A 60,948-nucleotide genomic window follows, 5' to 3' on the forward strand; every position below is an offset into this window, starting at 1 on the left:
GGATGGTGAGCGGTGATGAATTATTCAATAGGACGAATCGTCAAGTGTTTAATGACATTCATTTTTCGGAAATGATGCAATTATTTCGTTTCAAGTTGAAGTAGTCGGACCAATTGCGATAAGTTGGGGAAGATTTTTTTTTTTTTTTTGGACATCTCAGTTCAGATTGAAATTGTCTAAGTGGTCATGCTGAATTATCCCTGAAATCAGTATTTACTAGCTGCGTCGCCCGGCTTTGCACGGTCCACCTCGAAAATTTAAAAAATGAATAAGTAAAAAAACTTGATAAAGTTATGTGAAGTGACGCGTGTTCAACAATCAGGCTTGGACAAAAACAAAACAAAAAAAAAAAAAAAATCAGTAAAACTTTGCGGCAAATTTCGGAAAAATAACCAAAAATTAAACAGTTTAAATCCCCCGATTACAGGAGAAGCCTCAAAATAAAAACAAGGAATTTTACCTGTTCATATTCGAAAAAAAAAAATGGCATCAGATCTTTCATCTCAATGATTTTCTTCACGCTACAAAGTTCAATAAAAACATTGTTATGGAAAGTTGAGATGAAGCACTGAATAATAATTTAAATGTGGAAAGCCTTCGAAAAATAGGGATTTTTGTCCGAAATCTAAGTATCATAATTTATATGGTTTTTAATTAATATCTCCGCTAATTATTATCGGAGGATTATGTTAAATAGCCGAACATAAAGACGGGAAACTTACAAATCTATCGATACCTAACTCGATGGACAGTTCACTGGAGAAGTAACTTGAACATAGATAGGTTCATACATAGATACGCTAAGTTTTTAATTATATAAGATTACATTAATTTTATTACATAGGTTTGCATCGAAGCAGAGTTCCAGAAAGTTTTGAAAATTTTAAAGGAGAAAGAGAGCAGAAATAATCAGAATTAGGGGGACTTACTAGTCTTGTGTTTTTACACACTAGTTATTTTCACGTATTCTCAACCAAATGTACAGTGAAGTCACATTTCAACAAACTTCAAGGGACATCAAATTTTCTTCGTTGTTTCGGGAATTTCATAGTAACAGAATTCAAGCAATGTAATGAAAATTATTTAGGGACTGAAAATTTTTTGCGTTGAAACGTATACTTCGTTGTATGGTTATTCGCTGCAACCATGGCCTGATTACTGAATAGGCCAACTAGACCGTAGCCTAAGGTCCCCACTTTTTAGGGGGCCCCAAAGGGCTGTTTTTTTAACCAATAGCTGAAACTACTTTCGGCAATGGCTAAAATTATAAGTGTTGACTACACTAGGGCCCCAAAAAAGCGTATGACCTAGGGCCCCCTGACATCTTAATCGGGCCCTGGCTGCAACAGGATTTCAGTCTTGAGCTTTTTAGTTGATAAATATGGCTCACCAGGATTGAAAGCTTTTCTTATTTTGAAAAGTTCATCTCAAATCTTTTATAATGCTATTTTGCATAAGTAAAATTACATCATTTTGTTTCAGACGCTTACATTCAACTGTGCCGAAACTTAAATTTATCAGATCGCTTCTCGAGCCAAATTTGCATTCTTGCTTCCGGAACATTTACTTTTAAACGATGCCAAATGTGGCGTCATGTCGCCAAGCCATTCTCGTCAGCAGCCCTTCTGTGTCCGTCTCCCATCGTTATCCGCGAAACGTGTGAGCTCCTGATTGGATTACCGGGGGAAAGGTGACACAAATTTAAGTCCCGAGCGCACTTAATAGGGGGGGACTGCAGCAAATTGGAGCCTATTCAAATGTCTCCCCACCCCTTTCAGAAGGATTGTGGAAGGATGTTGTTATGGGCCTGCTTTCGAATCCATTTCGAGGAACTACACCACCAAAAGAGACCCTCTCCCCCTTCCCCCGTCTGGTGGTTGAATAGGAACTGCGGGTGGCAGTGTGTATGTAAATAAGGGCATGCCACTTCTACGGCTTTTTTTTTCCGAACAGGAAGTGGAGGAGGGGGCTAAAAGAGTTAACAGGGGGTTCAGATCCGTTTCGAGAGAGCCAGAAGTGGTTACGATCCTGCCGGAACGTATTTGTATGCTCAGTATGTGGTATTTTAAAGGCATTTGAAGATCATTTTATTCCTTGTAGACATACATGTAGCATTGTGAAAGAATTTTCAGTTGCTACTTGCTACCAAATGGAGATAGTCGATGCAGTACGCTGGTCTAAATTGATAAATCAAAGCGTAGATATTCGAAAAAAATAAATAAATAAATAAAGTGTCGAATTTTGTAGAGAGCTGTTTGTTAAGCTTAAATTTTTCATTAAAAACTAGCTGTACCCGACGCGCGTTGCTACGCCAACAAAAAAAATACATCATTATACTGATTTTCATGACAATCGGTTGAACGGGGCAGAAGTTGCTACTCTGCAGTGCCACCTGGTGGCGAGTGGCTTCAATGAGCATATTATGCACCTTCTCCGTGGAAAAATACATATATATAGCAATTTTCAGAATAATCGGTCCAGGTATCAAGTGAAGCCGTGACTATACTCAAATTTTGTACTCACGCAGTTTGCAAGATCTATCAATCGCTAAAAATATCAAATAGAAAAAGTTTTAAATCCCCCCGTTGCATGAAAAGCCATAAAACAATAAAGAAAGAATTTTATTTGTTCAAACTCAAGAAAAATGGCAACAGCTAATTTCTTATCAATGAGATCGTTCACGCGAATTAATTTCTGCAGCCGATAATTTTATTCGTATTTATCCAATGGATTGACTTAAATTGGAATAAAAAAGGAAGTATCGATCGGATTTTTTTCGAACTGGTCTATAAACATTCCCAGTACCAAAAATAACAAACGGTGAAAGTTTCAGCCAAATCTGCCGGGTAGTTTTTGAGTTCATGGATGACATACAGACAAACATTCATTTTTATATATATAGATTAGATCGATTATATCTAGGATTTAATTCATATGGAAGCTCAGTTTCTGATTTCCTTCTTTCTCTCTTTTGTGAATTAAAAATACGCATAGGCAGTTGGTGTGGCGAAAAAAGAGAGGAGGGGGGGGGAGAGTCCAAAAAAGGTTAGGGGTTTAGAGAGCGGCGTCCCTGAAGCTGCTTGTGTGTGTGTAAAATTGGGCTCTTCTATCGAATTTTAACATTACTGAGTCAATGACCTCTAAAAAAAAATAGAATATGCCACAAAATCGGGACGGGTGTCCACTGATAACTTCCTTCTTCCAATTAAAAGTTTTATTCTTGTCAAACAACATGAGAAAGTTATTTTCAAGTTGTTAGCTTTTATTAATAATTAGGGTTAAAGCTCCAGCACTTCATATTATTAAAAATTAATCGCTGAATATAACATAGTTTTTAAAGTTATTTTAAATCATATTTTATTCAAATACTTTTTCGAAGGAATTTTAGTATTAGGGTTTATACTTTACGCCTGGTTACTTAAATATTAGTGCGCAAGACTGTCAGTTGGTCGGTCGAAATTTCCATGCCATTCAGTGACATTGCTAGAACGAAAGAAAAAATCGTATGGGGATATGGTTAAATTTCGGGGGGGGGGGGGGTAATGTGATTAGTTTTTGAGGATAGTGTTATGGTTGGTTTTACTCCTCTTCCATGGTCAGAAAGAAAAAAATCGGATGTGGGGAATCTTTAAAAAAGTTTTATACCTCTTATGGAAAGTTTTTAGAGTGGTCTCATTCGTGAATTTTAGTTTCCAAGTTTGGCAATTTTGGTGTTGACTTACTTATTTTCTGTCGTTATTAGTCAATCTTGCTTCAGTTCCTGGTTTCAGACAGTTTGCTTATAGATTCGCTTTGATACAGTTGCCTTTATAAATTAGCGAAAAATAATGGCAAAATATTCAGACAGGTCATGAAGTTAGAAAGAGCCCCAAAGTTGTATTTGCAATTCAATTTTTATCTAAATTTGAGAAAAGTTTAATATTATCGTAAGGGGGGAAAGCCGGACTATTCATTTCAAACAATGGGGAATAAACTACTTTCTCAGGTACTATTCATTCTATTTTAAGTGAAAGCTTTTGGCAGGATCGTACCCGATGAGAGGTCACTACGACCTCCCAAAAAAATTTCCTTATTCGGGCAAATTTTTGTTGTACGATTCGCCAAGTTTGGAGACAGCAGTGCAAAATTACAATTTTTTAAAATTTTATTTGACGCTTGACGTTTCTTCTCATTAGGTGCAAGTATGTATGTATGTTTCTATTTTATCTGGAAAATTTGAAGTTTTATTCAGAAAATTTAAAGTTTCTCCCAATCCCAATGTAAGGTCTGTTGTGATTCCCCACCCCTGGAGGTCAATTCTGGCTGCGTTAGTGAACCATTTGATTTAAGTCATATGAAACTAAATGCTACACTTCGAATTTCCCACCACAAATTTCTTCGTGCCAGAAAACTTTGAAAATCTCCTCATTTTAAACTTTTTGAAGTCTCTCTTCTGTAAAAACAACGCCATTTACTAAACTCCCCCAAAAATATCAATAAGTAGACAGACACAATCAGGAAAGAAATGAAGGAGGAAAAGTAAAAGTTCTGGGAACCTGTGGTTGTCCCACGTTCTATATTTAGCATTTTATTGCTGTACAAACTATTCGGAGTAACGCGGATTTCTATAGCATCTTAGCACGGTCAAACAATACAACTATAAACTGTTACTTTAATGAAGTTTAATTTACAACAAATAAAATAAGTTTCTGCAAAAAGCGAAATAATATATTTGAAAAACTCGGAAAACGAAACATTTTTGCTGGGGGAAAAAATCTATTGAACCAGATATATTTATTCAAAAATCCAGGTATCTAGCTCTACAAGAACTCAATAGTCATGGTGATGATGCACTGGGATTCAAACCTAGTACCCTCCAGAAACGGAGCTTCATTTCTCGCATCACTAAGCTTGAGGTCTCCAAGCCACTGGTGCAGCCAGAAATACCTTCTGAAGGGGTTTCTTTGTATTCAAAAATACCTTCTGCGGGGAGTTTTTTTTGTTCAAAAATACCTTTTGGAGGGAGTTCTTTGTTCAAAAATACCTTCTGGAGGGGTTTTTTTTTTTTTCAAATATACCTTCTGGAGGGAGTTTTTGTTCAAAAATTCCTTCTGGAGGGTTTTTTTTTTTTTTGGATCAAAAATATACCTTTTGGAGGGCTTTTTTTTTTTTACAAATGTACCTTTTGGAGGGAGTTTTTTTTTTTTTTTTTTTTTTTTTGTTCAAAAAATTCCTTCTGGAGGGTTTTTTTTTGGGGGGGGGGGGTCAAAAATACCTTCTGAAGGATTTTTTTTTTGATCAAAACAGACTTTTTTCATATGCATAAACTACAGTGTTAGAATTTGCATTTATGTTAAAAGCAATTATTCTGGGGGTGTTTTTGTCCACCCCCCCCCCCCCCAAAGCCCCCCCTTCGCTGCACAACTGGTCCAAGCTTAGCATTCTCCATAAACTTCTTTTCGCTTCTTCATGGTTGTGTCTATGTCCTCATGTGCAGGGATTCTCGAATCTCTTCTGCGGTTGCCAGTCACCGGTATCAACATAGGCATGTGGATAAGGCTTCACGGGATCATCTTCCAATCCCTGGCGCAGAGGACAGACGATGAAAGAAACAAGTAAAAAAAAGCGCGGGGGAATCTCTGGCCTGGCGTTCCCGCTTGTTAGGATTCTCATCCATCTTTCTTTGGGTTCTAAACCCTCCCCCGCTGTAAGGAGATAGCGGAACATTAACTACGCGTCCAGAGATTTTTTTGACTACTCTTCTGCGGAGTCGATGGTTTGGCGCTTTTCTGACAGACGGGTGTTTGGGAGTCATTTATTTCCCTTATCCAGGAGCCAGGAGAGAAACAGGAGATGGCAGTTTCCTTTATCTGCTGGATAAATTTAAGAGGATTTTATGGTTACCTTTTCACCTTTATTTCTTTCCCGATTTTTTTTTTCCCCGTTTTTCGGGGAGTTTAGTAAATGGGGTTGTTTTTACAGAAGAGCTACTTCGCAAAGTTTAGAATGGGTGAGATTTTTGAAGTTTTCTGGCACGAAGAAATTTGCGGTAGGAAATTCGAAGCGCAGCATTTAGTCTCGTGTGACTTCAATCAAACGGTTTACTAGTAATGCTCAAAAATTGCCTTCTGGGAGGGGGGAGGGAGGGGAGTCATAACAGACCTCCTCACCATAGATGAAATTACACCGCCAGCTCAGTCAATCCGTCCAAGGACCGCTCGTTCTCGAACGAATTCGTTTTTATTTCATGTATTTCTGCTTAGCCCTGGCTATAGACGGTAACTTACTGAAAAAGACCTTACATATGTTTTAACAATCGTATTTGGATAGTTTTTGGATTGGCGAAAATGTTTGAAATAAGGGCTCTTTGTGGTTGCCCCCTCCCACACACACACGCTGAGATGGCCATAACTTTATTGATAAAAAGTTCAACACACACACAATGTCACAAAACATCAAGCCATTATAAATATTCAAACTATAAATAATAATTTGAAAAGCGATTTACATTTTTATAATTGCAATAAACTTATAGGGACCTCAACATATTGTCGTTTTCGAGAGAAATTATCGTTGTATCAGATATTACTACAACGGGGTTTTACTGCATTTTATTCAGTGAAACCCCTGTACAGTAGGGTGGGCCGAAAAGCAACTATCTTTTTATTTGGATGATGGGTAGTGCGGAAAAGGTGCCTTTAGTGGAGCAAAGTGCACATAGAAAATTTGAATTTTTTTGAACAATTACATGATTTGCCGCAATTGGGTTGAAGTTTCGAAAAAATGCTGTATTTTCATGTTTGTAGCCAAAATTAGTAAAAATAGTATGTTTCTATTTTCGATTATGAGTTGCGTGGAAAAAGTGCCATTAGTGGCACTAAACTCCCATAAAATTTTGAGATGTGTGGTATACTTCTTTCCTTAGCCGCAAATGATTAGAAGTTTTGGCAATTTTCAGTTTTTTTAACGTTATCAATAATTTTTCTCAAATAGTAAAAACTTTATTTTCGCTATATTTCTCATCCATAATTACATGATTTTATCATGTGTGATGAATTTCTAGATGCGTGGTGTGTTAGAAATTAACTAATTATTATGTATAAATTTTTTAATTTAAAATATGCTATTAGAAAAAGTAGTGCAGCTCACTGTTTGGCTTGTGTTCAAAACCAACGGGAGTAACTCAGAACTCGTTCTTAATCATTGGTAAATCTTTTTAAATAAGAACAAAGTTACTTTTGGCTAAAAACATGAAAACGCAGCATTTTTTTGGAACTTCAACCCAATTGCGGCAGATCAAGAAATTGTGCAAAAAAATTCAAATTTTCTATTTGCACTTTGTTCCACCAAAGGCACCTTTTCCGCGCTACCCATCATTGAAATTTAAAAAAAGTTGTTTTTCGGCACACCCTACTGTAGTCTCTGAAGCAATCTTTACCTATTCATCCTTTCAAAGATTATTTACACAGCATTTGTAGGAAAAGAATCCTACTAAATAGTTTAACAGTTAATCAACCCAATATCTGTCTGCATAGTAATAATGCTACTGGTAACATAAGCTCCGAAGCAAACGTATATAAATTTTGCCAGAATTTCACTGTCTAGAGAACTAGAGTTTCAAATTCGTTTTTCTTGCGTTACTTATTCCAGCGTTCACTTTAATTACTGCCCTTAGGGTTGTATTGTAGATCTTTTCCCTCTTCTACTAAACTCAATTACACTTCTGTTAATCCAATTGTAGGACATTTACTGTTTCATGATGGCTATTTAAGGTATACAGTCTGGTATCCTGTTTCTTTTCCGGTACTAATTGTATTAAATCTTCTTATTCATTGTCACACTAATGCTAGAAACCTTAGTCTTCTAAATGCTATTGGGTAGTCAGTTAAAGTTTTGCTGCTTTTTGTAATTAAATTTTCAACTTCTACTTAACTTTTCTGTGCTAGATTTCACTGTGCGATGGATAAATATCATTTTTTTTGATCGACATGGTGATTATAAGTTACATTTTTAACTTCAACAATGATTTATCTTGGTACATCCCTTCATATCCACATCAGGTGATATCGTACTATAAATTATGATGTATGAATCATTTTAAGTTCATTGTGAGCATGTTTATTATCCATTTAACTATCATAAAATATTTTTCTACAAAACAAATTAATAATAGCAAAAATTATAGTGATACTGGTGTATGATAATAATAATAACAGTGATAAATAATAATAATTGTGATAGCAGTGGCGGATACAAGGGGAGGGTCATGGGGGTCATAACCCCCTCCCCCCCCCCCTAAACTATCGACAATACTACCATCAACATTGTATTCGAATATTTTATGAATAAAATATAAATGATTTCAGTTGTCTTTTCAATTTATTAATTATTTTTGAAAGTATTTTTTTTAATTTCTTTTGTTGCTTATGAAATTAATTCGCAACGATTTGCATATTAGGAGTCCTATTCCTGACCGATTTCGTGCTTTTTGCTGTCACCCAAGCATTTTTAGAAATATTTCGTGCCCAAAACCGTAAGTTTGTTCGGGGGGGGGGGGGCTTTCATTAGCATGACTCCCCTAAAATCGTAGTCTGTATCCGCCCCTGAGTGATAATATCCTCATATATATATTTATGTAATACCGTATGATCGAGTAACGCTCCTGACGTCATCAGCAATGAAACTCGCTCCACGGCAGGATAATTAATAATATTTTTTGGTAATGTTTGACATGCAGGGAAATGCTTTATTTTGACGAGGTAAAACTGGATCCGGACTGGAGTTTGGGGTTAATCCACTGGAATTAAAGTTTCAACTATCAAAATATCACCTAACAGGCAATGGCTTCGTTCAAATGTTGATACAATTTTCACCCGTCATACCTTAACGGGAGATTTTCTAGTATAATAATAATAGAGATACTCATTTCTAACTTAATGTCCATTTTCCACTGCTGCGATAATCATGCTGTTGCGGAAAAGTTTCTTCTGGATGAAGGAGATATATACCAACATTTGTAATCGTAAACTATCACAGCCTTTATATATAACCTTTGGAAAAAATTGCCACTGAAAGTAAAATTAAGATAGTTATGCTATGTCTTAATTGAAAATTCGGCAGCAAAAACAACTACGAGTAACTACTGCTTATTTCGAACCCTGGCAACAGCCGTTCATGACTATTAGGTTGAATGAACACCATTCAACATCGAGTGTTTGTTCAAAAATAGTGAGAACCAATTTTTTCCTCAGGAGACGCCAGCATCTGTTCTGGAGATGGTTCCGGAGATGATGACGACGACGAGAGGAGCAAGAAGAGGCAGAAGAAACGAGGCATCTTCCCCAAAGTGGCCACCAATATCATGAGAGCGTGGCTCTTCCAGCACCTCACGGTAAGCCCAGATTTTTTTTTTTTTTTTGATTTTTTTTACTTCCTTTTACGGAAAAGGAAGTATTGTATTCGCGAAAAAAATTTCACTCAAAAATCGACCTTAATTTCCATTTTGCTCACCACCGAATGGGTGTTTTTTTTTTCCGACTCAATCACACGTGGATAAGAGCCTAAGAACGAATAGACACGCGAAATATCCATTTTGACGATTCCCGAGTTAATTACGACGAGTTTTCTCGTGATGTCTGTATGTATGTATGTATATGCGTATGTATGTCACATAACTCAAGAACGGTATGTCTTAGAAAGTTAAAATTTGGTACGTAGACTCCTAGTGGGGTCAAGTTGTGCACCTTCCTTTTTGGTTGCATTCAGGTGTTTCTAAAGGGGAAACTAACCCCTTTTGGGGGAAAATCATTGTTAATTTCGATGTAAACTCAAGTGGTGTTCTAATTTGGCGGACGCTTGGCGATATATCGCCAGTATTTTGGTCGCCAATTTGGCGACAAATTTGGCGGTTTTTTTTTTTTTTTTTTTTAATCTGGTTTCAATTTGGCCACTGTTGGTATATTTAGAGAGTAAACTATTGAATCACATTAAAACTGCCAATAATGGGGAATTGACATTAAATTGGAGTAAAAGGAAGTCATGTGATGCACACATCAGCTTTTTTTTTTGTAAATCAGTGGAAAAACGTGTTTTCAGATTTTAACGGTAGGATTGTCAGAAGTATAATAAATAAAGACATAATAACTTGTTAGTATGTTTCCTATCCTTGTTAAAATCTTTAAAAATAATAATTGATGAGCTACTCTGCCGTGGGCAGGTAAACGACAGTATATGCAGAAATGAGTTTTGGAGATATTTGAAAGAAATGCGTTTTGGATTCCGTACTAATAATAAGTAAAAGGTAGGAATGTGACTTTTTTTTTCAGCGGAAACAAAATATGCAAGCTTGCACAATACAGCTAATGTGCAATGCGTGACAAAAATGCAAAAAAAAAAAAAAAAAAAAAAAAAAAAAATTTTATATATATATATATATATATATATATATATATATATATATATATATATATATATATATATATATATATATATATAATGCAGTTACTGCTCTTTACCTGCCCACACTGGTTTTATTCATGGAGTGATTTTGTGTCACAGTTATTGGCATGGATATGGCACAACAACATTGTAGCTAATTGTCGAAACTTTGAATGCTCTGGAATAACAGGTACTCGCAGGGACAACAGGAACTCGCTTTGAGATTACCTGTACTGCATTGTACAACAGCTAAAGATCTAAAAGGGGACTTAAAAAGTATATCAGAATAAGAGAATTATGATAAAATCATATTTGTTCTTTTACGTCAAATAATACTAATTACAAGAGGAGGTCAAAATTGCTTTTGACTAACTTATTTTCCTGTTACTTTTAAAACTACATGGAATGAAAATTACTTTCAACTATCTGACCATTCAGGATACTTAGTTTTTCAAGTCCGTACACTACTAAAACCAATTAGGTATTGCAATCTATTTTCTGTTTGCTTGACATTAAAGTGGATATAACGAAAATTATTTTGAGTCATTTTCTTAACTTGTTTCGCCGAAATGATGAACAGTTTCATTTTGTATTTAATTCAATGTTTGCCTTGCGTAAATTTTGCATGCATACATTTATTTTCAAATAGCTTTAATGGAAGCTTAAAACTCTTTCAAGTTACAAAATCATTACTAATAATAAAGCTGAAAATCTCTCTGTCCGGATCTCTCTATGTCTGTCAGGATATCTGTGACGCGCATAGCACCTAGATCGTTCAGCCGATTTTCATGAAATTTGGCATAAAATTAGTTTAAAGCATCGGGGTGTGCACCTCGAAGCCATTTTTCGAAAATTCGATTTTGTTCTTTTTCTATTCCAATTTTAAGACCATTTTCTCGAGCAAAATTATCATAAGATGAACGAGTTAATTACCAAGTTATCATAACGTGGAACCGTAACATGGGCAAGCCAATTGGCGAGAAACGCACCATGCACTATTTTTAAATATACCAGGCGAACCAAAAGACCTTTTAAGTTTCTACTACGGGCAAAGCCGCGCGGATACCACTAGTAGAAAATAAAAACGGAAAATGTTTAATTAGAAAAGTACTGTGTCACATCTCCATTCCCTTGGAACTTCAGAAAGTCGGATCGTACGATGCTTATCGTCCGCCGAGAAGGTAAAAAGATACCTCTTGACCCTGCCAAAGTAATAGAACCTTTGCCCCCGCCCTAGCAAATTTATGGTTTGCTGAGGAGTGGCTAACGAGCAATGACCGCTTTGAGTGTCCGGTGCTAACTGGCCCTTTGTGCCGGGCGGAGGGGATAGTCTTTCGGAGCGTCCACCTGTCAAAAAGAAAGAAAATCACTGACCATTTCGAATCGTGATAGAATCTAGGGATTGCTTTTTTCCCCCCACCCCTCACTCCTACCCTGGTTCCTCTCCTTTTTTTTCCTGCTTTCTATTTTCTGACAGGGCTTGATTACCGTTTCTTTCCGGGACAAGGCCGGAAATATTTTAAAGAATTATGCGTAGCCAAGACCTGTTTACTGAATAGGCCGTGGCCTAGAGCCTCCGCTTTTTAGAGGCTCCAGAGTTACTGAAATTGTCTTAGCAAATGGTAAGGTTTGACTACAGGGGCCCTCGAAAGTTGGTTTGACCTATGACCCGCCGATGTCTTAATCGGGCCCTGTACATAACATAAAAACTATATGAACAATACATGAAGTATTTTTATAAAAATAATAAAATAATAATAATTTATTCATTGGGAAAAATTTTTTTAAAAGACTTCCTAAAAAGAGAATTTTTATTCATTCTACCATGTCTCAATTGCTAGGTGCTCCGAAGGGGATTCACAAATGCAAATGAAAAATAATTTACATAAATTCTGCCAAAGACATAGGGCTCCCAAAAACGTGTTCCGTCGGGCCCTCAAATTTTTAATCTGCCACTGAATTCCGATAGCTCTAAATTGTAGGCTTTGGGCCCCACTTTTAATTTGTAGAGCCCTGGTATATGAAGCACTTTAGTTCTTTTACTTTTATAGTGAACTAGTGGTATCCGCACGGCTTTGCCCGTAGTAGAAAATTAAAAGGTCATTTGGTTTGCCTGCATATTCACAAATAATGGATGATGAATTTCTCGCCAATTTGCTATGTTCATTTGCTCGCCAATGGTTGCATCTGGTATTTTGCTCGTCCACGTTATGGTAACTTGTTCGCAGTGGCGTAGCCACGGGGGGGATAGGTGGGTTAGAACCCCCCCCCCCCCATGAGCCTCAAAAAATTATATATATATATATATATATATATATATATATATATATATATATATATATATATATATATATATATATATATATATATATATATATATATATGTGTGTGTGTGTATAAACTCGAGGGCACAGCTTTACTTTAAACTTCAGAAAAAATCATGGGCGGATTTATGGGGGGTCAGAGGGGGGCAATGCCCCCCCAGTTTTGGGAGGACTTTATGTAGTAACAACACATCTAAAAATTTAAAAAAAAAATCATTATTTTTTCGTTTTTGAATAGTTTAGAAGAGCATGGGTGGATTTATAGGGGGGGGGCAAAGGGGACAATGCCCCCCAGTTTTGGGAGGAGTTTTTATAGTAACAACTTATCTTCCAAAATCTTATAACAAAAAAAATCATGATTTTTTCTTTTTTGAATAGGAAATTAAAGTTTATTTTTTCTTTTAAACTTAAAATATCCGTTTCTTACAAAGTTTGAACAATACTGTACAACTGTATAATCTACTACTCAATTTCAGAGACTGGAAAGTGCAAATTATTGATAGGTTCTAAAATCCCTGAAAAGAATTGGCGCAGTATATCATACAAGGGCTCTTGAGCCAAAACCCAATCTAACCATCAACCAAACCTTGAAAATAATTAGACAAGTCTTTGAAACTCCTAAGCAAAGTGTGCTTCAATTTTATTTCTTATCAAGTGTATAGATTAAGAATTGTTCAAATGGGTAGTATGTTACTCTCTTGATACCTATTCTCTAAATCTGTGCACCTAAAAGTATTAACTTACATCACAAAGCACTTTTAAAGCATAAAACTTAAAAAAAAAAAAATTGCCTATTATTTCCAATTAACCTTTATAAGACTTCAAAATGCAGAATTTTATATTCATTTTAGAAAATTTCCTCCGGGGGAGTAACCCCTGGGCCCCATAAAACTGGAGATATTCTATATCCCACTTAAAAGGGAGCACTGCGTCACTCTTTTAATACCAGCCCCCTCTCTTTTAAGGTCAATTTAAAAAGGACAGCACGATTACACACAGTAATGAAAAGGAACACATAAAAAAGTAAAGAATGGCCATAGGCATCACAGAAAACAGACAAAAACATGGGAGAGGGGGGGGGCAATTAAAAATGTTGCTCCAAAAAAAAAAAAAAAAAAATCTGCCCCCCCAGGAACTCAGTCTTAAATCCGCCCATGGAAAAAATTACCCCCCCCCCCCCCCCAAGGATTTTTTCTCGCTACGCTACTGCTTGTTCGTCCAGGGTATGGTAATTTGCTCGGTAAATATTCTTGAAACAGAAAAAGAAAAAAATCGAATTTTTGAAAAATAGCTACGAGGTGCTCACCCCGATGTTACGAACTAATTTTGTGTCGATTTTCATGGAAATCGGCCGAACGGTCTAAGCGCTGCGCGTAACAGACAGAGATCCAGACTTTCAGTTTTATTATTAGTAAAGATGAACTTCAATTGAATATAATATAGTGAAATTTTTATAAAATTAATTAATGCTAAAAGGAAGTTATAAGCGGGAGAGTGCCACGTTTTAGGGAAAATAACAAGCTTCCGTCCAAGGTTGCAATTAATATGCTATCAAACGATTTATTCTACACTCTATACACAAACCGAGAAAATAAAGATGTAGTTAACTTAAATGTTTACGAAGTTTGAGTAGTGATTAACAAATGACGTATAGGATGGGCTTTCATGACGAAATTTTAAGCTAAACGGAGCCACGGTTGGGAGCTTGGTAAGGAGTTTTTTGAAGTTTAAAATAGCTTTATTCTTTTCTTTCCCCCCTATTCGCGAAGGCAATACCAAAAGAATTTCGATTCATTCAACGGTAGCGAACGTGAATAGCAAGAATATTACGCTGAATCGGTTAATTTTTTTTTCTGAAGAAAGATAAGTGATTAAAAGGTTTCAGTGGTGCAGCGAGGGGGGGGGGGGTTGAGGGCAGAGTTTCCGCTACGGTCGCATTTTTCGCATAATGCGAAAACACTATCTGAATTGCGAAAATAAAGCAACGCATTTTCGCTTTTTTGCTCAAATAAAAAATAAATAAATGAAAAAAAAAAAGAAGAAATGTATGATCCTAGAGAGGAAGCATGCATGGCGATAATCACCTTAATCTTTTTTAAATCTTAGCTAAGATGTTTAAACTACAATTAAGTTCAATAACTATTAGTCTTATCCAGCATTATGTCCCCCAATAACTGCTTTATTAGGAGGATGGGACTGCAACGTTCTAAACACCAATCGTGTTTTCTTTTTTTATTTTATGTTTTAAAAAAATAACTGTTGTACTTATTTCTTCAAAGGTGTCACAGATGAAATATGAATTGTATTTTCAACTGGAGATGAAACGCACTGAGGCATATATAAATATATGAGAATGTGTAACATTTTACCATTTTGCTAACATTTTCCCCTCAATTTTAGCTTTTATGCTAAAGAACTTTTGAACCCAACTTAAACCCTGGTTGAGGGGGGGGGGGCGGTTGGTTTTAACCTAAATGCAAATTCTAATACAGTAGTTTATGCATATGAAAGGGTTGTTTTGATCAACAAACTCCCTTTAGAAGGTATTTTTGATCAAAAAACCCCCTCCAGAAGGTATTTCTGGCTGCGCTAGTGGAAGGTTTAGTGGTAAGCAGGATTGGCAAGATTTTGGACACTACGGTAAAAACCACGGTAAAAAACCCTGGTTTTTACCGTCCTGTCCAAAACCCTTGTGTCCAAAACTGGCCAAAAGTGTCCAAAACTATGTTTTTAGAAAAATTGTATTTTGTGAACAAACATTAAAAACAGAATAAAATGTATTAAAGTAATGCTTTAGATTGAACATTTATTCAATAAGAACATTCAACTTAGTTGTGCAGCTGATTTTAATCTAGTTACATAGAAGTTGAATTCTTGATTACAATTTCAATTTGTATGCATGAGTCTACTTTATTTATGATTTTTTTGATAATAGTAACCAAATTTCCCTATGTTTATGCATGTGTGCACAGGCACGTAGCTAGAACTTTGTTAAGGGGGGGGTCCAAGGTTGCACGAACTTCAAAAGAGGAGGCATGCTAAAGCAGAATTAGTAGCTGAAAATTACACAAGACTAAGATAAATCCAATTAAAACTGATCATTAAAATATGATAATTAACTAAAATTAATTAAATAATTGAATTTAATAGAGTCATTAGTTAAAATTAGTTAACAAAAAGTTTATGTTAAGTGGTAATCACATACAAAGTTTCAAAATATGGGTGAACCTCTGTCCTCCTGAAAATAAGTGATATATTTTCTATTAATAAAAAGGGCACAAGAAAAGAAAAACGGAAAACGAAAACTGTTCTAGAAATTACTTGGAAAATGCATGCGATAATTTAATAGAATATTAAAGCTTTGTAATATATTTCAACAAAATATGTACATATGTACTTATGCCATTTTATTTGAAAACTAGAAAGTCACCCGTCAAGGCATGACGGGTGAAAATTGCTTCTACTCTTCTTCATTTGAACGAAGCAATTGCCTGTTTGTTGATATTTTGATAGTTGAAATTTTAACTCTAACACCAGTGGATTAACCCTAAACTCCAGTAGATAGCGTTCATTGTTTTCGTTTCTTCATTCCTCTGATATGACACAGTCTTACCAGTAAAACTGTTCAAGTTACTGGATCGAGTTCAGCCTTGTCACAATAAAGCATTTCCTTGCATGTTAAACATTACCAAAACATATTATCGAATTACATATCATGCCGTGGTGCGAATTCATTGTTGAAACACGCGGGTTACTCGATCATCGGCACTATTTATATGAGGATAAATAAATCTATATCTATGGAGTCGAATGTATAACTATATGAATGTTACATAACGTAACCCTGTCCGATTTGAACAACAGTTCAGGCAAAATCCCACAACTCTCTCAACGAAAATATTAACAAGGTTTCATTTAAAAAGCTTGAATTAGTTTTTATTTATTTACATTTATAATATTCTTTTGATACCACGAAATAGAATGATATTTCCAATCTTATCCGTTTTCTAATTATCATTCCTAATCATCAATTAAAAGCTTGAACAAACTATTAACTCTTTGGGGGACGGAGGCTTCCTTTGTTGCAACCATTTTTTATATATATATTTTTTCTTTCTTCAGCCAACTGACACAGTGATTTCAGTTAGCTGAAAAAAAAAAGAGAAGCAAGAAATAAATGGTGTTCTCAAGTGAAGTCGCTATTCCTCAAAGGGTGAAAGCTGTTCGAAAAAATTTTAAATATCGGAAAAGGCGTATTGCCGTTTTTTATCATTATTTTTTTCTTTCTAACGGGGCTGTGTTAGAGGCTTTAGCCTTTTGCGGAACAAGTGCGAACCAACGATATGGCATCCAGTCATTCATATGCCACCATTAAGGCGCGGATGTGAATGTCACAGGAAAATTTGATGCCCAGTTTCCACCAGATGGAGACACCTGAGCTCTCTTCGATGCGAAACTGCAAAATGAATTTAATTTTGTCAAGAGTATTCACAGTCAAACGACCTAAGGGATCTTTTACATGCCGATTAATGGAATGTATACCTAATGAATTAAATTAAGCATCTGTGTAATTTTATTTTAACAACATGTTGTTAATTTTAACAACAATACATATCATATTTTACGACGCAGGTCATGATTTTTTTTCTTCAATACGATGTTAGCAAAACACTCTATTGCAAGAAATAGTAAATATCTTTAGCTTGAAGAAAATAAGTGTTTAAAACAAAAGGCAAAATATAACAGAAAAGCTCAAAAACATTTACCTCGTATTCACCTTTTTTTGTTTCTTTGCTTGTAACGCAGTAAATAGCGGTAATTTTCACCTAGTAATTTATAGTTAAATGCACATGCCTGTTTTTTGTTAATTTAATGCTACCTTCAATTTACTAAAGATGGATGCATAGATGCTAATTAAATAACTCCTTAGTACAAAGCCAGTGAATAACAATCAGAAAATGTATTCCAATGATGCAAATACAAATGAAACAACATCGAATAAGATTTTTTTTCGTCAATTAAAAACTAACTGTTTTTCTTTTGGGATCATAGAATCACAATTCAGTAAGATTTAAAAGTAATAATTTCTAATAAATTACTTATTACATGCGTTAATATGGCCGAACTTGTAATTTCATAAACTGATCACAGTAAAATATTCAAGTACTTTTCAATTTAATTTTTCTATAAAATTTTGACACCGTAAAAAGTTTGTTACATCAACTTGAAGTTTTATTTATTCATTTATTTTATTTATTTTACCTTCAAACACGAATTTTTTTCGGGCATTTAATATGTTCCATGATCATGCTTAAATATTGGGGGGGGGGGGGGAAACATCAGTAAAAAATCTACGTAATTTGTTACTCAGAAAGGAGAGAGATACTAAAAGTAATCTAAAAGTTCAAATAAAATTTTTATCAAAATATAAAATGAATCTGAAATGAACCATGCCAAAAATATAGAGTTAAAATGCAAAAAAAAAAAAAAAAATCAATAATTATTTTTCTCATCCTCAAACACACGAAATGTGTAGAATTTCTTTTTTCGCTGCTGGCTTAGAATCTAAAATTAGTTTTTAAATGAAAAACACATTAAACACGTAAAATTGCTCGTATTATCAAGAAAACTTTAAAAGGGAGCACTGCGACTTACCTAGTTTGGGTAAACTTAATTTTCTTTTGCATACAATTTTGTTCAAGATATGTTTTCTATAAGTATAACGTAGATAAAAACTGCGTGTTAAAACAGAAAAGAATCGGAATTCAATTACTGATTCACCAGGAACGCACCTCACTCTGGCTGTCTTTCGTACAACATGCGTCTACGAAATCCACGAAAATCCAAAAAGAAAAGAGAAAGAAATAAACTAAACCACGCCAATGAGCCTGTGGGATACAGCGGAAGTGGCAATAAATGCTTGTTTTTACTTTGCCAATGGCAATTTGATGGACCAAGGAGAGGGGCTGAATTTCAAGGTCACAGGACCCAGCTGGTTTGAAAGTCGAAAGGGACATTTCCCCGTTTCGGACGGAGTAGGTGACACAGCAAAAAGCAGACGAAAATTGGGAACCTGCAGTTGTTGCACGAGGTTCTCGTGTTCTGAATTGACTCAAGCGCTGAGAAAATTGCCGATTACTGGGAATATTTAAGGGGAGAGAATGCTGCGTTTTATAAAATCATTATCTTTCGGAAAAATTTTGTTCATGCGAGATGCAACAACTGAGAAAAAAGGAGAAGGGTCTTTCGGGAAGGGGGGGGGGGGGGTCCGGACCCCATGAACCCCCCCCCCTTGGCTACGTCCTTGGTGTGCAAATGAAAGCAGAATTGGCTAGGTTTTTACCATCCTGTTCAAAAGCCTTGTGTCCGAAAGTGTTCAGAACTATTTTTTGGACTATTTAATACATTTATTCAATGTAGATATTCAAGTATAAATATATTACTTATTTATGCAGCTGATTTTAATCCAGTTATGCAAAAATTAAATTCTTCATTAAAATTTTCAATTTGTATGCAGGAGTTTTTTTTTCATTAACCAAATTTTCAGCATGTATGCATGTGTGCAAAAGAAAGTGCTCAAAATATAGTTCAATAACTGACTTAAATGCAATAAATTACAAATTTTTGTAGTTACAGAATGTATTATATTAAAAATATGAACTAAAAAAAGAATAGCACAAGAGTTTAATAATTAAGTGTTTAATCATCGATTTCTTGTTCTTTAATCTATGATTAAAAAAGTAATTTTTATTAAAACATTATGTAATTTTTTTTTTCAAAAACCATTAAAAAAATTAAGCTTTTTTTTCACCTCAATATTTATTGCACCTTTAATAGCATTCCTTTGAGTTATAAATGGAACTTAAATTAGTTGTCTTGGTAGTGTTGTGTATTTCTTTTCATAACTCTACCAAATGTTACATAAGGAAGTTTTTATGTACTAGTTACTGGCATTTCTTTAAGTGAAGTATTTTTTAAATGAACATTTGGAGAAAACTATTATTGAATACTCATTATATATATATATATATATATATATATATATATATATATATATAATTAAACCTCATTAATATCTATATTTATGTATTACAAATATTGCATTAAAACAAATTGCTTAGATTATACCCCTTTACATTTAGCATAGTTTTGGACAGTTTAAGACAGTTTCGGACACTCTTGGACAGTTTTGGACGGTAAAAACCACCTGCCCCGTCCTAAACCAGTTTTGGACAGTCCAAAACCCAACCCTGGTAGTAAGAGATCGAAAAGTGACTCCAGCTGATCTGTTCTAGATGTACTAAAAAGCCGCGGATTAAAAAAAGTCCGTACTTGCACCCCTTTATTTCTCACTACCTCATATTATCACTATGCCGGACGAGATTTCAACCACTTTAAATCTATATTCAAACTTGACTGCCAAAGAATGATTGAATCATAAAATGAGCTATACTCACTGTTATGAACCTTTTTTGTCAGCTAAAAAGAAGATAACTGATGTTATAAGAGTTATGGTGTTATAAGAGTTACCAGTGAGGTTATAACTGATGTTATAACGTCACCGGTAGAGTCTTTTTCAAAGCCAAATACACTCGCAATTCTAGAGATTGGGTACGCCACCTTGCGGTGATTTAAGAAATTACCCAAAGAGGTAAAACATTTGAATTTTGCGCGACAAGTCAGATATCTTATTGGACACGTTTGTGGGTCGGTCTTTGTTTTATTGTTTTGCCTCTTTCCACAGTCAATAACTAGGGACTGTAGCACCTCCTATACTTTATTTGAATTGCGAATAAAAAAAATATGAAGTGGTGGAAAGTTGACCAACACAGTTTAAAGTTCCCGGATAAAAAAAATCTGCAGAAAATTTTAATATTTCGAACATGCTCCCTGAGAAAAATCTGCGGACAAAATTTTCAAAAAATGCAGAAAAATTGCAGATTTTTTGCAGGAATTATCTTTAAAATGTGCTCAAATTTTCTGCAGATTACATTGAAAACAAAATGCAGTTTTTTTTTTCTGTCATTTAAAAGAACTCTAAAAAACTTTAAAAAAATAAATAAATAAATTATCGGATTTTCTGCAGATTAATTTAAACCGGGTTACCCTAAATAACTGAAGAATCAGAAGTAAAATCTAATGAAACAAACATCCTTTACTTTTAAATGTCTGAGAAATAATGCACGCTTGTGCCTGCCTTATATTTTTTTGGAAAGAAAAATCCTTGTATTATTACGCGATTCACCGAAAACGGTGTTCGAAATTCCCAGTCATCTGATTAGCGGATCCCGAGAAAGGGGGTGAGTTATGGTAATTCGGTGTCGGATGTCGGGCCGCTTCGGGTGTCCCAGGCGAGTCGTGAGAACGTCAATTACCGGTCATCATCTCGGCGACAGGATCCATAATTCAATTCGTCCTCAGCCCTTCCAGACACCTGACGGGCTGCCACAACTTTTATGCAATTGGCGGGAAGATTGGAGGCGATTTGACTTGCACTGCTGGAAGAAATGCCTGACTGAAAAATTCGTGCAGCTCCTTTAGAAGTTCTGGGCTTCTGCTCAGGGTGCCCACGGGGGGGGGGGGGGGATTATGGTGCAAGTTGGCGTCGTCAAAATTTGGGACCCGGGGGTTTTTTAATTTTATTTATTGATTTATTTTTTATTTAAATTATTTATTTTATTTAGTTTGTGTGTGTGTCTGTCTTATTGGCGTAGCACGGAGTTTTTCTAATAAAATAATAATAATAAAAAAATAAAAAAAATATTTAAAAAAGTAAATAAAGTTTTTAAAAAATAACTAAAAATGAAAAAAGAGGATTAAAAAATAACGAACTGATGTTTTAAAAAAGTAAATAAAATGAACAAAAAGAGCTAAAAATCTTATACATATAAAATCTGAGTATCTATCTATCTATCTATCTATGTCCAAGCTTCTTCTCCCGAACGACAGTGAACTGACCATCGAAACAGGTATCGATAGATTCGTAATTTTCCAGTCTTTATGTTTGGATATTTAACATAATTCTCCGATAATAATTAGCGGAAATATCAATTAAAAACTATTAATTATGACACTTAGATTTCGACATAAAATCCCTATTTTCGAAGGCTTTCCTCCATTCAAATTATTATTCAGCACTTCGTCTCAACTTTCCCCAACAACGCTTTTATTAAAATGTATGAGAGCGTGAAGAAAATCATTGAGATGAAAGATCTGTTGCCATTTTTTTTTCTCGAATAAGAACAGGTAAAATTCTTGTTTTTGTTTTGAGGCTTTTCCTGTAATCACAGGGGATTTAAAATGTTTACTTTTTGGGAGTTTTCCGCAATCTGCCGCAAAATTTCGCTGGCCTTTTTTTTGGTTCAAGTCTGAGTATTGAACTCGCGTCACTTGACATAACTTATATTTTCGAGGTAGCCCGTGCAACGCCGGGCACGCAGCTAGTAAAGAAATAAAAAAGGAAAAGTGTTTTTAGTAAGTTACCGCCTTATAGCCAATGCTAAGGCCCCAGAAATACATGAAATACACCGCCAACTCAAGTCATTCCAGCCGAGGACTGCAGTTTCGTGCTTATTAGCCCTCATCAGCCCGGCTTCCTATGCCGGGCTGATGAGCGCTAATAAGCAGTCCTCGGCTGGAATCACTGAGTTGGAGGTGTATTTCAAGGGAAAGTGTGTTGAGAAATTTTTTTGGGGGTGGGGGATTTGCGCCATTGAACTTGGGGGATGGGCACCCCTGCTTTCGCTAAATTTGTACTAAAGTGCTTCTGTTTCTTTATCAAGCAATCAGGATTGATCATGAGTTTCACTTTCACGTGGCTTTGTATTCGCTTTGTGATTGGTAGATATCGAGTCAAATGTATCCATTATCAATATCCGAGAAGATATTTTCATTTCTGGTACATGATATATTATCGTCTGCTTTTTTTTCGCACTATTTATCAATCTATTTTTCGACAAATTTTTTTCCCATTGAATATTGTACTTGTTATTTTACTAATTTATATTTTCGGAAGATTATTTAATCTGAAACGCTTAGATACGGTAATTGTGACTGTTTGGAGTAAAAAATCTGAAAAGACAGATCGAAATGGATACAAAGGGATGTTTTTTTTGGGGGGGGAGGGGGGGGAGAGAGAATAATCAATTATAGAGTATACAAACTCGAAAATTAAAAAGGAAAATACAGAACATACGTAATTCCAAAAAATTAATAAATAAAAATAAAATAAAATTTCAAAATCTGTCTACAGTCTTGAATAACAAAAACTTTGAATTGACAGCAACATTTTTATTTTCATGGTTTGAAGCAAATTCTTTATGTTTTGATTCTTTGAGCAATCTGGCTTCCACTATTAGAAACCTTATGTGGAGACCTGTGACATTGATCGGTAAATTCATATGATAAGTATGCTGTTTTTATTTTATTTTAAGCTTCGATTTTTCTACTTTTTTTAATAAAATGTTTAGCATTCAAATTCAATCCGAAAATATCCGTAGTTTCTTTAGATGTGTCATGTACTTGCAATGTGTTCAATTTCAAATGTTTATGTATGGATGATCAGAATCAAAGCAGTTGTAATCAGTATTGTTTGTATGAAGAAAAATTGTTTATTTGCTTCTTCCCAGTTGTGTACTTTAATCACGTAAGGGTAAAAAAGAGTACAAACTTTAATACTACGTGTTTGTTGGAAATTGATTATTATAATATTTGTCGCAAAGCAAGATTTTTTTTTTTTTTAACAGAATTCCTTTTAAGCCTCAATCTTGAAGTTTTCTCTCTTTAGAAATGAAACAATTTTCCTCTGACGTATTCGTTTCAAAAAGGCTGAACATTACAGCGTGAATTACATTTTATGAACGAAAACATACCTGTAGCTATTTTTTACAGAATTCCTTTTTAGCCTCTAGCTTGACGTCCCCCTCCCCTTACGCAATGTTCGTAAAAAAGCTGAAACAATTTTCCTCTGTAGTATTCATTTAAAAAACAAAACAAAGATAGACATGAACTTTCCATTGGTCTTTTTGCCAAATTCAGTCCTCTACCAAACGTACATATCTTCTAACTAGTTTTGAGCAGAATGTATAATCGTAAAATCCCCAAGTTACGTTTTTCATAACTCATCACGAATTCTTTCATTCGCAAATCTCCATTGCACGTCAAGCATTTAACTCGACAGAAGACCCAACAGCACTCTGTTCAGTAAACTACATTAGATGCGTCCGATTTTATCAGGCGAAACGTCTTTTGTAGCATGAAACATTCGAATGAAATACCATAGGGCATGAAATTTATGCACAAGCTCCAACACCCTCCCCTTTTACTAGAAGTGGCAAATTATTCTTCGGCCGTGAGAGGCGGTGTTTGAATGGAGGATCATTATACTTGATGAATTTTAGCGGGATTTATAACTCGGAAAGCGTCCCTCGGAAAGAAATTACGATGTACTTGGGCGGTAACAAGAGCACGAGGATGAAAAACGATTTCAAGAGCAAGAGGAAAGAGTTCGAAGATGGAAGTTTAATTTTTCTTCTTGGGGATATTTTCTTTGCTTACGTTCGACAAGCACGACCGGTAGCGATCGGTTGGTTAATCACGTGACAGTAATGACGTCAGCGGTTACTAACCTGTTCACGAACCAATGCTTCATCGAACGCCTTCGGTTGATCATCAGTTACTTGCGCAGACATGACGCAGACGAATAATACGCAGGTGAAAAATACATATAATTGGTCAAAAATGTCACGTGGACCCATCTACCTATCAAACAGCTAGAGTTGCGGTCGACCGGTAGATTAACCGGTGAGGCTCATAAAACGACATCGGAAGCAACCAGTTAACCGGTAGCTCTCAATAATGCTGTGGTTAGCAACCGGTTACTCACCGGTCGACCGGTGAGGTTCGTCGAACGCAAGCTTTCACGAATGTGGACCTTGGGAAGTACAGATTGAACGGGTGATGGTTTTACCTGGACTCTCCGTTCCTTTGCCGTGACATTTTCTAACTTTGCTTCGATTGGTTCAATACGTTCATGAGATATTGATTTAGCCAGAATTGCCTACAAGATAGGGTGCCACTTCAACATTGTTGCCATCCCCTTCAGTGGCGTACCCAGGGGGTGGGCTGATAGGGCTACAGCCCCCCCCCCCCCCGAAATGTTCAAAATTAATTATAAAAATTATAATAAAGAACAATTTTTTTTTTATGATGTATTTTTGAAATCTTACATTCGTATTGATATCAGAAAAGCGATACATGAACTTTTCTTAGCTACAGTTCATAAGTATCCCCCCCCCAGCTCAAAGACTTTCGAACACAGCCCCCCCCCCCCCCGAACTGATTTGTCTGCGTACGCCGCTGATCCCCTTAGAGCAGTGATTCCCAAAGAGCGGAAGATGAAAAAAAAAGGAGAAGAAGAAAAAAGGGGGAAAGAAAAGAAAAGGGGGAAAAGAAGAAAAAAGGGGGAAAGAAAAGAAAAGGGGGAAAAGAAGAAAAAATGGTGGGGAAGAAAAAGAAAAATAATCAAAACTCCTTACTAGAAAACAATTAACTCTATTTTAAGTGCCATAAGAGAAAATAACAAAAGAGTAAATTTTACTTAATTTTTTGCGTTTTCTCTTATTTGGGAGTCCCCCCCCCCCCTCTTTTTTTTCTTTTCTTTTCCTTTCCTTCCTTTCTTTTTTGCTTCAGTTTGCCCCCTCCCCCTCATTTAAAGCCCGGGCCCCTAGTTTCCGATTAGGCTAACATGGCCTCTCGTCGGGCCTACCCTTTGGTATGTTAAATTCAAATTAAACTCCGATGGACTTGAAATATATGCGCGCGCGTCTCCTCACGTAGCTGCTCTCTCTCCCCCTTTAGTGTGAAAGTGGGTGATTTCGCGCCGTGGAAGCACGGATTCGAGTGGTTAAATGAGGACCCATTACGCTTGATGAATATCAGCGGAATACATAACCCGGAAAACGTCGCTGGTAAAGAATGATAGGGTACTTGAGCTCTAATGAATGAGGGAGGTTGGAAGATAGCCCAGAAATAGGATGCTTCAGGGCGGACCATAAAACCGACTGCAGGAACTTTCTTTTAGAGATAGAAAGCGACTTCGGGTCTAACGCTTTGCGGATTCACAATTTTTAATCCTTAGTTTGATATTTCTGTCTTCAGAAATTTATTTCTATAAATTAAAATAACGAAAATTAAAATGTCATTATATAGGATCATGTGGGGCAGTGGCGCAGCGAAGGGGGGTGGTTTGGGGGATTAACATAAATACAAATTCTAATACAATAGTTTATGCATATTAAAGGGCTGTTTTGGTTAAAAAAATAAAAATAAATAAAAAAAAATCAGAAGGTTTTTTCATCGAAAAAACTCCTTCAGAAGGTATTTTTGATCGAAAAAATCCCTCCAGTAGATATATTTTTTCATCAAAAAATCCCCTCCAGATGGTATTTCCGGCTACGCTAGTGATGTGGGGCAAAGTAAAATGGTGAAATGTTTACTGCTTTTCGTGCCACCTATCTGGTAATATTTTAACTATGTGGTAGCACCTGTAGTCTACTCAAGTCAGGAAAAAAAAAAGAGATTAAAGCATATGATAATACAGGCAATTTTCAAAAATTGATACAGTAAAACCCCTCTAATGCGGACAGTAACGGGACAAATTTTTTTGTCCGCAAGATAGGGGTGTCCGCAGGACAGGGAGTTTAATAATGTTATTTGCCTTGGAATCGGAGAATTAAAATTGCCCGCATAAGAAAGGTGTCCGCATAGAGGGGTGTCCGTCAGGAGGGGTTTTACGGTAGTTTATTTCGTTTACTCACTTAATCATTTACTAAATCCCTTCCGTATTCATTTATGTATTATTGTTCCTTTTTAGTAATTCACTTTAAAAAAAATTATTCGTTCATTCACTTATTTTCTTACTTATTCCTTCTTTTTCTCACTCATTTATTTTTCTTCTTACATTAATTAATTTATTTATTCAATTATTCGTTTATTGTTTGATTTATCTTTTCATTTATTCATTCAACCTTTTATTTACTGATTCATTTGATCAAAAATATTTTTCGTAATCGAATAGGAAATATTTCATTTGAATAATATTTTATTTTTCCCTTTACCCCATGAAAAAAAATGAAAATTCACTTTTTTTTCAAGGCACAAATTTAATGCCAAAATTTAAAAAAAAATACTGTTTCAATGCAATTTTTATTTTAAATGCAATGTTCTTTCTTGATATACTGTAATTTTCAAAACAAATATCCAATTTGTTCCTGTCGAAAAAGCTCCAGTCATCTTAAATCTTTCATTTTCCCCCACATTCCCCTACTAAATAGAACTATAGATAAGATTATAAAAAAATTAAATAAAATGGAGAGGGATTTGTGATAAAATTCTGCTTCGTGCACCTTCCTACTTTCAACCTAATTTAATTTCATGCCAAATGATCTGAAGCAATGTGCATTAAGAACTTCAACTTTGTTTGGGTCCGACAACAGCAGTCTGGCTACTGGAGATCGTTTGAGCCTGCTTCAATGTCTAGTTCGTGTCTCGTTTGCAAAATATATTGTCAAGTTTAGGTTTTTTAAATAAATACACTCATTAGTTTTAAAGATTACTTTTTCTGAATGTTCTACAGCTGACTTCATCGACTTTTTTTTTTATTTGGGAGTACATTTCAAAACTTGGATTGTGGTGGACCGGTTAGCAGATTAAGTCTGTAAACATCAACTGCCGTTTTAACCACTTCGGTTTTCTTCCATCAAAAAACATGTATTTAAGCATGCAAGTGTAACATAAAATAAGTGTGTATATGTTACTGTGAAAGACCGAAATCGGACAATATCGACTTTCAGTGATGATTCATCGGAAATATTCGGTCTTTTACCGATGTCCTTGGCATTATGCAGGACCTGATTACCTAAAAGGCTCAGGAAACATGAGCTTCCCTTAAGAAATAACAGGGGGTCCAAAAATGACTTTAAACTTTCAGTTTCTGCTTTTGAAAGTATTTTTAAACGTATTCAAACCATAGAACTTGCTAAATAAAAAATTTGGAAGAATTTAAAGAGTGAGGACACAGTTCAGAAAATGTGGTAGCAATCTAGTTTCATCTGTGGAATTTTCCCCAACGTGCTACAATATACTTTTATCACACTTGATAAATTTTATGAAGTGATTAATCTGAAACAACAAATAAACAACATTTTGCCCTTATCTCCTGCGAATGAGAGTGCAGAAATACGTAATGTACAAAAGTTCAATATGTCTGGGGGGGGGATAAACTTTAATTGGAAGTCTGCTTGGTCTTGTTGGAAGTAATACATATAGCATTAGTAAGTTTTGTCTCAATGTGCATAGAATTTTTAGAAAATATATACTGAAAACAAAAGGTGGGGCGCAAAGGCGGATTCAGGGGAGGGTCCAAAGGGTCAGCTGACCCCCATGTGGCATGAATTTTATTCTGCTTGTAACGAAACTTCAATTTTCAGATCCGAAAAAATAGTACATGAAATCAATGTTAACCTTTTTTTTGCTTGGTGCTATCTGCAAGGTATTTTTTCTCAGCATGTCATATTTCAAAGGATTGACTGAGCTCGGCTACTGGGCTATTGCTCTTTTGAGATTTTTGTTCATTTTAAACAGAAAAATATATTCAAAGTATACGACAACGTATGCAGCTTGTTTAACTTAAGAAATATGTCTTTTACTGAAAATTTAAGGCAACTGTATTTTAACGTAACTTGCACCAAGATCCATATCACAAGTTGCGCAAAATTTAGAGAAGGGAGGGGTGGGGGCAATTTGAAACGATACGAAATTTGATCTCATGGGGGAAGCTCCGTAGTATATGAGGAGGTGTGCCATCCTCTTTGCCCCCCCCCTCTTAACTGATACTTTTTCATGTTGGAAGCATAACGCTGGCCATTGAAACTTACCCCCCTTACAAAAATTTCTGGAACCGCCCCAGGTGGGAGGCCTTGAAATGAGACTTAGCTTCCTTTAGCTTCAAAGGTTAATCTGGCCCTGGCATTATGTATGTTGATATTCATCGGCTAATGCCAACATAAATCAGTTTTCGGACATTCAGAGTTACGTATAGCACATAGTACATAGTTTTTATTTAACACTTATGTTTAGTTTATAATTCATTACATCTGAATTTAAATACCTTGTTATGTTCCACAAAAAATAACGGAGGAATTTTCGTTTGGTGACCCCGTTTTATCACGCGTTATTTACTCGTCGAACATTTTTATTTGGGCACAAAACGGTATTAACCAACATGTTTTTACCAGGGTCTGATTACTGAATAGGCCAAACTAGGCCGTGGCCTAGGGCTCCCACTTTTTAGGTGCCCCAAATGGCTATTTTTTAAAAACCAATAGCTAAAACTTTTCGCCAATGGCTAAAATTGTAAGGATTGACTACACAGGGTCCCCGAAAAAGCATATGGCCTAGGGCCCCGGCCCCCTGATATCTTAATCGGTCCCTGGTTTTTACCAAAGTATGATCTACAGTCGAGATAGTCTTGTATCTTTGATGAAATTCTTCTTATAAAGTTACATCCAGCTTCACAATCTTCAGTCCCGTCTCACTTTTCTGCCAGACCAAATCAAAATTCAGTGCCATTTCTGATATAATAACAAAGTAACATTATTCTCTATTTTCTATATTCTGCAAATGGCTCATCTCCGATGGTCTCACCTCTCAGGGGGTGCCACCGAAGGACGGGTCTGATTTATGGGTCGTCTGAATCAACTAGCCCCACGGGCACCCTGCCGATTATCAATGGCGTGTCACGTGCACATTCGATTGGATGGAGCACGAAATCCCCGAAGTAGCTCACTCTCAAAAGCTGTCTTCAGCAGATGGTTGAGGTTTTTGTTTTCTTTTGAAAATTCATTCATTTGAGGCAATTCAGCAATTTGTCTACGTAATTGTTTGCATAGATTATGGTCCCAGCCGCTGACACCGACTGATAGTTCAATTCATTTTGCTTTGATTGCTTTTATTTGCAGCATCTTCTTCTGCAAGCTGAGACGCATAAAACAATGCGTTATAATATAAATGAGGAATAATTATGACTGCCTGACAGTGGCGCAGTGAAGTGAGGGGGGGGGGGGAACACCATTGGTTTAAACAGAAATGCAAATTTTAATACAGTAGTTTATGCATATGAAAGGGCTGTTGTGATCAAGAAACCTCTTTCAGAAGGTATTTTTTACCAAAAAATTCTCTTCAGAAGGTATTTTTTTACCAAAAAATCCTCTTTAGAAGGTATTTTTGATCACCCCCCCCCCCAGAAGATAATTTTCATCGAAAATCCCTCCAGAAGGTATTTTTTATCAACCCCCCCTCCTCCCAGAAAGTATTTCTGGCTGTGTCAGTGCTGCCTGATAAAGTGATAGAGCAAATATTTCAAAAAATAAATGCGATCCCACTGGTCGTCAGACATTCTCTTCGGAGGCTGGAGGAGTTAAAAATATCTTCTTTTCCCTAAAATCTTTAAAGTGATGTAGCTGGCACGTCTTAATAAGTTCACCACTTGCTGGACCTCACCTAAAACTTGAAATATGTGCAGTAGACTTAGACTTGTACTTAAACATAGACTGATGAAGACTATGAACTAAAAACCTATCAACTTGCAATGAAAGAACAGTAACGTACATTACGTACAAAATAGGTGATAATTGTGACAAGTACACTCTAAGACAAAAAAAAAAGTTGCACCATGAAGGAAGTCTTAGAATACAATGAAATTTGGAAGGTATGTTAAGTGTATATGGAAGAGTAAATGATTAGAAAATGAAAACGATATAAGCAAAATTTATTGAACAACATACACAAAATGGGTAACATTCAGTATGGGGTATGGCCGCCATTATTCCGAATACAACATGCTAATCGTCTTGGTAACGAATCGTACAGGTTCTTAATGAAGTCCTGTGGTAGTCTATCCCATGCTGCTTTAACTTTGTTACGGAGTTCCGGCAGATTTTGAGGTACGGGTGGAGTGTTGACATCTCGTCCCATGGCATCCCACACATTCTCGATTGGGGACAGGTCTGGTGAATATGCCGGCCACTCCATGCTGTCTAGGCCTTGAAGACAAGCTATAGAGACGGCAGCAATATGGGGTCGAGCGTTGTCTTGTTGGAATAGCGGCCGAACACGGGTGCTCAGGACGTTGAACGTAACGTTGGCCGGTCAAAGCACCGTTAATGAACACTAGAGGTGATTTTGCATCATATGCAATTGCGCCCCACACCATGACACCAGGTCTCGTGGACGTATGACGCTGTACAATAAACCGTAAATCTTGGCGCTGACCACGTTGCCTCCACACGCGGATTCTATTGTCGTCTCCACCAAGACAGAAGCGGGACTCGTCAGTGAAGACTACGCGATACCATTCGACGCTCCATGTCCGTCTTGTACGGCACCATTCCAATCTTTTCCGACGATGCAATGCTGTTAATGGCAGTCGTCGTAACGGTCTACGTGAGCGCAGTCCCACGTTGTGCAGCCGTCGGCAAATGGTGCGACCACTTATTGGCTGATTGATGGAAGGTCCCACAGCCCGTTGGATGTCTGCAACTGTGCTGGTTGGATCGTTACGAGCTTGCCTTACGAGCCTCCGGTCCTCCCTCGGTACGGTTTGTCTCGACCTCCCTGAGCCTGGTTGACGTTGATCTGTGCCTTGTTGAGTCCACTGCCGCCAAATGCGTGCAACAGTAACATCAGTGTAACCAACGTGCTGTGCTATCCAGGTTAGGGTTGCATGCGCAACCCTAACCTGAAAATTTAATCATTTGCATATCTTAGGCAGAAGAACCATCCCTCCAAATTTCATTCACATCGGTCCACACCTTCCTGGTGCAACTTTTTTTTTGTCTTAGAGTGTATATTCTCTTCAAAGTCGAAATTAATATTATCTCAGCTTCGTCTTCGTGGCGGATTGAAAACGACAGGGGAAGAAGTTTAACGAGATGTCCCTGATAGTTTCATAGGATAACATGACTCATTAAGATAAATATACAATACGAAAGTGTTCACTGTAAATATCTCCGTAACTGAACCTAAAAAGTTTATGCACTGTTAAAACTACAGGTTGCATATCACACTGCTTAGGGTGAAACATTGTTGCACCAGCGACATTTGGCTCTCTAAGACACTCCAATAGCATCCTTAAAGGTGACATTTGGTTCCATATGGTACCCTATGGCATCTCTAAGGGTGCCATTTGCCTCACTCTGGTACCCTTAAGGGTGACATAGGTGACTAAATGGCATCCTTAAGGGAGTATCTCTGGTGCTACAAAGTTTCCCCCTAAAAGATGCCAATCTGCAGTTTTAACATTGTGGCAAGCCTATGTTTGAGGTTCTTTACCTGTTGAACAAACATACCTACTATCTATTTATCTAATATGCAAAAAAAAAAATCGATTTAAATGTCTAAATAGGCATGAAAAAAACACAAGCTCGGTAACTGTTTACGTTTATTTTTAAATGTCACCTTTAGATGCATTACGTCAAGTCCAGTTAGACTAGATAAAGAGCATCCAGTGGAACGGAACTGCGCTTTGTTGCCGAAAATTGGAAAGCATTTAGTTAGGCGATATGAATCCACAATGTGTAATAATGCTTTTAAAAGATGAACAACCCTTTTATCTCCTAATGAACTTTTTTAAGTACCTTATCGTTCATCTCCATAACGAGGAAACAATGGGCGACTGGTCGGATCATTTCCTTATGTGAATGGAACGTTTCTTCTGTTCTTTTTTTCATCCTTTCAGAACAATTGAAATTCGCTCATTTTTTAACCTTTTCTGGTGCCGCCAAAAGGGTTCTTTGTTGGCACGAGTCGATTTCGCAGTTAACGGAAGTGAAATTCTTAAAAAGGAATAGTCTTGGAAATTTTAAATATGTGCCGTTACAATAATGTGCTTGCGTAGGATTATTTTAACTTCGCAATTAGAGCGATGTTGGACAATGAAATAGCATTTATAAAAGGACCTTAAATGTTCGCCAATTTTGGAAAGTAGTTAAAGGTGCTTAATTTTCTTTCAAAACAGGACATATTTTTTTACTTTTGTGTGATAAATATTAATATCATTAGCTGCATTATTTTGGGAAATATTAAATTTTGTAGATTCAAACCGAAATATAAAGCCGTTTTCTCTTCCGTTGGGGCAAAGTTATTGTAAAATTCTGTTTATTTCGTGAATTGTCTCCAATGGGGTTGTTCCCTTCAGACAAAAGTACTACCCCTAGTCACTGAAATTGATAGAATAAGCAAAAAAAAAAAGCATGGAGCGAGAAAAAAACTTTCATTTTCCCAACGCCTAATTTATTATTATTATTTTTTAAATACCCGATTTTTAAAATAGGGTGTGATTTTTATGACGTCACAAATGATGTACTTTGGTGCATCTGTCTCCACTATAGGGGCTTTATATCTGTCTACTGCGTTTCCACTTTATGATAATCAAAAAGGCGAATTAAATATTGCACTCTGTGAATGGCACTTCATCATTTGTGATGTCATCGGCAGAAGCGTAAACAATAAAAGCGCACCGATTAAAATACTTTTTTAAAAATATTAAACTTGTCAATTTATTTAAAAAATGGTCAGATCCTATGTTTTAAAACATGAACTTTCAAAAAAAAAAATACTTTTAAAATTTCGGAAACGGTTTTTTTTTTCAGAAAATTTTAAAATAAACACTGTATTTTTGCGGAAGAAGTTTCATCTTTTTCAAATTTAATTAATTTCGCATCTTACTCACAATTAAGGAAATCTTTTTAAAAACTCTGAATAATTAAATATAAAAAATAATTATGAGTTCAGATTGCCAAAATTATCAGCACATTCCGAGCTGTTGCATAAGTGTAGTTTTTCAAGACTACAAGCATTTTTTAAATGAATTTCCAACTTGCGTGGACCGATTGTATTGTGCAATGAATTAATTATGTATTTCATTCAATAAAAGTTTTTTTTACTTACATTTACTAATAACATATAGGGGGTCGAAAACTCTGACACGTTTTTATGCCTAATAATTGGTACAATAATGAAAATACAATAAACAAACGTGTGGATATTTTATACATAAAATAAACTAGAATATATTATGATACTAGAAAGTCGCCCGTCAAGGTACGGCGGGTGCAAATTGCTTCTACATTTGAACGAAGCCATTGCCTGTTTGGTGATATTTTGATAATTGAAATTTTAACTCTAACTCCAGTGGATACCCCTAAACTCCAGCAGGTAGCGTTCATTTTTGACCCTTTTTTCGTTTCTTCATTCCCCTGAAATGACACAGTCTTACCAGCAAAACAGTTAAGTGACCGGTTCGAGTCCAGCCTTGTCACAAAAAAGCCTTTCCCTGCAGGTTAAACAGTACCAAAACACATTATCAAATTATCATGCCATGGCGCGAGTTTCATTGTTGAAACACGCGGGTTACTCGATCATTGGTAATTATATATATACGAGGGTTTATTTATTTTTGGAATAAAATTTTAGTGACAGATAAGTCAAAAATGATCCAATGATTTAAAAGTTTTCGAATTGCAAAATAAGATTGGTTCAAGCATGTCAAAACTGTACTTCAGTGTAATTTGCTATAGCAGACAAATTCTTTTTCTTACAGCATCCATATCCTTCTGAGGACCAAAAGAAACAGCTGGCACAAGATACGGGTCTTACCATCTTACAAGTCAACAACTGGTGAGTACACTTCACTGTTAAAAATCATCTGCTTAGAAATGAAAACATTTAAATTCTGATTTTTCCCGAGAAGTTTTGACTTAGAAATAAGTAAATGTCAAATTTAAATTCAAGTAAGCAGACCCCCATCTCAAAAGTAATGCCTGTGCAGAAAGGAAAGCGGGAATTTAATTCCTCACTGTTTCTCAGTTTCTCACTGCAGATTTCTCGCTGTTGTGAAAAATATTTTCAGCTCTCAGTTTAAAGATTAAGTGAGCGTATTTAGCGCTTTGTGTGTTTCGACTTCAGTTCAATTACGGATCGTCCAGACTGTTTAAGTTCCCGAAGGGAGCGAGTAAGTCCTTTGCTTTGCAAGAATTTCAGGCCGGCAAAATACCTTACTCAGGAATGGTACAACATTTGCTTATTTTTGAGACATTCGCATTCTCAAACCAATTCGACATGTTCTCATTTTTGAAACAGCCCTATTCTTAGAAATGATACCGTCTGTGCTATCAGGTATCATTTCTGAGTAGAGCAGTATTTCAAAAATGAGAAAATGGTGAATCATTTTTGAGAAGAGGGTAGTATATTTCAAAAGTAAGAACTCTTGCTTTTCAATTCTAAGCCAAATTGTCTCGGAGCCATTTTGAGTAAGTAATGTTCTCAAAAAAAAAAAAGCGATTTTCTCTCAATTTTAGAAAATCTGTTTTAATTGTGTTACACCCAATACTTGCATCCGTATTTTGTAGAAAAATTTACTCTCAAAATGTGAACAGGGGGGAAAAAAAGTTAAAAAAAAATATGCTTGTAGACGCGTCAAATGTGAACTAAATTATCAAAAGGGAGCATGCATTTTTTTTAAAAATATTCAGAGTAGTTGAAAAAAAAGATAAAAAAAGACTGAAGCTAACAGCAAAATAGTTTTATCATCTTTTCGGGGTACAGAAATAAGCACAAAGGTCGCAGAGTAAGAAATATTTCTATTAAAAAATCACGGAGATATCACCTGTTTATTTTGGATCTGTGCCCTTTTTGAACGAAAACCTGAACAAGGTTGATAGCTCTAATTTCACTAAAACTTTAATATATCACCACTTCATATTCTCATATCAAAGTACTTGAACCAAAAACTAGTGTACAAGGGCGGATCCAGAAAATGTTCAAGGAGGGGACGATTGTTTTCACTCTTTACTCTTTAGAACTTCAATTTCTAAAAATTATCGAAGGAGTGCATTGAACCTCTCGTTTACCTATCCCTAATATCATCTATCGTCTAAAATTGAGACTTCGGAACTTCAGTTTCGAAAATATTCCTATAGAAAGTTCGTGCCCCTATCCCCAGAGTAATAAGAGATGTGCTACGATTGCGTTTTAAAGACTTCAATTCCGGAAGAATTCCTGGAAAGAGCTCCCTTTCTTCTAACACCATCGATTATTATATAAAATTACGGTTTTGAAACTTCAGTATTGAAAATATACATGAAGAAATTTCCTGTCTCTCGGCTCAAGGAGGGGGCGATCGCCCCCATCGCCCCTCCCTTGTATCCGTCCTTGCTAGTGTACATTTTAGAGATTTTCTTTCTTTCTTTTGAAACAAGTTTTCGTTCAACACATTCAATCAGGTTGTGTGATTTGTTCTCCCGTAAACAGGTAAAGAGTAGTAACTAATTTTGTTATTTTCCATTAATTTTGCATTTTTGTCACCTATTGTACATTAGATCTGTTGTACAAGTTTGCTTATTTGGTTTCAGGTGAGAAAAAAAAAAAAAAAAAACGCGCGCAAAAAAAAAAAAAAAAAAAAATTCCCAACATTTTTCTTTGTTAGTAAAAGTATCTCGAAAACTTATTTTTGTAGATACTGCCGTTTACCTGCCCACGGCAGTGTTACCGTTTGATAGAAAAGTCAAAGTTCACCCTTTAATAAACTAGAATTTGTTCCATTTGGACTTCTGGAGGCCAGGCCCGACGAGAGGCCATGTCAGCCGAGTCGGAAACTAGGGGCCCGGACCTCGGGGGGGGGGGGGTTGACACTGACGCAGAAAAAGGAGGGAAGAAAGAAAAGAAAAAAAGAAAGGAAGGAAGAAAAAGGGGGAAAAAATAGGAATAAGAGAAAACGAAAAGATTAAGTAAACTTTACACACTTTGTGGCACTTAAAGTAGAGGTTATTGTTTTCTAGTAAGCAGTTGTGATTCCCCCCCCCCCACTTTTTTTTTTTATATTTTCCCTTTTCTTTCCCCCCTCCCATTTTTTTCTTGTTTCCCCTTTTTTTTTTTTCTTTTTTTTTGGGATCGTGAGGGGCCCGGCGACATAACTGCCAAGGGGCCCGCCTTGGCCAGTGGCGTAGCGAGAAAAAATCCTTAGGGGGGGGGTTAATTTTTTCTGAAGTTTAAAAGTAAAGCTATGCCCTCGAGTTTACACACACACACATATATATATATATATATATATATATATATACATATTTTTTGGGGCTCATGGGGGGGGGGTTCTAACTTTCCTATCCCCCCCCATGGCTACGCCACTGGCCCTTGGCTCTCTGCGGCCCTGCTGGAGGCTAGGGGATTCGATGAAGCCCATCTGAAATGATGTAGAAAATGCCAAAAGTGGATACATTTTCTTTTGATAGACTGCTCCTCATGTCTCAATCTCGGCTTGCCTGGGACATAGGCAAAAACAGGGGAAAGAAGAGTTTGTACATGGATATTTTTTGGCATCTTTGATCAGAGGATGAAATCCGGAAAGGAGAAATTCCTCGCGCCTTTTCTCCCGCGGGACGGGGCAGAGTGGGCGTGCGTCCATCACTCTCGGCGAGGAGTTGCTCTTGCGCCTCGGGAGCGTCGCAGTAGGAGCCTGAAGGCGGGAGCTCGGCCGGAAAGGGTTGAGTCGGAGGGGCAGGACTGCCGCACTTGGCGCGTGCTCAGCTGAGTTGGCGACTTTTTTGAGCGGCTTTTTTACTTCCTTTTACAAAAAAGGAAGTATTGTATTCGGAAAAAAATTTTCACTCAAAAATCGGCTTTAATTTCCATTTCTCTTACCCCGGAATGAATGTTGAGTTTTTTTTTCGACCCAATCACACGTGGATATATGCCTAAGAGCGTACAGACACCCGAAATATCCATTTTGACGACCCTCGAGTTAATTACACCGAATTTTCTCGTGACGTACGTACGTATGTGTGTGCAGTGTTCGCGCTCAACTATCCGTAACTTGGGTCCCAAGGGCCCATTAATGAAAGAGATTTGGGTCCTTTGGCGGAAAAATGAGTCCCTTAAATTTTAAACAGAAAATCTTAGCACATAATTGAATAATATACAACTATTTATACTTAGGAAAAAGTAACTATCCACATAGTTATTTGAAAAAGGTATGAAATAAACTAAATTGGTTAATTTTGCCCTTTTTTTCTGTGATTATCATATGTTCAAATAATACACTTGCAAGATTTAGTTATTTCAGAAACTATTTAGTCAGTTACAATGAGGTAAACTCAAAATTTACTTTAAAGTTGGATTTTACCATGAGAAAAAAAATAAATGCCTTTGATTGATCAATCAGAAAGCACTTCCCTTAACCTTTGCTTTCATAAACATTTTTCTAGGTGAAAAAAAGCAACTTGCACCCCCCCCCCTCCATCAATTATCAATGGCAATTTCATAGAACTAGAAAAAAATCGCAAGCGAATTAACACAACGCAAAAATCGCGATCGCAAAAACGAAACATTTTCTCACATGAGTATGAAAATTGCTCATTTGCAATCTTAAATTAGAAAATTTGACTTCATTGTGACTCTTTTAAAATATCTGTGTTGGCTTTGGTGCTCCTTTTAAAATTTCGCCATTTTCAAAATGGCGCGATCGATTAATACGTGACTTTTGCAAGTCCAAATAAAAATAGCCCCTCAGAAATAGGTGAATTACTAGAAAATGAACAAGGTTAAAGTGCTTTTGTATAAAATTCATATTCATAAGTAATTTAACAAGAAAAATTTTAAGTTCGGAACTTTGTGTTTTGCGCGATCGGGAAAATGTTCGCCATTTTTTTTCACCCATCCTTTTATTGAGGATGCAAGATAATAATTTTCAAAAGTAATTCTGGTTAGGTGAATGCAAAATAGATAAGCTTTTACTACTCAGTTGTCCTGTATCAATCCTGAAGATTGCATTGAAACCACTCTTACTTTTGATCTTTATTGTTGTTTTCAGGAATTTCCCCGAGATAAAAGTTGAGGTAGAACTTATTCTTAGAATAGAGTACAATGGGCTATTTATGAACTTGCAATATTTTGCTCCTTGAGCTCTGCCCAGGAGGTCACTGTAAGCTCCAGTCTTATCACTAAAATTCCATTGACCGGTCAACAGTAGGGGTGTGTTTGAATAGCTGATACAGAGATAGGGTCATTTTAATCCTTTTCTGTTGATTCTCCTGGTCATTGAAGCTTAAAAGCATTCACTAGATAGATCTTCAGCATTTTCCACAATTTTTTTTCTGGTTTTTATCTTTTGGGTGTTCTGGGTCCCTAGGACCCGAATTTTCGCGGAAGTTGCGTCCCTTTCCCGCGAATTTGCGTAAAAAACCCGCTATAGCGCGTAAACGCGAACCCTGGTGTGTGTATGTATCTTGCATAACCCAATACGGTATGTCCTAGAAAGTTGAAATTTTTACGTTAACTCCTAGTGGGGTCTAGTTATGCACCTTCTCTTTTGGTTGCATTCGAATGTTCCTAAGGGGACATTTTTCCCCTTTTTGGGGGTTAATTTCGATGTAAACTCAAGTTGTGTTATAATTTGTCTGGCACTTGGCGATATGTCGCCAGTCTTTGGTTCGCCAAGGTTTGTCGCCAACTTGGCGACAAATTTGGCGATTTTTTACTTTAAATTTGGTTTCAATTTGGCCACAGTTGGTGATATTTAGAGAGTAAACAATTGAATCACATTAAAATTGCCAATAATGTGGAAATGACATTAAATTAGAGTAAAAGGAAGTCATGTGATGCACACATCAGCTCGGTTTTTTTTTCTCTGGCCAGGTTGTCAGGGGGAGTGAGATTCCACTTTCGTTTTGTTCGGGAGGGGGGGGGGGGAGCACACTCAAATTCTTTGATTAAGCTATTTCAAACACAAATTAGCTGCAAGTGGACATGGAAAACCGAAAATTTCTAGGTAGAGAAGGGTAAATAAAGCAAATCTTTTTTTTTCCATTGTCAACTCTTTTCCATACCTATCAAATCTTTTATCTATTTTACTTTGAACTGTGTTTTAAAATTTCGATTTCCTTAAATGTGTTCTGTTGAACAGTAATCTTGTCGATATTTTTTATTTTACCCCTTGTCCTTACCGGCTCCTCTCTCCCAATATGAGAGCAAAACACCTCTAAAATTACCCTCCCCCCTCCCCACACTTATTGGCATCCCAGCATAAGTATTCTGTATTATAAATGATCGAACCCAGGGCGCCCCGATGGGAGATCGCCGTTACCTCTCAAAAAATTTCTTATTCGGATTCAAAATTATCATCATTCGGCAAAAGTTGGAGTTATATTCGGCCGAGTTATCATCATTCGGTGAAGTTTGGAGTTGATTTCAGCAAAATTTGGAGTTCCATTCGACAAATAGAGAATTTCCACCCTCCCAAAAATTTGAGTTCGGGACATCCCTGATCGAATTTATTCTTTACTGTTAGTGTACAGCATTTTGATTCCATAAAATGGAATTCAACCATTTCTTGCATTTTACGGAGAGTCTAACAAACGAAAACATCACCTTTTTTTTTTCTTTTTTCTGAAACGGTAAAAGGAATGACCCATTTTGGATGGAATTTCAACAAGTTTAATCTTAGTTTTGAAAGCTGTGGAATTTTGATTTAAGATAATGAGAAAAAAAGTGGAAATGTGGGGATAATGTTTTCTAAAAGAAGTTGGTAAATTTATTCGCAATTCAAATAAACTGTAGGAGATGCAGCACTTTTAGGCTCATGGCTACTGAAAGAAGTAACACAAAGACTGGTCCTCCAGGAGTCCCCCCCCATAAGAGCAGGGATGCACCCCCCCCCCCCAATTATCGCGAAGACCCCCCCTGAATGTGTGCGAAAAATACCCCTCAAAACACCCTCCCTAAAAATTGTAATGGCGCAGTCTGCGCTATGAGGTTCAGCATTTCCAGAGGTATTGATTCTTTTGGAGGACGTTTTGATTACGACATATTTAACGTGCTCCTGTCATCGTCCGCGAACACGGAGGACCATCTACCCCGGTATCAAACCTGAACCCTCCAGTTACGAGCCCGACGCCTTACGGATCAGGTCACCACGGCCTTAAGAATAATTATTATACTAGAAAATCGCCCGTCAAGGCATGACGGGTGAAAATTACTTCTACATTTGAACGAAGCCATTGCCTGTTTGATGATATTTTGATAGTTGAAATTTTAACCCTAACTAACTCCAGTGGATGAACCCTAAACTCCAGTAGATAGCGTTCATTGTTGAACATTTTTACTTTCCTTCATTATCCTAAAACGACAGTGTTATCAGTAAAACAGTCAAGTTACCGGATCCAATTCAGCCTCGTCACAATAAAACCTTCCTCTTCATGTTAAACATTGCCAAAACATATTATCAAATTATCATGCCGTGGCGCCAGTTTCATTGTTGAAACACGCGGGTTACTCGATCATCGGCTATTATTTGTATGAGGACGATGAGGAACTTTTCAGGATTATTCTTCAAAATATTAATTTCTTGAAGTTATTATTCCATTAATTTATTTTTTAACAATATTTTATGTGTTGTTTTTTAAAATTTCGCTGCAATAAAAATTTCTTGTAAAAACTTGATGCAGTGTTTAGGAGGTATCCGGATTTCGCATTTTTCACCCGTCTTGTTTGAGCAGCTGGTGCGAAATCGGTTCGCCAAGGGTCGTCCGGAGGGGCGATGGGCCGCCAGAGCGCTGCAACCCGGATCGCCCTAATCCGGCAGTCCCGGAGTCCGGGCTTTCCCTGTGACAGGGACCATCAATCGCGATTTGCGTGGGGCTTAAGTCCCCGGGGCTCGGCCGGAGTCAATGGCGGGGAAGGGGACTGCAATTACAGATTACGCTGCATCGGCTGCAAATTATGAAAAATAACTCTTCCGACCCCCCCCCTCGCTCCCCGGTGGGCCGTTAACTTAGCTTAACGTTGGCGTGGGGCTCGCATTAACGTAAGTGATTTCTGCCGTTGCCCTGGTTACGCCGTGACAGGTAATACGTCGTGGCCGCCTTTTTGTCTTCTTGTATTCGGGGGAAGAGCACACGTGTATCATTTTTCAGGAGTACTTTTATGTGTTTTTAAAGTTTTTACCCGGGCAGGTACCCGCCGGGGAATAGGGCCGGAGCTGTTTCGCAGCTCGTTATTGAGTGCCTTTTATTGTTTGCCCGTTTTCGGGCTCTTGTTTCGTGGGGGGGGGGGGATGGATCGTTACCCAGTCTTTCAGAAAGTCATTAAAGGTTGGAATTGTCGCACTTTGCTCTTTTCTTTTATAACTCGATGGCTATATGTTTTAGTGATAGGTCCTTGCACGGCGCTATTTTGCCTGAAGCAAAATCCCCGAAGAGAAAAAAATTATTTGAATTTTGACGTCTTGAATTCAAATCATGTTTTCAGCAATCACGAAGTGCGATAGGACTAGTGATGTTCCGGATATCCGTATCCGCGGATATCCGAGGGAAAATAAAGATCTGTATCCGTATCCGTTACTTTTTTGACGGATCTTAAACGGATCATTTCTATTCTAAAAAGTTTAAAATACTTGAATAAAAGACTCTTGTTTTAAATACCATTTAAATTAGGTGTTATTCCCTATTTGAATTATACGGTATCATTTCAGAAGCCAATTTGTACCCCCATCCCCCCCCCCCGTTGCAAAAAGGAAGGGGAAATAAGTTTTAAAAGTGTGTATCAGTGTGTCTTTTTGTGATATCGTAGCTCCTAAACAGATGAACTGATTTTGATAGTTCATCTTTCGTTCAAAGGTCAGCGCTGCATTTATGCTGAAATAAAATGCGAAAAATTATTTCTAGCCTGTCCAGTAGCAGCTTTACACTCTTGCTCCTGTACCCACATCTACCGAGTAAGCTAGAAATAATTTTTCACATTCCATCTAAGCATTAACGCAGCGCTAGCCCATTCCTTCCAACTCTCCCTCAATTTTAACGGAGGTTTCTTTAAAGAGTAAATCATAGTCTTGATTATATTTTTGCCACATGTGACATTTTTCGAAGAAATTGCCATTATTCTGACGGGAATAACTTCCGTAACAAATTTTACACTTGGATAGTTGAATTGGATTAAAAAAAATTTAGATCCGTATCCGTATCTGCGGATCTTGACACAAATGATCCGTATCCGCGGATCTACTTTTTTAACGATCCGGCACATCACTAGATAGGACCCTACTCATTGTGCTTGTTTCTACAAATGGAAATGGAGACGAAATTTGTACCCATCATGTTATGACATGTGATTTTCTATGCACCCGTACACTTATCATGAAGATTATATTAACAGCGTTCACGGTTATGATATTTTTATTCATTATCAATCTAAAATGGTAGGAATTAGTAATCTGCAAATATTGTATCTAGATTGGGCCGTCTTTGTATAGGTGTTTTCCCCGAAAAAACATAATTTTGCACAAGACCCCCCATCCCTCCTCTCGTTTTTCAATGTAACATCTGCATGAGATAAGCCATGGAAAAAAATTAATAAACGATTTGTAAACATAGCAATGAAATTAGTCCTCTTAATAGATATCAAAATCAGCGTGCTAGACTTGTTCTCGTCGTCATGGTAATCTGAAAAATCAGACCAACGTCAATATTGTGGGAAAGTAAACTTACTAAGCTATTCGTTACTGCTCAAAAAGATTCATTTGAAAACTTTTTTTGTACGCTTGGGAATGCCTACGGCTTGTTTTTTCTACGACAAATCAAAAATAACTTCCTGAACAGGAAGGTATTTTTGAAGTGTTTTAGGAAATTAACAAAAAATTATTTGCTGTTTTTCAGTTAAAGTCCAATATTTTGCCAAGTGGTTCTTCACTATAATCTGTACTTCAAATTGAACTGTCGTTTTCTTTAGCATTTCTCGCAAGATTTAAAATAAAAGTCAAAGAAAATTTTTAAAAAGGTTAAGAGTTTTTTAGATCAGTGGTGCCCAACCTTAGATCAGTGTTTTAGAGTGTTGTTAGATTAGAGTTTTTTTAGATCAGTGGTGGTCTTTGGATCCCATCCGGCCCGCGAAGCTGATCCATGTGACCCGTTGCTTCGTTCAATGTTACAAATGGGAAAGCACGATTAGTGACGATGTCACAAATTAGGAACCTGTATACAGAAATTGGTTTCACAAAAACAGCTGCATTTAATGAAATAAGAAGCAAATAATGCAGTGAAACCTGTGTAAGTTAACCACTTGCGGTGCCCTACTTTAGTGTTCAACTTATAGAGGTTGAATTATATGAATTAGATCTAATTCTGTTCCTGAAAATAGCGGTCAACTTACAAGGGTGGTCAACTTGACACGTTTTACTATATCACAGTTTTTGGTTTCTACGTTTCTTTCTTTTTCCATATTTCCCCATGTTATTTGGAAAATAATTCAATGTTTTGAAATTTTATATGCGTTCTGGGCCACGAGAATGTTTTAAAATGAAGTGGGACCCTTGGGCAGAAAACGGTTGGGCACTTCTGATTGAGATTATAAATTTAAGCGTCCTGTCAAGACCCAAGAATCTTTGCAAAAACTTCACTTCAAACATCAAACCCTTTGACCTAATTTGGGTATTGCAATATTTCTGCAGGCAACACGAAGAATATTTTACGTTTCAAAACTTGCCAGTTGTTAAATTCTGAGAAAACTTTGGTAGAATACGCAGAATGCTGCCATTTTTTCTCCCCCACTGTAGGTTAGGCGCCTGTTTATGCTATCGTAATCCACGCGGCATTGATTTCTGGAGCGCAAATCCCGACGAACAATTAGTCTTCATTTCTGGAGACGGGAGCCTGGATCCGCTGATGCGAGGTTCGCTGCATCAAGATAAATGGCGGAGCGCAAATGGAGCGTGCGAAGCTCCAGCGGAGAGAGAAACAAGTACAAAAGGGCAGATTTTCTGGAAAACTTTCCCAAGTTGGGGGTGACGCGTGTGGTGTGATAAAAATGGTTCCGTGTTCTGAAATTTTGTAATTCAAGCAAGTGGTGTGGACTGGTGCTGGAAGTTAGCACATTCCTTGTAAAAGCATTTTGTGTGCATGTTTTGGTTATCTAAAAATATTTGAAAAGCTCTAAGTCCAATCGAGTGCCATTTATCCGAAATCCGTACTCCAATTAACCGCAGTGTCCAATTATTCCGAGCGTAGCAATGTCGTAATTTTTAGGATACCTCTTAGCCTGATAAAGTTAAAGGGAAATTAAAACATTCCAACCTGAACAAAGCGTGAAGGAAAGCTACAGCATAGACTTTTTTTTTTATTGACCAATTCACTATTAAGTTTGGTTAAATCATAAAATTTCTGCATTAAAAGTGAGTATTTCGAGCGTTTTCATAGCCCAGAAGCATTATATCATTCCTCTCAAAATAAAAGAAAAAAGGTAGCGTGCGAATTATCACTCCGTCCCTTAAGATCTGAAATTTTCCTCGAAATTTTAAATGTACGTATAAGTTGAAAACAGAATTTTTAAACTCACGAAAGGTGTTAAAGAGTAAGTTTTTTTTTATTTAGCGTCAAATAAGTAGCATCATTGAGGAATTGACATTGAAAAGGAATTAACTGACAAAAACAAATTCTTACCAGATAAGGAAAAACGACCAGTAGTCATTAAAACAACCCCTAAAACCATACTAATTAAAGTAACTGCTAAAACCATACTCATTAAAATAACCGCTAAAACCGTACTGATTAATCGTTTCATTTTCAACACAAAAGATTCAATAGTATTTCTTTACCCATACTCTTATTGGCTTCTAATCATTTTTTCCCTTTTCATGTAAAATTTATTTTTGTTATTCAGCTATTTTTCAATGTCATCTCCTCAATTAGAAACTTCTCTTAGTAAGAAAATCCCAGCGCGATCCTAAAGTATTTCGAAACTTGAGAAGGAAGAAAATGGTAAAATATTAACTCTGTTTTTAGCACCACCTTCCTGGTCGTATTTTGACTATGTAGCAACACATGTAGGCTATTTCAAGTCATGAAAACGTTATGGTTACCTCTAAAGGCCCATGGATATGATAAAGCAAGTAGTTTTTAAAAATTGACTCATCCTCACATATATAATAGCGAATGATCGAGTAACGCTCCTGACGTCAACAACAATGAAGCTCGCTCCACGACATGATAATTTGATAATATTTTTTTGTAATGTTTGACATGCAAGGAAACGCTTTATTTTGACGAGGTTGAACTGGATGCGGTAACACTTAACAGTTTTACTAGTCATACTGTCATTTTAGGAGAGTGAAGAAACGAAACAGTGGTCAACAATGAACGCTATCTACTGGAGTTGAGGGTTCATCCACTGGAGTTAGGGTTACAATTTCAACGATTAAAATATCACCACTCAGGCAATGGCTTCGTTCAAATGTAGAAGCAATAGTAACCCGTCATACCTTGACGGGCGATTTTCTAGTATTGTAATATTTTGCTGTAAGTCAAAAATTACTTTTTTTATTTTCTTTTTACTAATAATAAAGCTGAAAGTCTCTCTGTCCGGAGGATGTCTGTGACGCGTATAGCGCCTAAACCGTTCTGCCGATTTTCATGAAATTTGGCACAAAGTTAGTATGTAGCATGGGGGTGTGCACCTCGAAGCGATTTTTCGAAAATTCGATGTGGTTCTTTTTTTATTCCAATTTTAAGAAAAAAAAACTATCATAAATTACGAAATTATCATAACGTGGAACCGTAACATGGGCACAAGCCAATTGGCGAGATACGAAATTATCATAACGTGGAACTGTAACGTCGGCACAAGCCAATTGGCGAGAAAATTCACCATACATTATTTGTAAATATACAAGCGAACCAAAAGACCTTTAATTTTTCTATTACGGGCGAAGTCGTGCGGGTGCCACTAGTAAATAATAAAGTGCTTGCTATTAGAGAGAGCATTTTAAATATTATTTACACCTAGTAATATTCGGTGCAGTATTTATTTATTTAATACTAGTGGCACCCGCACGGCTTCGCCCGTAATAGAAAAATTAAAGGTCTTTTGGTTCGCCTGTATATTTACAAATAATGTATGGTGAATTTTCTCGCCAATTGGCTTGTACCGACGTTACAGTTCAACGTTATGATAATTTCGTATCTCGCCAATTGGCTTGTGCCCATGGTACGGTTCCACGTTATGATAATTTCGTAATTTATGATAGTTTTTTTCTTAAAATTGGAAGAAAAAAAGAACCACATCGAATTTTCGAAAAATCGCTTCGAGGTGCACACCCCCATGCTACAAACTAACTTTGTGCCAAATTTCATGAAAATCGGCCGAACGGTCTAGGCGCTATGCGCGTCACAGACATCCAGACATCCTCCGGACAGAGAGACTTTCAGCTTTATTATTAGTAAAGATTAAGCGCTTATTTTTATTTCAAATGTTTTGCACAGTGACAATTTAGTCAAGTGCGTGCGAGGCAATGGGGGGGGGGGGGGGGGGAGGCGAAGTGAAATAGTTCATTTCGTTTACTTATTCAGTCACTTATAAATCACTTAAGTATTCATTCATTAATTGTTCTATATTCTTTCATGATTTATTCATTCAAAAACACTTATTTTCTTATTTATTCGTTATTTCATTCACTCATGTAACTTTCCGCAAATATTAATTCTTATTTATTCATTAGCTCTTTTATTTACTCGGTTCATTTGATAAAAAATATTTTCAATAATCAAATAGAAAAATATTTTATTTTTCACCCTGCCCATGGACAAAATTTTTACTTCTTTTCGAAGGTACAATTTTACTGCCAAAAATAAAAAGTCACATCTCCCCAATGCAAGTTTACTATAAAACACATTATGTTCAGTTTGCTCAGTTTGAAAAAAAGTTAGTTGTCTGAACCATTTCACTTTGCCCCACATTCCTTTACTAATTTCAAAATGGAAGGAACCATCTCCTTCTTGATCGAGACTATTTCTGAAGGATCTTCATTCACCACATTTTGTGAACTGGAAATCGGCGTACTTTGAAAGATAGAGAGAAGAGACCAACAATGCCGATTCCATTTCGGGCCTTCGATCTGCCCCCCCCCCCCCTCACACTTTGTTATTCTTGGGCTCTGGAAATGGCCCGCACCAGTCACCGCCGCGGTTACTTCTCCTTCTGTTTCATTAACTTGATTATCGTTTCGCCTCCCCCGCTCGCGCTTTCTGCTTGAGTGACCCGAGGTTGCCGCCCACCGCTCTGCTTGGCGACCGACTTGGCGAAACGTCTCTGCAGGCTGGATAACGGTACAGTGTTTTGAATTTTAGTAGAACTGTCATTCAAAGGCGCCTGTATAGGGGGGCAAATGGAGGCTCAAGTCTCCCCCCCCCCCTTTAGAAATTGGAACCTTCGTTCTTCTAGTACTTTTTCTTTGCAAAAATGTAAAAAACATTTCTTTTCTAGCCATCAATGAATAATTTATAAAAAATGTCAAACTTTAATAAGTCTAATCTGCACTGAAATCGGTTTCTATGGGGAAAATATCTGAGCCTCACCTTAAAATTATGCATATGGACGCCTATGCTCTCATTAGAGATAGACATTCAGGGCCGCAGAGAGTCAAGGCGGACCCATTGTCAGCTATGTCGCCGGGTCCCTTCCGCCCCCCGAAAAAGAAAAAAGGAAAAAAAGAAAAGGGGGAATGAAGAAAAAAAGGGCGGAAAAGAAAAGCGGGGAAAAGAAAAAAAAGGGGGGGGGGTGAAAAGAAGAAAGGAAAAAAGGGAGGCGACGAAAAAAGAAAATCAAAAATACTTACTAGAAAACAAGTAACTCTATTTTAAGTGCCACAATAGTAAGTACCAAAAAAGTAAATTTTACTTAATCTTAAAGTTTTTTCTTATTCGTAGTTTTCCTTCCCTTTTTCTTTCTGCCTATTTTTTCTTTCTTTTTTTCTTCACTTCTTTTCTTTCTTTGTTTTTTCTGCGTCAGTGTCGCCGGGTCCTCCCAAGGCCCGGGCCCCTAGTTTCCAACTAGGCTGACATGGCCCGCAGAGAGCCAAGGCGGGCCCGCAGTCAGTTTTGTTACCGGGACTCCCCCCCCCCCCAAAAAAAAAGAGAGAAAAAATCAAAACTGCTTATTGGACTATAATTAACTGTTCAAAAGTGCCACAACAATAAATATCATAAGAGTAAATTTTACTTTATCTTCACGTTTCCGCTTATTCGGAGAGTCCCCCCCACCTCCCCTTTTTTCATTCTTCCTTTACTTTCTTTTTCTTTCCTTCTTTTCTTTTAATTTCATTCTTTCTTTCTATTTCTGTCTTTCTTTATTTTCTTTTTTTTTTGCGTCAGTGTTGCCTCCCCCCCTTCAAGGCCCGGGTCCCTAGTTTCCGATTAGGCTGACATGGCCTATCGTCGGGCCTAAATGTAGTAATTAGTTTGTTTATAATGAAAATCTTAACTTCAACTTCAAAAAAATCCTTATTTTTGGGTACTGCGAAGGAGAGAGACCTATATATTACAAAAAAGCAAAAGAAAAAAAAAGAAAAAAAAACAATAATCAACAACAACAGTATCAGACCATATGATTTTTTTTTTTAATTTCGTGAACTTTAGAGAAAGGGATTTTTTTTGTAGAAAATTATAAAATTTAGGCTTCGTGGAGCATAACTAAATATTTTTTATTCGAATAAAAAAAAATTGTGGTATATATGGATCTAAAAGAACAACTTTTCAACTAAACATTTTCAATTTCCAAAACAAGTAGTACAATTTTTCATAAATATGAAAAATTCTTTTCAAACCATTTCTTACATTTAAAACGAAGATCAACACTTTGGTGGGCGAGTTATTAACTATTTTCCTACTTCCTGGACCCTATCAAAAGTTCACCCGCTATAACAACTGACGAAGGATTTGAAATTGATTGGGCGTGCCGCACGTCTTACACAGTTTGGCGTATCTTGTGTTCCGGTGTTCAAACTAAAGTGCTTTTCATTATTATTATTATTTTATTTAATCACTTTTTATCAACGAAAAAGAACCTGACTTGGCATCATACGTTCGGCCTTGCTTATATCTGAACTATTAGAGCATAAATAACATTTTTGGCTGACTATTTAACAAAAGACTTTTAGCAGAAGGCTTGGGGTCAAGGTTGATGTTTAATCAGGTGATTACAGGTTCGCTGTTGTTGTATGATGTGTGTATTGCTCTGGTGGGTTCAAACTTTTGGTTTGGATATCAAACCCCAACTCGATACAAGTTGCATGAAAGCATGCTTAAATACGTCTTTTAAAATGGTTATTAGCTTTCATTGTTTTTATTTTTAGCTTTTATAACACTGTATCTGTCGTTGGTAGGTGGGAACAGGGGCGGACTGGGTCCTGCAAGAGGGTGCCAACCTTGGCCTCCAAAGAGGGCAAAAAAAAAAAAAAAAAAAAAAAAAAAAAAAAAAGAGGTGCAGAAAGTAAAGAAAAAAAAAGGTAGAAAAAAGGCAGACAGTAAAAAAAAGGTTCACTTAGCAAGAAAAAAAAAAAAAAAGATTGTACACACGTTTACGAATTTAAAGAAAATAAAAAAAAAAGCAAGTAAAGTCGCACAGGTTTGTGAGTACAAAGAAAAATAATAAATAAGGAAGTTGCACCAAAAAATAAATAAATAAGATAAATTTAATGTAAAAAAATTTAAAAATAAGGAAATTTGCACCGAAAAATAAAAAAATAAAATTAATTGAGAAAAAGATAATTTAAAAAAAAAGGGTGTTCAGACTTGAGGGCGCATCGGCCCGAGAGGCTGGCGGGGCAGTCCGCCTCTGGGTGAGAGTTGGACAAGCTTTTTCGTTATCTGAAACAAAAATGAGTCATAGTAATTATAAAGCTTTTTTGAGCAATCTCGAATTGCTTATTCTGCCGTGCTAAGCACAGATGTGGTATCTGCAGTAGAGCTCAAAATGAGAAATTGACGATTAAAGTTTTACAACTCATTTCTTTGATTTATGACTTAATTAAATGCTGAACTTGCGGTAGTTGTTTCGTAAATAACTTATCTAAAAACCGTGAGAGAGTATTTTTATAAAAATCTTTATTTAAAATTAATAAATGTAGTTACGACATACAGTGGCTCCCAAAAGTGTTCGTACACTTTGAAATTTTTTAGTAAAACCAAAATAACTCGGAACTGAATTCGAATATGAAGTCCAATATTTTTTCACATCATTCCTGTGCCATTCTAAATACAACCCATTGGTTTTTTTCAAAATATTGACGGATCTTCTTTTTGAAATGGGTCAGAAAACGAAGAGACAGAGAAATGACACGCCACAAAAGTCATCGTACACTCAAATATTTTCGAATAAGTTCATGATTAAAATTGTCATATGCCGTTTTATTAATATTTTTGCATTGTGTTGACTCTTATAAGTCATTTGGCTTTAATTTTTTGTTTATTTATTCCTTAATATTGTGCTTATTATTACTATAAAATGGCTGGTATTCGTAAAAAACCGCAAACACCATTCAAAACTTGAATTTTTTCCGACAGTAGCGGTAAATTGGTTTGAAATATCTCTAATGTAGTTAATTTATTTGTTTGTATATGAAAGTGCTTGATAAAATGCTTCAAAGTAAGAAGTCGGACCGAAAACAAGGTAAGAAAAGGTCAACCGGCAAAGTTGACAAAACGTAATCGGAGATTTAAAGTTAAAAAAATTATGAAAAATACACATTTGAGTGCTGTAAAAGTTTCTGCAGAGTTAAATGAAACATTTTGCATTTAATTTTCACCTAAAATTGTTCGCCAAGTTCTCTGATTAGCTGGATTAAATGGGACCTCTTCCGCAGAAATTTTCTTGATCGTGCGAAAAACAGAAAACTTACGCTTTTCGTCGCAAAATCAATGATAAATAAGCTCAAAACGTTTTAGATTTACGTCTTACAGATAAAAATTAATTCAACATTTTTGGTTAAATTGTTATATAAATGTAAGTATAAGAAAAAATTATGAACTTAATCTTAAGAACTTAAATGGATCAGTTAATCAGGAGGGTGGAGGTGTTTTAGTGGAGGGTGCATATCAGCATCAGGACTTGGTAGTTTGGAATTTTTTGATGAAATAATGAATCATGCTGTTCCTATAAATATTTTTAAAACCAATTTTGAACTCTTAGCCAAAAATTTGGTTATTGGAAACAACTTTGTTTTCTATCAAAATAACGATAAGAAGCACACGGTTTTCAACGTTTGCGTCTAGTGCCTCGAAAATTGACCTAAAATTTAGAAAATACCCCCTCAATCTCCAGATTTTAACTTAATGTAACGTATTTATAGATATCTGGGGGATAGATTACGAAACTAGGGCTTTAAAACGAAAATAGAGCCAGAAATAGTAAGACTCGAAGTGTGGTTGAACACTTACTCAGAAATTACGCAAAAAAAAGAAAGAAAAATAATGAAAATTATTCCCAGACGTTTAAAAGGTGGTATAAATGCTGTATGATATTCTACTAATTAATAACTCAATCAAAAGTTAGATTATTCAATGATATATGGACATTTTATAAAGTGTACGAAGACTTTTGTGAGATAAAATTTCCGGCACTTTTTGGTTTTTGGTTTTTAAAAAATTAAGTTTTAATATTTTTTAAAAACTTTTCGCGCAGTTTTGTTAAAAATACCTATTCCGAAATATTAATTCTAACCAATGGATTGGGGTCTATTTCGTTGAGAGTCGAAGGTGTACGAAGACTTTTGGGAGCCACTGTATTTTCTTTTCAGAACCTTTTCATATGCTAAGCTATTTTCACCGTAAGTGACAATTACTACGCATTTTTAGGGGTATCTACACAGATACGACAAAAATAGCTTAGTAAAACGTGCTCAAAGTATCATTAAATAATACTGAAAACATCTGCTTTCTTTGGACTTAGCTGTTTCGCTTTATTTTGTTAATACAAATCTAACAGAATCTACCTTATGAAAGATACCATTTTCAAAACTCCAGACAGTTAAAACTGTAATCCGTAACAATTTTCTGTTTTTTATATTCAAAGAATGTGTATTTTATAATGTTTTATTTTCTAGATTCATTTTTACCGAGCATGAAGATAATTTTGACAGCAGACGATACTTAAATAAAAATATTACTGGCCGTAGAATGAAATGCGGTTTTTTTTTTTTTTTTTTTTTTTTTGCATGAAAGAATTAGATATGAATATTTTACGTGCATTTCATTTTTAGAATTTGCATTTTAAATAAATATTTAAATAGAAAGAGCTGAATATTTACTTTAACAATTATGCAAAGTTGTATTAGTTTTTATTATCGACCTGTATCAACTATTCAGCGGTAAACTAATTTTAATATTCTGTGTTACAAAAAACTGCTACATTACTAAATATGCTGCTTTACTAAGGTATAAAAGTCGTATCTACAAAAAATACTAAGGAAAAAAGTGGTAACTGCGCATATACCACTTTAGAGGTTTAGTATTTGTCACTTACGTTCAAATTGCCTTAGCAAACTCCGCAAACTGTGCAGTTACGACTTTTTTCTTAAAGCTTTTTTTAATATTTCGCGTTCACAAATCGCCAAAAAACTTGACATTTAGGTAAATTAAATTACTAACGACCACCTGGTGACAATAACTCAATTTTGATAAAATGTGCAGATACCACATCTGTGCTTAGCACGGCAGTATTGTTCTTACTTGACCGTTTCAGGCGTCTGTCCGTCCTTCTATTTTATTTTTGCCCCCGCCTCCCTCTGCAGCACCACCGTCGACCGTCTCCCTCATGCTACTCTTCTAGCGAGCTGCTGGGCTGTGGCTTCCATATCCTACACACACACACACACATGCATACACACAAACATGCCTATACACACTCATGCCTATACAGACACACACACACACTCGTGATTGCGAAAAGCATAATTTGATTTCAAAAAGTCGAAAACTCAAATTTTCTCCCTTTTTTTTTTTTTTTTTTTTTGAGAAATCACGAATTGCTTATTGTTCTCATTTGACTGTTTTTGATATGTTCCTATGTGATTTTATTCCGCCCCCCCCCCCACCTCCCTCTGCAGCACCACCGTCCACCGGCCCCTCCCGATGCTGCTCCTCCAGCGAGCACCGTCTCCAGGTTGCGTCCATATCCTACACACACGCGTACTATAAACACACACACACACGCGCCTGCACACATGAACGCCTACAGACACGCACGCCTACATACACACACATGCGCGCGTACATACATACACAAACACGCTTACATACACACACACGCAGGCTACACAAGCACACACGCTCGTGATTGCAAAAAACATAATTTGAGTTCATGATACCAAAAATTCAAATTTTCTTTTTTTTTAAGGGTAACATTCATTTCAAGATTGAGCTTAATCAAGCATAGATCAGGGAAATTTGCACTTTTGAAACTTTTCAAGAATAAGTTCAAAGAAGATTGAAATTTAAATATCGTAATTCGAAACTATATTTTCCCAGATTGTTCGCCAAATTTGGCGGCTTTCCCTCTACCACCACTCCAACCGAGGAGCGGGGGTGGCAAAAAGTTCTCTTCTCCCTCATCGCCGATATCGTGATTTATGGTCCCGATTTCCAGGGATTTTCTCTTCGCTCCATAAATTATGGGCACCCCTCTCTTGTCGGACAGCGCAGACGATCCGCGCGATAAATGGGGCCCGGTGTCAGTGGCAGGGAGAGTCGGGTTTAATCGGCTGGAATGATTAGAGACGTCGAAGAGAATGAAAAATATCGGCCCGCAAACTTTGTTCGCCTAATCTCTCCTAATTTCCCTACCCGCACTTTTATTCGAATGATATACCCTCCGAAAATCCTTTCTAGAATAACTTTCCCAATTTTTCTAAATTCTGGGAGAGTTTTTTTTTTTAATCAAAGTATTCGATAGTATTTTTCCTCTTGTTTTTTTAATTGTTTTGATTTCTAAAGCAATTCGAATGTGACTTTTTTTGCCCCCCCCCCCTCGCTACTAATTATTTTTCTAAGCATAGAATGAGGAAAATTAGTATATTTTAAAATTAAGAAACAATACGAGTCAAAAATTAGAAATACAATATATAATGCGACAAAGGACGTATTGTGTACAAAGAGGTAAAAGAAAATGGCTTTGACAAAAAGTAGTTTAACCTTTAAATGCATGAATTCTTAAGAACTTTTAACTTTGTTCCTTAGCTTCAAACTCAAATCACGAGAAAAATATTTTGAAAATTCAGTTTAATTTAGGTATGATTTATAGTTAAGTAACCAATTGGCAACGTCAGGCTTTCTGTGCCTGTATTTTTACTTCCTATTACAAACTAGTATGTTGTGGCCATCACGAAACTTTCTTCTATATTTTTCCTATAACTGATCCCTCCCCATGCTTGACGAGGAAGCAATATTCCTAACAAAAACAAAATTACACATGCAAAAACTTGACGACCATCCCAATGTCTGAATTATTGTAAAAACAAAACAAAGAGCGAAAATTGAAAGTTACTTTAAAAGCTTTACTTGAATTAATTACAAATATTTTATTTTTTAACAAACATAAGATGGCAACAGTTAAAAATTTTAAATCATTGAGATAATATTTCCTATCATTTCCATACAATTAAAATCACGAGAAATACGCAGACGACAATCTATTACGATTTATCTTTCTTATTGTTGCATTAATAAAAATATTTTTATTCAAAAAAAAAATCAACACCTCTTGGAGCGATTGGAGTCAAAATTAAACCAAAGCCTGTTTACGTATTTATTCACATATATTCCAAATTTCAACCAGAACGTAGCATTACTTCTTGAGATAGGGTACTCACAATGGAAAAAGAGAACGGGCGATTGCGCTACCCCCCCTTTTTAGCTGTTGACACCAAAATAAAATCAGCTCTTATACCCACTAAGGGCTACTTGTCAAAATTTTTTTCTTTGATTCCGTTCGTTATTTCTTGAGATACAGCAGTCACAATTGACGGAAAAAAACGTTCTATAACTCAACCCCCGTTTGAGCTATTGACACCAAAATTGAATCAGCACCTGCTCCTGTTAGGGGCAACATATGGACCAAATTTTGTTTGATTCCGCCAGTAACTTCCTGAGGAATAGCAAGCTCGTGTAACTCAAAAAACGTTCCATTGCTCCACCCCCCTTGGAGGAATTCGCGCCAAAAACCAATGGGCACAAGTTCACATAAGGGCACATATGTGTACCAAATTTCGTTCAATTTCATGCGGTAGTTTTTGCTGTAGAGCGGCCACAAAAAACTGGTCACACACAGACGTGACACACACACATACACACACACATACACATACACACACACATACATACACACACACAGACAGACATTTTCCAAAAATAGTCGAAATGGACTCAGCACACCTCAAAACGTTCGAATCCGTCAAAATTCGAAATTCGAAAATTTGCACGAATCCAATACTTTCTTCTATATATTAGATATAGAAGAAAGTAAAAAGGAAGTATTGTATTCGCGAAAAAAAAATTCACTCAAAAATCGGCCTTAATTTCCATTTTGCTCACCCTTGAATGAATGTTGAGTTTATTTTTCAACCCGACCACACGTGGATATATGCCTAGGAACGTACAGACACCCGAAATATCCATTTTGACGATCCCCGAGTTAATTACAACGAGTTTTCTCGGGACGTCTGTATGTACGTATGTATGTGCGTATGTGTGTATGTATGTCGCATAACTCAAGAACGGAATGTCCTAGAAAGTTGAAATTTGGTACTCAGACTCCTAGTGGAGTCTAGTTCTGCACCTTCTATTTTGGTTGCATTCGGATGCTCCAAAGGGAGTCTTTTGCCCCTTTTTGGGGGGAAATCATTGTTAATTTCGATGTAAGCTCAAGTGGTGTTATAATTTGGCGGACACTTGGCGATATATCGCCAGTCTTTTGGTCGCCAAGTTTTGTCGCCAACTTAGCGACAAATTTGGCGATTTTTTTCAAATTTTTTTTTTCTTTAAATTTGGTTTCAATTTGGCCACTGTTGGTGATATTTAGAGAGTAAACTATTGAATCACATTATAAAACTGCCAATAATGAGCAAATGACATTAAATTAGAGTAAAAGGAAGTCATGTGATGCACACATCAGCTCGTTTTATTGTATTTTTTAAAATGATATGTTAGACACCTATGTGATGAACCACTACGTTTTCTAAACATAACCGTGTTTTTCCGCAGGTTCATCAATGCAAGGCGGAGGATAGTGCAACCCATGATTGATCAATCAAATAGAGCAGGTAAGTCGTCATTTTCATTCTGCTAGAAGGAAAATGCTGTTGTTTCCCCTCCCCCGGTGTTACTAAGTGCTAAATTTAATCATCCCGTGACCCAGTTATAAAAAAAGTAAGGGAAAAAAGAAAAAAAGAAAGAAAGAAAAAACACTTTATGGATATAAAATGATGTAGTATATCATGTGAATTCTCTCTCCCCCCCCCCCAGCTAAAAAATTATCTTTTCACCTTTTTTTAACACTTTTATATGAGTTCGAAATTATTTTGCGATTTTTTAAGAGATTTAATTTGAAATTAATTGAAAAGCATACACGTAAAATGTAAAGGTGAAGGAAGAAAGCATTTACTTAATCTCGTAGATAACCGTTCATTATTGAGTTTAAAAATTAAGCTAATTTTTCTTCTCAGACGAAGAGTACCAATGGTGTAACTGAGGGGGAGGGGAATAAATTGAAGCTGTAGTATTTTGAAACCAAGAGGTTTGACGAGAGAATTAACTCAGATAAAGAGAATACAATGCAATTAATTTTTGTTATGTTTCTTCTATTAATCATCTTGCAGTACAACCTCGTTTATCCGGACTAATTAAGGCCAAAAACAATCCGGGTGATCGAAAATCCGGGTAGTATGGGAAATAAGCAAAGCAAATTCTTAAATAAGCAGACTTACCGTTTATTATGACAAAAAAATATTTTGTAGCAAAATTACATAGAATTCTTTAAAACACATTTAAAAAAACAAAAAAAAAAAAAACTTATCGCATAATTTAACAGGGTTCAAACCAGGGGCGGATCCAGCTTCTGGTTTGGGGGGGGGGGAGTTTATTATAGGAAAGGGAGGGGTGTGCAATTTCGTGCCAAATAGTTGCTGTGGGGTGATTTTTTTTTTCAAATATAGGCCCCAAAATACAGTTTTAGGCAATATTGGGTCGCTTTTGTGGAGACCATGACTCCCATGCCCCCTCCCCCTCTATTTGGATCCGCGTCTGGTTCAAATGCGAGTTTAATTTAAATTAAGCATGGTGAATCGAACGCTTTACCATTCTAGTTTCGCCGCAGTGATGTTTGTTAGGTTGCTACACTGTATCATCTATGCAGGAGCTGTACGTTTAATCAAAATGAAAAGAGAATGTAATTATAGCTACGCTCTTGTTATCCTAATTTAAAATTACAGTAGAAGACCGTTATAACGCACACCTTGGGACCACAGCTTTTGCGTTATACAAGTTTTTGCGTTATATAGATCATTTCACAAATTTTGAAACTAACATTCAGCATATATCTATATATTAGCACTTCATATTGAGTAATATCTGCAATGAGTATTAAAGCACCAGTATTACAATTAGTTATTCATAAATAAAAATGTTTCACAATCAAAAGAAAGTGCATTATCTGGCACTTTTGCTAGCTTCATGGCTCGCATAACAGCTGCATTTTCAACAGCCATCTGGTATTTTCTGTTTACTATGAGTACAAGTTTTAAATTTAAAAGCTTTGAATTAAGGTGGAAAGATAAAAAACTTGCAAAATTTAATTTGCCTAACCATTTTTTATGTTTTCAAAGCAAAAGAGAGGGATTTTTTAAGCTTCCAAAACCTACTGTTTACTTCTGAAAAGTTGTGCGTTTTATAGAGAATTGCGTTATATAGGTCGGCGTTATAATGGTCTTCTACTGTATTTACGTGAAGGCAATGTTTTTTAAAGTTAAAAATATTATCTTGATAATTCGGAAATCCAGATCAGCAAGGGCGGGATAAACGAGGTTCTACTGTATATTCGGGATTTGAGGTAAGTTTTTTGCAATAACTTTCGTATTCATTTTCAGGGGGGACCATTCCAACTCCTGGATCTGCCTACAGCCCCGAGTCATCTGCAATGGGCTACATGATGGACGGTTCTTCACAAATGCACATCAGGTCATCAAGTAAGTGTTCCTCTCGATTTTTATCAAAACTAATTCTATTTTTAAAATTTTTTACGAGAGAGACAAAAAATATTCACGGATTAAGCGTTTTTTTTTTTCAAACAAAACAGCTTTTGTACAGCAGTTTTCGACCTCTGAAGCTAGATGAGCTCCAAATCGCTTTGTTGCGTGATAGTATCCACTAAAATGTATAAAATTACGAAAATAAAAAACTTTAAAAAAGTTCATGCGTTGAGCTGGGTTTAACACTGAACGATAATAAAATTACTGGGGGGAGGGGGGGGGGGGTAATAGATTCAGCAAAAATATCGTTGAAAGCAAAAATAAATAAATTTAATTTTTTAGATATTTTTTGATTGAAATTTTATATATATATATATATATATATATATATATATATATATATATTTCAATTTTAAATGTACCTAAAAAGTCCTTGAAAAGTACTTGAATTTTATTTTTGAGACGGAGCCTGTAATACAGTACAGAGTCTATTATCCAAAATTCATTTAACCGAACTATCAAGTAATCCAAACATTCTATTTCTCTCTCTCTCTCTCTCTTTTTTTTTTTTGACTGCTCAAGCAAAATCGAAAATCGAAAATATGACCCCAACCTCAGAGGGGGGGGGGAGAGTGAAAGTAAGGACAATTCAGTGTCCTAAGCTTCGATAAATAGTGAAGGAAAATATCCGTGTTGGAGTCAGATGTCATCTCATTAAAGCTGAGAGTGCCAACAAACTGGTAGCTAAATATGGATGTTATAACCGAGTTGTCGGTAACTTGCATGTAATTCTGCCTTAGCGTTGGTTTAAGGGTGGTATTACTGGAGAGTACAGTGAATACCTTTTTTTTTTTTTTTTTGTAAATGGGTTGGACTGACAGCTGAGCAACGATTCGTAAACTAACCCATTGACTAATTGACTTCCAATTTCAGGTCTTCAAAACCTCTCATGTCCGGACAACATGACGCTGGGTCACATGGCCGGATACTCCCAGCTGCGGTCCCCAGTCCACTCGCAGGCGATGCTACTACCGGGCCACCCCATGATGATGACCCACCCTTCCTTGCCTCCACCTCCCCACAGCTCCCCCTACGACAGTTCGCCCCCCTCCATCATGGATCTGCATTCCAGCTAATTAGCGAACTGAATCAAAAACTGTATTTAGAAATCTTTATGGACTGCTCTCACTCGGAACGTTATGTTCTTTTTGCGGATACAAAATCAGCCATTCTTGTAATTAATCAAATAAAGTGTCATGTCTAGTATTTTGTGTTCTGTATTGTTGAATTCCAGTACTCATAAACTAATGAATTGTATACATACACTAGCTGCATTGCCGGACTTTGCCCGGTCTACCTTGAAAATAAAAATTGTGATAAGTGACGTACAATGGCTCCCAAAAGCATTCGTACACCTACGACTTTCAATGAAATGGGACCCTGTCCATTGGTTAGAATTAATATTTCGGAATGGGTATTCAATTATAAGATCTATGATCAATTTTCAACAAAACTACATGAAATTTTTGAAAAAAATATTAAAACTTAATTTTTTAAAAATTAAAAAACAAAAAGTGCCCGAAATTTTATTTCACAAAAGTATTTTTACACTTTGAAAAACGTCGATATATTATTGTATAAAGTAACTTTTTACAAAGTTATTATTTAGTAGAATATCATGCAGTATCAACAACACCTTTTAAACATCTGGGAATAGATTTCATCCTTTTTCCTTCCTTTTTTGCGTAATTTCTGATTAGGTGTTCAACCACACTTCGAGTGTTACTGTTTCTAGCTCTATTTTCGTTTCAAAGCCGTATTTTCGTAATCTAGCCTCCAGATATCTCTAAATTTGTTACATTAAGTTCAAATCTGGAGATTGAAGGGGTATTTTCTAAATTTTAGGACAATTTTTGAAGCACTAGACGCAAATGTTGAAAACCGTGTGCTTCTTATCGTTACCTTGATAAAAAACAAAGGTGTTTCCGATAACCAAATTTTTGGCTAATAGTTTCAAATTGATTTTTAAAATATTTAAAAGAACAGCATAATTCATTATTTCATCAAAAAATTCCAAACTACCAAGTCCTGATGCTCATATGC

At 36.3% G+C, this 60,948-nt stretch overlaps 1 protein-coding gene across 1 annotated transcript; it reads left to right on the plus strand.

Moving 5' to 3' along the window:
* Positions 1-9,233: 9,233 nt before the first annotated feature.
* On the plus strand, positions 9,234-60,102 carry LOC129229828 (homeobox protein Meis2-like; the record flags this gene model as incomplete). Its single annotated transcript, XM_054864202.1, is given in 5 exon segments — positions 9,234-9,370; positions 34,399-34,475; positions 56,864-56,922; positions 58,744-58,842; positions 59,779-60,102. Coding segments are annotated over 5 exon segments (575 nt in total), but the record flags the coding sequence as incomplete, so codon positions are not given.
* Positions 60,103-60,948: the final 846 nt, after the last annotated feature.

Source organism: Uloborus diversus, chromosome 9 (genome assembly GCF_026930045.1).
Source record: "Uloborus diversus isolate 005 chromosome 9, Udiv.v.3.1, whole genome shotgun sequence".
NCBI classification, from domain to species: Eukaryota; Metazoa; Arthropoda; class Arachnida; order Araneae; family Uloboridae; genus Uloborus; species Uloborus diversus.